The sequence below is a fragment of the Podarcis raffonei genome, chromosome 3 (genome assembly GCF_027172205.1).
Source record: "Podarcis raffonei isolate rPodRaf1 chromosome 3, rPodRaf1.pri, whole genome shotgun sequence".
NCBI lineage: Eukaryota > Metazoa > Chordata > Lepidosauria > Squamata > Lacertidae > Podarcis > Podarcis raffonei.
In genome coordinates, this window is record NC_070604.1 from 75,525,212 (window position 1) to 75,586,159 (window position 60,948).

The 60,948-nt window shown below is 42.8% G+C and overlaps 1 protein-coding gene and 1 long non-coding RNA gene across 3 annotated transcripts; one reads left to right on the forward strand and one right to left on the reverse strand.

Moving 5' to 3' along the window:
* Nucleotides 1-13,427: 13,427 nt before the first annotated feature.
* Nucleotides 13,428-57,315, reverse strand: THBS2 (thrombospondin 2). The gene is made up of 22 exons (XM_053382427.1): nt 56,965-57,315; nt 54,561-54,635; nt 52,581-53,137; nt 48,671-48,755; nt 44,275-44,468; nt 42,067-42,210; nt 40,844-40,940; nt 38,480-38,650; nt 37,804-37,980; nt 35,913-36,086; nt 35,047-35,174; nt 34,750-34,902; nt 32,601-32,819; nt 31,148-31,255; nt 30,487-30,646; nt 28,203-28,321; nt 25,168-25,402; nt 21,702-21,929; nt 20,430-20,701; nt 19,424-19,521; nt 15,900-16,039; nt 13,428-14,645 (listed from the first exon to the last, which is right to left on the reverse strand). The coding sequence occupies exons 1-22, from the start codon at nt 56,969-56,971 to the stop codon at nt 14,638-14,640; spliced, it is 3,549 nt and encodes a 1,182-aa protein (XP_053238402.1). The 5' UTR covers nt 56,972-57,315; the 3' UTR covers nt 13,428-14,637.
* Nucleotides 57,316-57,336: 21 nt separating this feature from the next.
* Nucleotides 57,337-60,116, forward strand: LOC128410769 (uncharacterized). 2 transcript variants are annotated; one of them, XR_008329603.1, is made up of 3 exons: nt 57,337-57,607; nt 59,486-59,706; nt 59,847-60,116. It is a non-coding gene; the product is annotated as an uncharacterized LOC128410769 (long non-coding RNA). The 2 variants fall into 2 exon arrangements; XR_008329604.1 differs by having other exon boundaries at nt 59,502-59,706.
* Nucleotides 60,117-60,948: the final 832 nt, after the last annotated feature.

The following is a 60,948-nucleotide window of genomic DNA, read 5'->3' on the forward strand; positions in this document are numbered from 1 at the left end:
TCCGCCTCTGTGCTCCCCCAGTATGTTTTCCCTTACTGACCTCTGGAGGTTCCAGTTGTCAGTCCTGTTCCTGCCGGCGCAGGTTCAGGTAGTCTGAACCAATGCCTAAGCAACCACTCACATGCTGTAAACAATAAAGTTGTGGCCAAATTAATGCCAAAAATCCTAAACAAATCTTCTGTTTCCTGTGTGATTTATTTTGGAGGGGGTTTGGGGGTCTTCACACGCAAGTTCAGCAACTTCTTCAATTTACTACATTTTAAATCACAATTATAAGTGGCCTGTGCTTTAGAAGCTGCCAAAAAGAGTGAATGCATACGTGCTGACATTTGCAAGCAACAAGAGCACCTTTTTGATTTTCAGCCTGCGAATCTCTCATATATGTTCCATTTTAAAATTAAGGCACATGTGAAATCCCGCCCACTCCCTCCTTCCCCCAAGATTCTTCTTTCGCATATTAATATTGTCAGTGTGGGAGATAATGCAGAAGAAAAACTGAATCTGCATTCCAAGCAAGGAAGATTCTGATCTGTCTTGGAATGTAAACATCGCTAAAGTTGCATCGCTCCACTATTCTGCTGAGTTTCCTTCAAGCACACAGACACAAAAATGATGGTGAATAGCATTTGCACCAAATGCTTTAATTGGAAACATAGTTGTGGTACATTTAATTAGTGCTGTTCTCCATCTGAAACAGTCTTCATTTCTTTCCTTTTTTAAAAAGAAAAGTGTTTCTATGTAAACATTGAGTGCCAAACCAAAAACTTCTATTTTGCTTCTTTTCTTCCAAATACAATTAAATCAAGTAAGCTATATAGTCTAGTTAATTTGCATGCATATGCTGGCCTTCTCATTAGAATAGCTTTACGTTTCTCTTACATAACATACTTTCCTTTTTGCTCTTTTCCTTGTATTGCGGAGGCTTTCTGTGCATATGTATCTATCCATCTGCCCAACCACATCCTAAGGGACCCAGGGAGAGAGACAGAGACAGAGGGAGAGAATCTGTTTTATGTCTGTGCAAGTTGTTCCACATCTTCTCTTCCCAGTCCCGCAGTGTAACTGAAAACCTATTAATTTATGTTCTGCAGCATGTATTCCGATCCACACTAATTAAGAATGGCCTTCTCCTCATCCTTGACCACATGCCTGCAGGGCTATAGAAGCGGAAGCAATGAGGTTCCCTTTTTTGGCACATCACTCCCTTTCTCTGAGGTTCTCTGCACATTTGGGACCCTCTGTGGTTATCTCAACAATTTTGACAAGGATGTTTGTGGCCGGAGTTTCATAGCTTGAAGGTGACAAAATGAGTAAAAAATAAATCTGTTCACAAATATTTTTAAGCAAGCTGTGAAACGATCCATTTTATAATTACGTTTTCCTTCTCAGAAGAATTTTCCAGTAACAGCTAAATTTATCTTTAGCAACCTTTTCCTCCCTTTCCCCCGTTTTCAGGCGGTCAAGGGTTTTCATGTGGCTGAATTATACATGTAAGCTAGCTCGAAGGCCCTTTTAAAACTGGAAGCGTCATTTGGGGAGGGACAGCTGAGATCAGAGAAGCAGCAGTAGAGAGAAGATGTAGATAATAGATGAGATTCTAGTGCAGTGAGATGGGGAGCCAGGTACCAGCCAAGGCAACAAGAATTATCTAAATCCTCTAAGGAGCCATCCTAGATCTCATAGTCATTTATTGCCCTTACTTGAGATGGCACATTCTTTCCATTTGTATATTTATTTGAAATCTTATAGAATGGGCTAGCAGTGAGGCTCTTTAGAACTTTAGTAAGATTGCATATGCACAGACTGGGGAGAGACAGAAGGTCTTTGTTCAATCCCCAGTACAGTGGAACCTCAGGTTACGTACCATCCTCCTTACGAATGTGTCAGGTAATGAGCTCTGCTAACCCAGAAGTAGATGCTCCTGGTAGTGAACTTTGCCCCAGGATGCGAGTGGAAGTCGTGTGTCAGCGGCGTGGTGGCAGCAGGAGGCCCCATTAGCGAAAGCGTGCCTCAGGATAAGAACGGTTTCGGCTTAAGAATGGACCTCCAGAATGAATTAAGTTTGTAACCGGAGGTACCACTGTATCTTGAATTTTTAAGAAGGAAGGAAGGAAGGAAGGAAGGAAGGAAGGAAGGAAGGAAGGAAGGAGGTGATTTGAAATACCTCTGATAGAGACTCCAGAAAGTTTCTGCCTGTCAGAGTAGACAACACTGGAGTAGATGGAGTCTGACCTCGTACAAGGCAACTTCCTACCTGCTCAAATTGCTCAGTTGGTAGAGCATGATCCTCTTAATCTTAAGATTGTGGGTGCAAGCCCCACATTGGGCAAAAGATTCCTGCCTTGCAGGGGGTTGGACTAGATGACCCTCGAGGTTCCTTCCAACTCTTCAAGTCTATGATTCTATGATTAAAAGGAAACAAGCCACATTTGCCTCTTTGCACCAGACCAGACCAAGGCACTGTTGGAATATTTTCCTATAAATGCATCTTGGAATGTAGGGCACTAGGGAGCAGCAGCTGCTGTTAAGAACCATGACTGGCAGTAGGAACCAGCAGCTGCCGGGTTCATCCATAACCTTCAACATTTCTCCAGTGAAAATAGGGACATCCTAAGGAATGGAGGGAGTCGGACATTTCAGGATGAAATCAGAAACCAGGACAGCTTCTGTAAATCCAGGACTGTCCCTGGAAAATAGGGACATTTTGTGCCTATATAGCGTGTTCTCCCTCATGGAGAGCACGAGTTGTGGTTGGGGCTGACGAGACACCTCACTGTTGCTAGGCAAATGGTTTGGCCATCCTTTAAGCAGGGGTGGGCTGTTACTGGGGAAATCTAAATGTTGCCATATGTTGATTGACAACCCTGTTTGTTAAATACACTGCACGCAGCAACGAACTTCCACTTTTCACTGCGTGCTTCGGATCACCCGCCCTCCCTTCCCTAATGTTAGGCTGTTTGCTTGACCTTGCTATGCCTGTCATGGGGTCGTCTGCTTTGGGGCAGGGGCCCGGTAGGAATTTTGTCCATTTGGCTAATTAGTGTGTCCCATTTGGTTTTGCCTACTGCGTAGCAAATCGTCACAACTTGTAAGGTTGCTGTTAGGCATTGGTCTGGAAATTGGTTGGTGGAGGGGTATGGATTTGGCTGTGCCTGCCCCTCCAAAATGCTGCTGCTGCAAGGGTTTTCCGTTAAAGGAACCCAGGGGCTCCCCATGCTTTTGTCCGAAACCCCCTGGCAAGGGGCTAGGGCCATGCAAGCCCCTGGGAGCATTCTGGGGAGAGGTGAGGCATGGTTCCCAGTCCCGTCTCTCTCCCCAGGTGACTTACCCTTGCTGACTTCGCGGGGGGGTGCGAATGTCAGAGCTGTCCCCGTGCGGGGTCAGTTAGTGCTACCAATGCCTAAGCAACCACTCACATTGCTGTAATTTGAATAAAGTTGTGGCCAAAATTATGCCAAAAACCTTAAACAAAAATTAAATGTCAATTGTGTTTTTCTTTGGGGGTGTCTTGGGTACCTCGACGCGCAAATATCTGTCCCTAATCAGAACATACTTTTCTTCTGACAAGGAATGGTGAGTTGGGATCCTGTGATGCTTGAAGATGCAACTAGATGTAAGAGAGACCCGACTGCATATTTTAGTTGGGTTTAATAGTTTATAACATACAAAAAAGACAAAGGTGCTTCGTACAAAATAGCAGCATCAAAACAGTAATGTTTTCAGCAGGCCAAATAAGCTACATGACTATTCAAAGCAAGCTTAGACCACAAAAAGAAACAGACTCAGGAAGAAAAAGCTGGAACCTAAAACCTGAAAAATGATCTGGGGGGAAAGGCACTGCAAGAAGACATATTTCATTTTCAGAGAAGAACATTTTGGGAGTAAACATTATTCATACCTTCCCAGAATCACTACAGAGGGAAGGGATGAGGGAAAGGATGAAAAAGAACAGGAGCTGTTATATGTAAATTCCTCAGATGTTCTCTGAGCAAGTTTGTATAAATTTGCAGAATTAAATGATTGCGGGTTTTGTGTTCTGCTTACTAGTCCCTTCTTTCTTCATCAGTCTCAGTCAATTCTCACTTCAAATTAATCCTAGTGCTTCCGCCTCTTAAGCAAAATAAATGTTTCCCCCCATTCCAACCTATATCAACATTTCAGTAGACATGCTTTCATTTAAAAAACACCTTTTGGCTTTCAACAAAATGAGCACAGAACACAAAGTGTCGCCATTTTGTGTGCATAGCTTGTGTTCCCAGATCTTGTCATGACCATGGTGAGCCCTTGGAGAAGCTGGGCTTGAACTAAATGCCTTTTACTTCAAAAGGGAGCACACTTGCTACTGGACCACACAAGTGTCCATTTGGCATAGAAATCCATTCTATATAGATCAAATGTCAGATATACACACTCAGCACATCTTAAATAACTTGTACGGAGTTCCACACAGGAGTCCAACTGACTCTAATAAAGTGTTTGACATGTGGAAGACTTGCAAGATCAAGTCAATGATATCTGATATTGGAAATTTTGTTTTATAAGCCCATAGCAGACTTTTCCCCCCATGGCTTGGCTTTGAGAATAATTGAAAAAGTGCTCAACAATTATTTTAAAAAGCTCTCACAAAAGGAAAAAGCACAGCTGTTCAATAAAAAAATATTTTTGATTGGCAATTTTGAAGTGTTCTATAATTTACATTTTAGCAGAATTTCCAAAGGCAAACAAACAACATTTTCTATTATTATTATTATTATTATTATTATTATTATTATTATTATTAAAATCTGTGCCAAGCGTGTGTTTCCATCATCTCAATTCAAGCACAACATGCTTTTGGGGCGAGGATGCAGATGAAAAATACAAAACAAAACCCAAAGCAAGTTCAGTCCTTGATAGAATGGAACTGAAAAGTTAACCTACATTTGACTTGTTATTTTATCAACTTTGGGGCACCTGAAATGGATGCAAAAAGCCAGTGGCAGAGCAGAGTTTAAGATACAAGAATGAACAGTATCAGAGTCCATGGAAGGCATTTGTGTGCTAGGCCCTGGAATGGGCGAATGCATCCAACAGTAACAATAATTTTTACATTAATTTGTTGTATTTCTATTCCATTAAGGGAAAAAATATGTATAAACCATTAAAGCAGCCAATGCTTTAAATTTAATAGCTGGAGCTAATCTTCAGCCCAGGTATAGCATGTTATTTCAAGCACTGACTGAATACCACTCCTGAAATATTGGTTCACTATTTTCAGCTTATGGGCTTATATCATAATAATGGTGGACAGTCCTTTCACATGCCTAAGAAGAACCTCTAGTCCATCTATGTGTGAAATAATGCAGTTAGTAACAGGACACACGTTGTTTGCAGCCTTCTGTTGGCTGTTTTAAAAGTTCCACTTTGGAAATTGGAAATAGTATTTATTGGGATATAGGCTGCCGTGTGTATGTGCATATACAATTCATCTGTGGAAGGTATGCATGTGCTCGTTCCTCCTGGTGGCTTCACATCTCTGCTCTTATAAAACCGTCAGTTTTTCTATTGAAGACCTGCCTGTTTTCCTAGAATTTCTCAGGAATGTTCCTCAGTGGTTGTGTTTATTGTTGAGAAGGAATATGTGCTACATTTGGTTATATGCTGCAATCGGGGGTTTTTCCTGTGGGTTTGCTTTTGAATTACAGTGTGCTTTTAAAGTATTAAAGGGAGCTCTGGTTTGCAGCTACTTCTGAAATAAGGCCACCATGTGTGAGGGGCCCATATGGCAGCTTGCAGGACTTCTGTCTTGACAGATGGAGTGGAAACCAAGGCAAGCAGGAATTTGATGGGCTACTGTACTTCTCCTGGCAACAGAGCCTTTGTTGCTTCCTGTGGGTGAGACTTAAGTCCATGAAGAACTTCAGCATTTCTGTCCTTTTCCACTGAAGACAAGGGACACCTGCAAGGTGGTCACTCAGAAATAGGAAACAAGGACATTTATATGCTTGCACTGAATGCTAATGTACTGTTGCCAGATCTGTCCCACCATTTGGTGCTACTCTGAAGCTACTCTTCTACCAAACCAGTTTGCAAAGTATATGCCTGATATCCTCCCTGCTTCATCAGTACAGTGGTACCTCAGTTGTCAAACGTAATCCATTCTGGAAGACAGTTCAACTTCTAAAACGTTCAACAACCGAGGCACAAAGGGTTGGCTGCAAAGTCAGTGGAGAAAATTGGGGGGAAATGCAGAGGAAGCTGTTCGACTTCCAAGGCACGTTCAAAAACGGAAGCAATTACTTCTGGGTTTTGGGGATTTGAAAACCAAAACGTTCAGCTTCCGAGATGCTCGAAAACCGAGGTAAAAAAGGTAAAGGTAAAGGGACCCTGTATTAACTTTTGTGTTTTAGGAGCTGAGGGGGTAGAATCTGGAAAATTCCCAGTTCAATCACTCTGTTTCATCTGAATTGGGCAAAGTGATTCAGGTGCTAACCTAGTGCTTGAAAGTGGTGGCAGGCTGGATGTGAAACAATAGTTTTTATTTAAATTTATATACTGCCCTTCACCCAAAAATCACAGGGTGATTTATAGCATAAAAATACAAAATGAAAACACAAGATACATAATATCAGTGGGAGGATTTTCTGGAGGGACGCAGGGGTATGCATACCCCTAAACATTTTGTGAATCTAAGTTTGGTCTCAATGAGGGGCAGTATTTCAATATGAGTAGGAAAATGAGAGTACCCTTAAACATTTTTTTAGGAAAAAAAGCACTGCAGAATATAATAATGAAACCATAAACAATAACCCCCAAAAAAGAAACACATTTACAAGCTACGTTTTCACCTGGCATATCCTTACATATCTTTAGGTGCCAGGAGAGAGCATTCCACAAACAAGGAGCCACTGCAGAAAAGGCCATTCTCATGTTGCCACCCTCAAGACCTCTCATGAGTGCAGGGTCCGGGTTGGTTCATATGAGGAGAGACGCTCTTGAGGTCTACATTCCTGAACTGTTAAAGACTTTATAGGTCAAAACCAGCACTTTGAATCTGGCCCAGAAACTCATTGGCAGCCAGTGCAGCTGGGTAGTTAGGCCAAGATTGGTTTAATGTGCTCAAACCATCTTGCCCCTGTGAGCATCCTGGCTACTGAATTTTGCACCAGCAGATGTTTGTGAACCATCTTCAGAGTCAGCTCCCATGTATAACATGTTGCAGTAATCTATCATAGATAGGCTTGCCACACGTCCGGAAAATTCTGGACATGCCAGGAAATTGGATGCCTAAAATGGCATCCTGGGGGGAAATTTGAATTTTAAGAGATGTCCAGAATTTCCCGTGTGCATTTTCTGCTGAGCAGCGGCAGGAATGTCCCCCCTTATGTGGGAGACCCAAAGCATGCTCGCTTTTTGATAGACTCTCTGGGGAAATACACTGAAAATACAGTGGTACACCTAGTTACGAACTTATTTCGTTTCAAAGGTCCATTCTTAACCTGAAACTGTTCTTAACTAGAGGTGAGCTTTTGCTAATGGGGCCTCTTGCTGCGGCTGCGCTGCCGGCACACGATTTCCGTTCTCATCCTCAAGCAAAGTTCTCAACTTGAGGTAACTCTTCCAGGTTAGCAGAGTTTGTAACCTGAGGCGTTTGTAACCTGAGGCGTTTGTAACCCAAGGTACCACTGTAAATCTTTTCTTCCTGACATGTAGGCTGCCTATGTACAAACCAAATTCCCATACTGTAGCTCACAGTAACTCATACATCAAGAATCCACGAGTCAAAACTGTAATGTTTGCATGTTTATTGCCCAATCCAGATTCAGGTAGTGGAGCAACATATGTGACTCTAATTGATGCAACCTCAGCTCCCCATGAATATAAAATGAAAATGGTAATAGCAACCTACTTCAAAGATTTCTTGTGATACTTGAAGCTGATAATAATGGTTAACTCAAACTTTCTCTTTTTGTGTGATATATTGACAATGTCTCAGAGACAAACTATGAGTTGACAAGCCTCTTTATATACCGTACGCCAATTTGGCTAGCTCCTCTGCATTTGTTTCATAATGTAAACTTTCATACAGTGAAATGAAAACAGATGTGGGGGCGGGGGGGAATTCCATCACTCAAGTTTCTGAACAGTGACCTTCAAAAATATATATGTAATGATTGTGTATTGGCAAAAGGGGGGGGGTGCAAAGGTGCTCTGAGAAAGTTGTTTCTTCTATAATTCTGTGTTAGCGCTCTCCAAAGTTTCATATTTTTTAACAAGGATTACACTACACTGAATTTGTTGTCCCAAATGACCATTAAGAATGATGGAGGTTAGTACTCTACAATCTGAGAGTATGTGATAATGACTAATACTTGTCATATATCCAAAATTATGCGGGCCAAACATTTGTACACTAACCAATTTGGCAAGTATTTCTTATAGTAATAACTTTTACAGTGCCAAGAAACAGCATTACTGTATTCAGTATGTTGTACTTTAAGAATAGTATGCTTGCATTATCAGTTCCTATCCGCATTGTCATAAACTATGCATTTGGATTTCTCTAATGTCATGAGGGACAATTAAGAACACAGCAAAGAAAAGCATATTAATGATTTCCAATGATGATAGGTCTACACATTGTCCTGGTTTTTTTTCAGGCTCCCTCTCTGTGTGCCAAGATTTTTAACATTATAATATATTTTAACAAATATATTCTCAAACACAACATACTTAATTATTGTTTGTTTAGGTTTTAGGTAACAGTGCTGCTTCAGCTGTTGAACATGTAAGTTATTCTTGGTCACATCTGAAACATCTGCAGAGCGAGTTCCAATGGTTAGAAGATTGCTCATAGTAGAATACTCGTTCATTTAAAAAAAGCAGACAGCTGGATATGTGACCACTTCTAGCTCTTTTCAGGTGATTAGTCTAGAGTAACATGTTTTTCATTTTTATTGTTGAAGCTGAACAAGACTGGCTCTAGAACAGGATGGATGGGAGACTACCTATTAGCCATTTGTGCTCTCCTAGAATTGAAGTTATAAGTGTGACTGTGTGGGTAGAAGTACAGTGGTACCTCTAGATACGAACGGGATCCGTTCCGGAGCCCCGTTCGCATCTAGAGGTAAACATAACTAGCGACGGCATGTCTGCACACGCGTCGCTTTTCGCCGCTTCTGCGCAAGCGCATGATGTCATTTTGAGCGCTCCGTTACTTCCAGGTTGCCGAGGAGCGCAACTCGAATGCGCTCAACTCGAAGCGTATTTAACCCAAGGTATTGTTAGGATATTTCCGTTCCACCTTAAAAGGGAGCAGGCTGTGAGTCACAGAGTCTGCGTATTTCCTGTTTTCACAGGATGTTTCTGTTGTGTCTTAGCTTTCGTTTCTTCTGTTGCCTGAGCATACCGAAGCAGGCAGTCATGTTTTTTCTTTGTTCTGACCAACGCTGAATAAACTTGTAAATATGCTCTCCTGCTGTGCATCTTTCGCTGTGTGAATTCTGCTGATAGAGTGTGCACCAGCCTAAGAATGTGGCAATCTATTTCTGAGGCTTCGTGTCGCTAATTGCTGATACTGCCTGTCTACGGGAGGTCAATGGATCGTCCGGCAGCCGGCTTGGGGTCTATGATGGACTTTGCCTCCCTGGCAGTATCCCAACAGGTATGACTGTAGCTGTGAGATTGGCTGCTGAATCTTTTCAGGATCAGGTCTATGGCAGTATTGGTTCTACAGTAGAGCCAGAAACAAAGTTTCTGAAAGAAAACAACTTGCTTTGTGGTACAAGGAATCCTGTGGACAAGTCTACCTCCCAGCTCTTTCCACACCCATGTGCAGAGATTGCTGGGAGGCCAAGCCCAGTGAGGCCCAGGCAGTTGCTTCAGTCTTTGGTATAACTCAACTCAGCTTAGTGGGGCAAGAATCATGCATTTCCCTATCCTATGCCAATGGAGAAATTGTTTTGCTTTATCTGGATTTGAGGATTTTTGCAGGGTGGCAGCCAACTCCTGGCTAACCAATACAGTGGTACCTTGGGCTGCATACGCTTCAGGTTACATACGCTTCAGGTTACAGACTCCGCTAACCCAGAAATAGTACCTCGGGTTAAGAACTTTGCCTCAGGATGAGAACAGAAATCGTGCTCCGGTGGCATGGCAGCAGCAGGAGGCCCCATTAGCTAAAGTGGTGCTTCAGGTTAAGAACAGTTTCAGGTTAAGTACGGACCTCAAGAACGAATTAAGTACTTAACCCAAGGTACCACTGTATATGTTTCGAAAGCGTAAGATTTTTCTGTGTCGGGCTGAGTTTAGTTTCTGATAGTGCATCGACTTTAGTGTTGTGCAGGCATCCTTGGCCCTCCAGCTGTTTTGAGACTACAATTCCCATCATCCCTGACCACTGGTCCTGTTAGCTAGGGATGATGGGAGTTGTAGTCCCAAAACAGCTGGAGGGCCGAGTTTGGGGGTGCCTGCTGCAGTGGATTGTGAGGTTAGCAAAGTTGGTTGGAGCATGGTACTGAAAACCACAAGGCTGCAGGTTCGATCCCCATTTATGGACAGCTGCCTATTCCTGCCTGGCAGGGGTTTGGACCAGATGATCTTCACGGTCCCTTCCATCTCTACAATTCTTTGATTCTAGGTCTGGCTAAATGGATTCTGATAAACGTGCACAAATGAGAGCAGTTTTCATACTGTGAACAACAAATCTTAGTCATAGAGAGGAGAGGGTGGGGTGGTGGGGTGGAGCTGCCATTCTGATGCCAGTATCACTGCTGCTTACCAGGGTCAGACTATGTGAATATGCCAGCAAAAGTGCTGTCCTGATTCTGCCAGTACACCCATGCATCCTGAACCTTACCACAGCCCAGCTAGCGGCAGCAATGCCTGTGTCAGAAGGGCAGCTCTATGGCACCATGCCAGCTTCTGGGTATCTGTTCGGAAAAGATGAGCCTAGGGAAGAAATCCATCCATTGTGCAGATGCTGATAAAAACAACTAAAGCTCTTAATCTTCTGAGCACTGAAAAACAAAGGAAATAGTGTCCACCACGAATGTCTCCAGCACAAGTTGCTTCCAAATGCCTGGGGTTCGACGGGAGGATAATTCTGACATTGGTCAATCCTCACTGGATATATAATAGGATCAAACTGAATTCTATTGCTACCAATTCTGGCTGCTTAAGATCATATGTTTGGTTTCAACTGAATTCCAAAAGAGGGGTTTCTTGGGTTTGGTTGGTTGTGGTATATATATTAAACTATGTGAAAGTAAAGAGAACACTTTGAATAAAACCTTTTTACAGTTTATTGTCTATTATTAAAATGTATAAAAATGAAGATTTGAATAACTGAGGGACATTAAATGGTGAAATTCTATCCGTGCAAACAAATAAATAGTTATTTACAGTCTTTGGCAAAACAGAATGTTAAGTCTTGTTGGCATCTTGTGCTTATCCACATATATTCTTTCTCCCCTCCCCACCATCTCTCTCTCTCTCTCTCTCTCTCTCTCTCTCTCTCTCTCTCTCTCACACACACACACACACACACATTCACACATACAAAGGAAAAAGGAAACAGTCATAAATAATTTACATAGTATAGGCAAATATGGTACAATCGAAATATTAACATCTTAGTCCCATCGCTGATGTCTTCTTTTTATTTGAAGGATACAATAAGCATTATTACATGAATGAAATTTCCCTCACTTCTCTCTGGGACTTGGGGCTACACTTTTAGAAATACTAAAAATATGAATTGCAAAAAAACACTCTGAACAAGCTTTTTTTAAAAAAAAATAATCTCATTAAGAGGCCTTTTAAAAAGGTTGTTAATATGGCAAAACTAAGAATGTGCAATAAAGCCAGAAGCACTGGATTCTTGATAAAGGTATATAACATCAAAATCGATTTAGAAATTGGTTTGAAAACAAGCCTGGCTGTGAGTGCAGCAGCTGAGATGCTAATGTAGAAGCCTCAGCTACAGAAGCTGTCGCATTCATTCTGATGCAGCGGTAGGGACAGCCCTGAGCTTGAATTGCATCCTTTTGCATCCATGAAGACGCTTTGACAATTGTGTGACTGGAAGTACTCATCTGTGGCTGAATTCTTTTGCCACAGTCCTTCTTGAGACATCCACATGCATATCCCTGGCTGGCTGCAAAAGCTTGCACGTGATTCCCCAGCCTCACCAAGCAGCCAGCGCTTTAATACATATCTTAATGTGGATTCCTACATGGCAGCTGTTTGTGACAAAGAATGGATTCTGCGCCCTCCTGACTCCAGCCCAACAGCTGATTGGCAGGTTTCTAGATTCTTCTTTTGCAATCCAGAGAGATACATGCAGCAGAGTGCACAGAGGACTCAGCAACAAGGCCATTGTTCTCTTCTCTTAGTAATGCTCATCCACGAACAAAACCACACCAGCAAGTTTACCTCATGGGCAAAGTTCATTCAATTTAAAATAACAAAAAAGAGTGTTAAATATGTGCATACTATTGTATAATGGAATAACTGTTGTATCTGGTTAGGATAAAGGCTGACATACCTTCAGCATTCTTTTCTTTAAAAGTCCTATATACAGCAGACATACGTAAAAAATAATAATACAAAAATGGTGGGCATTAGTAAATATCAAGGTTCCACTTAGAAGGTCTCGAGGGCTACTTAATTATTTGGCAATTTTCAGAGCAATTTTCAGTTACATATATAACATATATTCACCGGTTGGACCATTAAAGGCATTATTTAGTTATCTCTCCTGTGAGTTCTTCCATGGCTAATGTGCTCTATGGCATGCTTTCAAATAAATTACTGGAGAACGTAGCCGCGCATCACAATAAATAAATAGCACCGACATCCTTATAACTGGAACCGTAATATGTTACCAGATTTTGTTAATGGTAGCATTGCCACCTTATCAGAAACCCGGATCAAAGTTTGGGGTTTCAAAGTGCTTGCTGCAACAGCATCAGGAAAAAGGTTTCACCTGGCCAGGAACCATTTTCATGGGACACCTTAGGCACGCTGCTGTTCATCAGGTCAATTAGTGCACATTTAAGTTCTCACCACTGCTAATCTTCCTAGACAAAATTCAAAGGGCTGATTATACGCTATATATGACAGCCACATTTTCTACTTTCCCACCCTCTGGGTTATAAGCAACCAAGTTTTACTCAGAGTAGACCCACTACAATGAATTAGTCATGCCCGTCTATTAATTTCAGAATGTCTGCTCTGACTGTGACTACTAGCATGCATCTCCATGGCTTCCAATGCACACTGATGGATAAAATGTCTCTAAACACAGTGGCCAAGCACCAGGCATCCCCCCATACAACCTTTCATACTACACTGCATGGTATACAATGATATGCTGAGTGTGTCTTTGAGGCAAAGGGTGAATTCATATGGAAAAGGGGTCATCAAGTAGTTGAACCCATTTCATATAATGCCAGTTTCCTCCAGAGTGTAGCATATGAAGATGCCTTGTACTAAATCAGACCATTGGTCCATCTACATCCGTATTGTCTACACTGGTAGGTTGCTCACCAGTGACTCAGATGTCCTACCCAAAGATTCTGGGGCATGAACCTGGGATCTTTTGCATGTAACACACATGCTTTACCTCTGAGCTGCAGCACTTCCACTAGAAGTATTACTTTGGAGACATGCAAAATAAACATTTAATAATGTTGGGTTGTTGATGCAGCTTCCCTGCTCCACTCCCCACAAAATTATATGTGAGTAGGATACTAGATGCCTGCCAGCTCCTGCTCATGAGGTATCAAGATTCCCTGATATCCACATACTTGAATGAACAACCCTGAAATAACTGGCATTTTAATTTGTATGCCCCCAGGAGAATAATTCCAAATTCACTTCTTTAAAACAGAATTGGATACAAGATCTCAAGAGCCCTATTGGATGTTAAGCTGTCATCATTCTCTCTGCAGCCTGCTCACGTGCTGGTATTTGTCATTAGAAGAGAAGCATTATTTTAAACTTCAAGCATGTGGCTTACCTAAAACGCTGTTAGAAGATTAGTAAAATTTGAAGTTTGTGGAGCCATCTTCTTGGGTGGCCGTTGCCTTAGTTTTCCATGGCTTCTTAAATGAGTAGGATATTTAGGGTTTGGTCCTTCTCAGTTTTGATGAACTATATCTCCCAGATTTTGTGTCACCAAGGCCCAGCCCTGATCTGAGCAAGTAATGTGGCCTGAAGAAGTGGTCTTACTTACAACCACTTCCTCCCTCTTGATGTAAGAATATCCCCCTCACATTCTTCCATATCTATATCCATATAAATACATTAAGTAATTACACTTTTACACTTTATATGTAAACGTCATTTTAAAAACAACAACAACCCTAAACAAATGACTGAATAAATTTGTCTGCCAAGTTTTCACTCTATACGTCAATCAGTTTTTGCTTCCGTGGTTGGTTTGATGGTCACATTTAGGCCCTGTCAGTCCAAGCTCTGAGAAGGCACTGGGGTGTAGAATCGGAGGGATTTCTCCTGGCTGCAGGGAGGCACAAGGTCTGGGGAACATGCCAGAGTTGAAAAATAAGTGAGGGATTTGGAGTACCAGGATGAACAGAGGTGTCTAGTTGAACGGCATCTACAGTACTTCGCTGGTTTTGCAGCAGCTTTACCTCAGACATCTGCAACAGAAAGAAGCAATTGCTAAGTACAATTCCCACATTTGGATTGCATTGCAGTAAACATGGGGGGGGAGTTACTTGTGTTTGGACATTTAAAGCTTTTATCCCATCTTTAGAAAAGCAAACTATTATAATGCAATAAACATGCACAGTAAAAATCAGGTAAAAACCAATGGGTTCCAATGGGCTGTTATTTATCTCATTTGCATCTTCTGTCAAGGAATGCAGAGCGGCCTGCACAGTATTGTCTCGTTATTTTTACAACAATATGTGATGTAAGTTGAGCTAAGAGATAGTGACTTGCCCCAGGGTCACCCAAATTAATGACTGTACTGAAATTTGAACCCGGGTCTCCCAAGTCTGAGACTCTACTTGCACCACTACATTGTCTCTTGCTACTTGTGTTACTCCAGTCCTTTGGACTATATTGCTAGCTACAGAATATATGGTTGATTCTCTGGTCTTGGGTCGCAGACGGACCCAAGGTGATCACGACAAGAGCACTACCACCATGCAAGTATTGGGTAAACGATTCAGAAATTGGTCCCCAAATGTATATTTGGGTTAAAGGTGGGTCCTGGGTCTGAAAAGGTTGAGGATGCCTAAGTTAATTGATGGTCAGGGAAAATGCTTAGCCTTATGTCATAGGTCATATCTGCTTGGGGGGGGGGGACATCACATATGAGGAGTGGCACATGCAAGTCAGGTTGCCTATTGCATGGAATCTGGCTCTGATTATGACAATTAATTATGCTCAATGCTTTTTTCGGAGGAGAGGGACGCAGGGGTACGCATACCCCTAAACATTTTGTAAGTCTAAGTTTGGCCTCATTGAGGGGCAGTATTTCAATATGAGTAGGAAAATGATAGTACCCCTAAACATTTTTTATGGGGGGGGAAAGCACTGATTATGCTTGCTCTCGCCTCAAGCTGGATACACACAATTGCTAAGAATTGCTATACACATTTGCTATTAAGAAAGCTGTCCCACTGAATCCATTTTCATTCATAATGTAGATTCATATATATAAGATTGTTTAATAAAAGGAATCAAAGGCACTCAGAGGGTTGCTTCACAAATACATGGCCAACACTTGATACTGCAGAATCGGATGACCTGCAAGTTTGAATGAGCCATAAAAGCCTAAGACCCTGCTGGATCAGGTCCATGGTCCCTCCCATTGAAAAAGTCTGCAACCCCCTGCAAACACTAAAGTAGTTATTACCATTATGATGATGAATGCATTAACTTACCTTTGCATTCATACTTGAGGTCAGAGAAGTATACCATCTCTTGTGAAAAGACAAAAAGACCTAATCGCCCACCAGCATAGGTTTTGTCATAGATTGGTCCAGAGTCTGCCATGACCTGCTTTCCTTCGTACACTAAAACCCTTTGAAAGGGGAACAAAGTCTAGATTAGACACCATTCTTGAAATGATACACTTCCTTTCTAGTGGCAGTAAAAGCTCTTATAAGAAAAACAAAGTGACATCAGATTCACACCCAGGTTTGTCTACACACAGTTTACCTATCTAACACACAGTCTGCTCAAACACTCCTCACAGAAGTAGTTTTATGGACACATCTGAAAAAGATTTCCCAGTTCTGATTTAGGCCAGACAAGTCCAATGAAGTGAATCTATACTGAGGAGGGGTAAGATGCATATTCTGTTGGAAGCTGCTCAGAGTGGCTTCCAACATTGTTGTTGTTGTTGTTGTTGTCATGAACACAAGTTGAAGAAACAACTCTATAGTCTTGAGGTCACATTGTGCACTGTGTGATCTCTGACAGCTGATGTTATTGTGCATTTCAGCTGAAATTGCTAAATATTCCATAATACATTAGCCTGTTTTCATAAAGAAACATTCCCGCTAACCTCAGACAGTTAATGGTTGGCTTATGCAATGAAATAAGTGGTATACGTGTTCTATTTCAAAGCCCTAGGTTTTGCTGAGAACATAATTATTAGGATTTGTTTGTGGCACTGCTTTCTAGATGTGGGAGCATGGGAAAATATAGCTGTCAAAGGAGGGCTAATTGAATGTGAGAGAAACTCACAGAAATATATATATATATTCCTGCCAGAGAATGGTTACACCACGACAGACTTTAACACCAACCCAGAGAATGCTACCATGCTTGAGCCACATTAAAAGTCAGCCATGATTAACTTAAGTTTCACTAACTCCAAAAGGTCAAAGGGATGACAAATTTTCCTGGGAACTGGTTGTCCATACTTGTGTATTCTGGGTGCTGTGTGACTCATGGAGATTGGATGCACATCAGAACGCATCTGGTGTGCATCTGACTTCTGAAAAATGCTCAATTATTCTTAAGAGTCAAATTAGAGTGCAAAAACCTACATGAATTAACAAATGTTACAAGTTTAAAGGTTCTGGATAAGCAACTGTTCAGCGGTGCCAAGAACAGATGGAAGCCTTGCATCTGGCTGTGTGTGAATGATGATCCAGCTATAACCTGGAGAAGTTGAGTTTCTGCTGTGTCCTTATGCGGTTATATGCCCAATAAGTTATATCTTACAACCAGTTGAGAAATCTTCTCTTATATGCTCAAACAATATAGCTAAATCCAGGAAGTAGGCTGGTGAGCTGTATGGCTACATATTCATTCAGAACTACAACAGCTGTACAGTGGTACCTCAGGTTACATACACTTCAAGTTATATACACTTCAGGTCACATACGCTTCAGGTTACATACACTTCAGGTTACAGACTCCTCTAACCCAGAAATAGTACCTCGGGTTAAGAACTTTGCTTCAGGATGAGAACAGAAATCGTGCTCTGGCGGCGCGGCAGCAGTGGGAAGCCCCATTAGCTAAAGTGGGGCTTCAGGTTAAGAACAGTTTAAGGTTAAGAACGGACCTCCAGAACGAATTAAGTACTTAACCCAAGGTACCACTTTATTGGGCTAGACCAATCTACCTAGGTTCCCATCTTCAACTGCAGACCGCAATAGCTAACAGCCACCCATATGTGCCCTACAGGTTCTTTTAAGGTGCCAAGATATTTAACCAGAGCCATAATTTTCTTTTATGTGGTTGCCCAGGTGGGGACATTATGTGACCCATGAGAGCAGCAAAACAACCGGACTGTACAATGGCGATGGGATAAAATCAGGCCAAATCTTTAACTGACAACAGCAGGCAGGGCAAAGGGTTGGCATGGCATTGGGTCCCACGACCCCTTCATCATTCCACAAGCCCCATGTTGATGGAATGGATCCACTGGGTTTGGATCTCTCCAAACCTGTACCATGGGAGTTGGCCAGGGTTGAACCTTGCCATGGTGCAAGTCAAGCAAGCAAGTTCTCACTGGGGGACCAGGGTGCAGATTCCAACCAGGCAGATACCAAACCCACGATTAGGTTTGCTGCGGTCAATCCTCCCCACAGGCCCCTTATGCCCCCCCCCATATACTATGTTGATCCTGACCAATGCCATTTCCGCACTCAAACAAAGTTCTTCCACCTAACAAGGAAGCCATAATTTCACTGAGGGAAAGGTGGGGAAAAACCTAACCAAGTGCCAATCAGGTTGACAGGGTGGGAGGAATTCATTTCCAGCCCTGTCAACCAGCGACCCAAAATTGCTCAGTGAAGGCTCTAACAAAAGGGTGTGCGGGCAGGAAGCTCTCAAAGCAAAATGGCTCTATGCTCCAGGGGAAGCAGCCTTATATAGGCTTCCCCTCCTCTCTGCAGCAAGAGCTCATGGGACAGCTTTTTCCTATGATGAGACCATCGCAGAGAGAAAATTTGCCCAGTATTTTGCTTCAATCTATGGGCTACAGTGCTGCCAGGCAAATGTGCTTATTGGGCACATTATATATATATAACATAAGAAATCCCTCCCTCAAGTGCTTTCTAGTGGGAAATGAGACAATTACCTGTTTGAATGCCCCCCCCCCACGTAAAAAGCTCCCGACATGTACAGATGCCAGGCAAAACATTCCTCTTCTCCCAGTCCTTTGGCTAATTAAACAATACATGGCCTTTTAAACGGGGGGGGGGGGGTTGCTATAGTGGTTGTTTGTTACTATGTTATATATTTTTGTGCTTTTATATTGTAAACCACAAAGGCCCAAACTATATACTATTTCTTAAAAACTTGAATTTGCCTAAAGGACCCATGCGACTGAGTTTACCAATGACAAGAACGTCTGTTTTATTTACTGAAAAGGCATATTGCCTGCACCATTCTCACACAATGTCACATTTGCATGGGAGTCCTGACACTGCAGGCATTTTATCATGAAAAAAACATGTGAGAATGGGGGTATTTCACTGAAATAATTTGTGTGAATAAATGGCTGCATGTCTGCATTTAAGTTAAGACTGGCTTCAGATGGACAAATCAGAGCTAACATCACAAGTCTACGAAAATATTTAGAGTTGCCTTAATCTCAATTCCCTTTAGTTCTAAGAAGGGGGAAATCAGTTCTTCCAATCTTCATTTTAGCTTTGTTTTGACATTTTTCTTTTCCCCCCAAAAAATTCAGATTAGTACAGAAAAACAGTCCAAAAATTTGGAGGTATCATTTTTTTATCTAATAATGGCTGTGTTTATATGAGCCATTGAAAGGAAATCGAACACATCTGATGGCGTGGAAAGCTGGGGAACACTCCCAAATCTTCCAGTGCCGAAAGTCTGCCATAAATGAAGTGACAGTGCTGGAATTTGGTTACAAACCACTAAATAAAACCTCATTTATGATCAGATGGAAAAGCAATACAGTGTATTACAAGAAATGTCATACTTTATTAATCCCGTCTTAGGCCTGTGGACCAAATGCCACCTGTAAGCAGTGTAATCTTTCCAGCCGATATTCTTGGGGTCGTGCCACAAGGTACGCACCTGTGGAAGAAGTTAAAAAACAACACTTCAGTGAGTGATTTGCATTAAGAAGTGGGGCAAATCCAATTCCTATAAACTCTATCTTTTAGATAGAAACCACAACCCACATTTTAAATGTGCTGCCATAGTTTCTATGCCTCCCTCCAGTTTGGTCAGTTAATATGAGATGTTCATTCTGCAGCTTTCCCAGCTAAATGCTGTTGTGATTAGACAGGGAGCAGAGGGAGTGTTGCATATTTTGGGTAGCTGTAAAGGGTGCACTGTCTTTCTACACAAAGGGATCCCTGGGCTGCTCAGGTTTGGATGTAAAAAACCCATTTGGCAAAAGTATTCCCAAGCGCAGTACAGTGCTACCTCAGAAGTCGAACGGAATCCATTCCGGAAGTCCGTTCAGCTTCCAAAACGTTCGGAAACCAAAGCACAGCTTCCGATTGGCTGCAGGAAACTCCTGCAGCCAATAAGAAGCCGTGGAAGCCACCCGTGACGTTTGGGTTCCAAAAAACGTTCGTAAACCGGAACACTCATTTCCAGGTTTGCGGTGTTTGGGACCCAAAACATTAGACTTGCATGGCGTTCGTGATCCAAGGTACCAGACTGTACTTTCTCCTGCAAAGAGCAAAAGACAACAATTCACTAATACGGGAGAAAATAATTGGACACAGGGTCACTATTGAAGTCAAACCTGGAGGTGGAGGCTTCTTGGGTGGGGCAGTTTAATCCCGGCCAAAAGTTTCCAAGACAATATCCAATTAAAAAGAAATAGAATGAAATAAAAACTTGGCCATTGATTGATCATTATAATGAAAGATAGGACCAAAACAATGGTTTCCAATGCTATGTCATGATGGTATATGAGAAGGGGACAATTCGAAGAACACTTAGCTGAATGTGACTCATATACCTCTTACCTGTCCAGGTGTGTTTCCTGTATGCCAAAGGGCATTTCTCAAATGTTCGCCAGTGCCAGTTGTAGAGTTCACTACTTTAAGTGATACCCCTGAGTAACCATAAGCTCTGGTGGGCTTGTCCTCCCAATATGTCTGGGAAATTTGTTTCCACATCAGGACATAGAAGCGACTGCTGGACTGGTAGCCAAAGACAAACCCAGCATAGTCATCATCCCGGTCTGTGTTGACATAGAACGTACCACTGAAGTCAACAGAACTGAACTCATCATAACCTGGAGGAGGGTAGAAAATGTAGGTGTTCAGTTCCCAAAGGGATTGCAGCTTGTTGAGAATTTGGGCAGAAAGAAGCTAGATTATCCATTTAGTCTCAGGCACTTGCCATTACTTTCTATTATGATGCTATTTGATTTGGTTCACCCCTTCTTTCTCCAGTCATATTATCAGTTCTTTGGTTTCTAGGCTTCATCAATCACTACCCTTTCTGTTACTTCATACTTGCTTTATAATGAAATCATTTTTAAATAGGCATATTTATTGATGCACACATGGACCTTGATATAGGAAGGACCCTCACATTTTTCAGTTCAGTTCTACAGCCATGAAAAACAAAAGTTCAAAATATTTAAAAAGAAAAAAGTGACAATTACAGAATGCTTTTGAAATGCTTGTATACCACATGCAAGAGCAATATTATGGGTTATGTCCCACAGCCTGATGCAGAAAGATTAATACATTCCATCCAGTCATATATATATATATATATATATATATATATATATATATATACTCCAATGTAAATCATCTATGAATGCTGACTTGTTATTAGGCAGCTCTTTATTATTGCCAAACATTCCTCAGAAGTTATCTGTGCTTCCAACTTTTCCAAATCCATTTCAGAATGTTAACTTTAGAAAGAGATTCTTAAACTGAACATATAAACTGCCTCAAATATTTCAGCTTCTTCTGATCAGCAGCTCGGGCAATCTAATTTCTAGCTAATAGTTGTGCACAATTCGGAGAACCATGTGGCTAATTTCATGCATTCCGTCAGGTTCTGAATTTGCAGTGTTTAACCTACGGCCCCAACATCACACAAGGCAGATGTGTTTCAAAAGCAGTTTATAATATGTCATGGGGATCTGTTTCAAGAAAACAAAGTCCAAAAAGCTACTGGGTTTATGGACGCCCTTGTGAAACACTAAACTCTGTCCTCTTGGTGTAAGTCTGTTCATATCATCAATTAATCAATTGATTAATTTGAATCATACTCACCTACAGCTATGCCAGGATCTGAGTTAGCCGTCTGTACGAGTTCTTTGCCCTGATGTCGAATAACCCAATTTGGGTCAATCTGAGCTGTTCCTTTAGGATCCAATGGGACCATCTGGAACTTTCTGAAATCAGTTTCACTAATGGCATCATTTTCAGGACAAACATCAAAAATATCTGGGACTTTGTCATTGTCAAAGTCATCTTTGCAGATGTCACCTCGGCCATCACCTAAAATGCACACAAAACATTGAATAGTTTTCACGTTATAGTCACACATCTCTCTTTCTGTAGGAAGAAGCCATGTTCGACAGGAAGGAAGGAAGCAGCCATCCCACCTTCTCTAGACAACAGAATCAAATTTAAGAGAAGAGGGGCTACCATCTTCCATTCCAGGGGAATGGAATGGATAGCGCAGTGGGTGAGTTGCAAGGGACCTTGGTGGGTGACTACTCCAACCTTCTGTGCAAGATGGGATCTGCAGAGCAGACAGGACTGTGCAAATCTGGGGATGGGCCCAGGCCATCTGGGAAATCAGTTGCTGACAAAAACAAATGACTCCCTTATAACCTAACAAGCCAGGAGAACCACAATATTAAAAAGGAGCTTTGGAATTTTAAAACTCCATATTATCTCCATGTCATCAGATGCCTTCAGCATTGTTCTGTCATGAATACTTAAGACTGTGACCATGTACTTTTGTCACATCTGTAGCAAATGAGTGAAGAAGGCATTACAGTAAATCATATTAAAACAGCTCTTGGCTACTCTTTATTTATGAGAGACTGTGAGAGAGGGAGGGAGGGAGAGCAGTGATAAGCTATGGGATAAATAATCATTTCCCCCCCTAAAACTTGGAATGTGGCTATAATGAAATCTTGAGTGATTAATGTGGTATTTAAGACAGAGTCATTCAAGTGAACAGAGACTGCAACCACCAGATCTGTTATAAGGAAGCCCTGATGTTGGCAATGTGGTAAATACTTTGCAAGCTGTGTGTCCTAGAATGTAATATTTATACTGGTTTGGGTTAAAGAGTTATTTGGGTTGAAGAACAGTAGACATTCAAATAAATGTCAAAACAGCAAAACTGAAATGTCACAAATATGTTTTCTGTGTTCACAGACAACATGCAAATCCTGTTCCACAAGTCCTTTTTAAAGGCGTGCGCACACATTCTACAACATTTCCCCCAAACTTTTTTCTTTGATAAGGAAATACAATTCCTGTGTTTCTCTCCAGTCGTGAGGACACTAAACTTGGTTGGGGGGGGGATGATGAGAATCTCAGCCAATTATGTTTATGCAGATTCACTTATTGTTGTCTGCATTCATTTCTCTTATCAGTAGAGACTCCTACCACATGTTTCGCAGGCATGTTTCATTAGAACACTGTCTCTCTACTCCAATCTTCTATTCTAATCCTCAAGGACAGACTTTGTTATGGAACTGCCAAAAATGTTTTTTTTTAAAAAATACAGAGTCAAGCATCTCAGATGCTTTTTGTAGTTCATCTCTGTGAGAAAATGGCTTCACATTCCACGGACTGACTGGCTGGCTAGTTGCCAAGTTGAACTCCAAATTCTGACCAGCTGTATGCTCCTGAACGTGTTTATCTTTACACTTAAGGGGGAAAGTGTATGTTCCCAGTTTTATTCTCTTGCCAACATCAAAGAAGCAATTTCTTTGTCCAAATGAGGTTTTAATTTTTCACCACATATGTTTCTTACGTTCCCTGTGGTGCTGATTGCTGACAAGGCTGTTTTTTCATCAAAAAGTTTAGAAAGCATCTGCCCCACCAGCCATGACCACAGGCTCCTTGGAGGTCTGCTTTCTGGAAGATGGTTGTTCAGGACACAGTAAAATTCTGAATTATTTCTTGACCCTAGATTCAAATGACACTGTGGGGTATCCGTCATAGAACAGCTAACTGGTGAGAAATCTAAACTCCACCTGCTCTATGTGATTAGAGATGTAACTGGGCAGAATAAATAAGTGGGCAGGATCTGCTGTGGTGTTAACCCGAGAGCTAGTGTTGTGTACTGTCTGCTAAGGAGCAGGAAGAGCCAGATTCAAGTTCCCCACTCAGCTGTGAGGTCACTGGATGACCTTGAGGCAGCTGGCTTATGGATTGGCTCACTCGTTTTCAAAGCACTACTTTCAAATATATTAAAACTATTTAGTAAGATTACTCCAGGCAGAAAACCCTCATAAAGATTTCAACAAACGGATGTGTTTGGGTGTACCTTTGATGAGCTAAGGGATGCTAAACATATTCTTGCATAACTATTTGACTTTTAGAAGACATCTGAAGGCAGCCCTGTTCAGGGAAGTTTGTAATGGTGGTTGTTTTATTGTGTTTTTAATATTTTTTTGAGAGCCGCCCAGAGTGGCCAGTCAGATGGGTGGCTAATAATAGTAGTAGTAATAGTAATAATAATAATAATAATAATAATAATAATAATAATGCTACTTTTATTAGTCATCTCACTTCAGTACTCTGTTCAAGCTATAATTCTTTGCAGAAGTTATTAATCCCAGTTTTCTTTCTTAGCTTCTCAAAGAATATTTTACGAAGATGTCTCATAAACAACCTGTACGGATGTTTTTCATTACAGTATTGTCAGATTCTACTACAAAGGGATACTCTGAGCATCACAAAGCAGTCATGGCCCTCCTGCTTGATCACCTACAAAATCAACTTGCTAATGCCATTGCGCTTAAAAGTAGTACACCATTAAAAGGAGACCACCTGTGAATTCTCCAGACCTAGGAATACTTTCAGAACTGGATCCAACACTACAGGCATGCCAGCAGCTGGGTGCAAACACACCTGGACAGACTCATCTGTGATAGAAACAAGTCAAACTTTGATCAGCTTTCCAACACATATGCCAGTAGCAGATGCTATGGTAGGGCTGCACTGCTGGCCTCCACTCCCTGTGGATGAGTCACTGCTGCAAACCAAGATGGATGGAGAACAAGGCAAAAACACTGTGCAAATACACTGGCTGAGCCAACCTGGCATTTCTGCTGGCATGTTTTCACTAGGCCAACCTCGCCGCCACCTCCCCTGTCCTGCTCTCAGTCCCAGTACGCAGCACCGATTCAGCTGGAGATAGATCTAGGGCAACACAGCATCTACTGCTAGGCTCAGCTTGGATTGAGAGGACCATCTTTAGTCTTCACTCAAGAAACCCCCAAGTCTATGGCACTAACAAATCTACCATGGCATAAGCTTTCATGGACTGCAGCAGGGAAGGTGGGCTTCTGGCCCTCTAGATGTTGTCAGCTTACAATTCCCAACAACCTCAGCCAGCATGGTAGAGATGATGTGAGTTGTGGTCTAGCAACATCTGGAGGGGAATAGGTTCTCCATCCCTGGAGCACACCATTGTATGCCTGAAGGTGACTGTAGTCCACAAAAGGATATGCCACCGTATATGTCTTTAAAGTGCCCATAGTCTTACCATCGGAATCCTTCTGGTCAGGGTTGTATGTGAGTCGGCAGTTGTCCCGGTCGTCTGGGATGCCATCGTTGTCATCATCAGAATCACAAGCATCCCCTTTACCATCTTTGTCATGGTCAGCCTGATTGGCATTGGAAATGTACGGACAATTGTCTTTGTTATTCTGGTGGCCATCTTCATCTATGTCTTGATTGTTGTCACACTGATCACCAACCAGGTCATTGTCCACATCAGTCTAAAGGTGGGGACAGGAAACAAGATTTGAATTTTTGAAACAGTGAACCAAAAAAGGCGGGGGAACCACATGATCACACTGTTAATGGTTCCCTTCAGAAATGTTAATGTATAATGAAGGCAATCTGAAAAGTAATATTCTATAAACATACTGAGATATCCCAAACTTGCAAAATAGATTCTTATTTCAAATTCCTCATTTAAATCTACTGACTCTTAAGCCGATACCCTTATTTACTTACTTACTTTTATTTATCTGTTGTATTTATATCCCACTGCAGGAGGCAGTGGAAGACAGGCGTGCCTGGCATGCTCTGGTCCATGGGGTCACGAAGAGTCGGACACGACTAAACAACTAAACAACAAATTTATATCCCACCTGGGACATGGGTGGCGCTGTGGGTTAAACCACAGAGCCTAGGACTTGCTGGTCGGAAGGTCGGCGGTTCGAATCCCCGCGACGGGGTGAGCTCCCGTTGCTCAATCCCTGCTCCTGCCAACCTAGCAGTTCGAAAGCACGTCAAAGTGCAAGTAGATAAATAGGTACCGCTCCTGTGGGAAGGTAAACGGCGTTTCCGTGTGCTGCTCTGGTTCACCAGAAGCAGCTTAGTCATGCTGGCCACATGATCCGGAAGCTGTACGCCGACTCCCTTGGCCAATAAAGCGAGATGAGCACTAACCCCAGAGTCGGTCCTGATTGGACCTAATGGTCAGGGGTCCCTTTACCTTTATATTTTTTAGTCCTAAAAGCAAACAGATGCAAGCCCATAGGATCCCTCCAATTTTAATGGAAGGACGAAATGTGTCATTTATCAGAAGTTCGCGAAGCATGGTTTCTGTGTTATTTCTTGCATAGAACAGAGGCTGGCTAAGCTGAAAAAGTAGATTATCAGGGTAGGTGGCGGTATGCTTGAAGAGATGTTTTCTAACTGATCTTTAACTCATACAATTTTACCAACATAACATTAATTCTTCCAGAATCGTGGTCTTTTCTCTCTTTTTTGCATCTGTTTTCATACTGTAAGCATTTGGCATCTGCCCCCAAAGTATCTGTTAAGAAGAGTGCAAGATGAAAATGCAATGCAGGCATTTTAATGGATGAAATTGGTGCCAACACACAGGAAGACCTTTGACGTCCTCAACAGATCTCAGTTCTAGCCTTAGGCCCCTTTGTAAGATTTTGCAGATGAGAAAAGTGGCGCTGCTCTCGTGAGAAACTTCTCTTGCCTAGGCAGCATTCTTATGTTATGAGTGACTGCTATTGACCTCAGCTGCTTTCAGGGTTTTTATGTATATATGTCCCGAGAAGCCAACGGCAATAACTTTGCGCAATTAGAAATTCCAGACCATTCATCCAAATCAAAGGCAAAGCTGTTGTGTCAGAGCTTTGAAAACTTGAAAAGCTGAACTCTTTCTTTTTTAAAATAACCTGGGCATTCAATTTACCTCAAACCATGCAGTTTGCCACCAACATTTGCCTTTAATATAAACATGTGCCCTGTGACTGAACAGAACCATATTAATTCTACGTAAACTGGGTGGTTTCCCCTCCCACTTCCCGAATAGAATTACAAGTAAGTCTAGAACGTAGCATTTCTGAAATGCAGAGCTGGAAAGCCCATTGTGGTCTGGGAGTTGTGTTACCCATTTTAAAGTGCCTGGTGGGCCAAATAAAAAAGCACATACATATACATAATCTCTCCCGGAGGCACACAGTTTGTTTCACACATAAATCTCATGTGCTCCCCACCTTCTCCTTCATCAGAACCAACCTGGCGAGAAACTAGTGACAAGAAAGGGGTGATCTCTTGTATATATTGGGGCATAATTGAGAAAGGGAAATGGGTGACACTGTGGTCTAAACCACTGAACCTCTTGGGCTTGCTGATTAGAAGGTTGACAGTTCGAATCCCCGTGACAGGGTGAGCTCCCGTTGCTCTGTCTCAGCTCCTGCCAACCTAGCACTTCGAAAGCACACCACTTCAAGTACATAAATCGGTACCACTGTGGCAGGAAAGCAAACGGCGTTTCTGTGCGCTCTGGTTTCCGTCGCAGTGTTCCATTGCACCAGAAGTGGTTTAGTCATGCTGGCCACATGACCCTGAAAGCTGTCTGTGGACAAATGCTGGCTCCCTCAGCCTGAAGCGAGATGAGCATCATACCCCATAGTCAAGTTTGACTGGACTTAACCGTCCAGGGGTCCTTTTTTTACCTTTAATTGAGAAAATAGCAGGAGATGTTCCTGGGGTGAAACTGGGAGTCAGATTTTCTGAGTTGACATGCACAGGATTCTGGTGGTGGATGACTTGGAACTGAATGTATGAGCTGCCTCCATTGAAAATATTGCAGGCTGGGAGTGGAATCTCCACATGTGGTGTTGGATGTATGATGTCACACATACAAGTCATCACCTCACAGGGTGGTTGCTGGATGCATGTATGAACCTGCACTCAAACTAGAAGACTCCCTATTAGGAAGAGGGATGGAAGACTATTGAACAAAAGCTCTCCTTTATTCTTGCTTTCCTGCATCTTGAAACAATCTACCCCCAAAAGCATATAATTGGAACACTGAGTATCTCTGCAATAACGAAAACCTTGTTTACCCCTAAATCCAACCAGGTATGAATTTAGATCTTGAAAAGGGGAGAAAGGAACAACAAGCCTTGCTGAAATATCCCTCAAAGCAGGCAAAAGGCAGCCTGTGTTAATAGTACACAGTACGGTGTAGTGGTACCTCTACAAGGGTGAAGGCAGAGGTTCTTCACATCCATACAGTCTCCCCATGTATATGCTACTTACCTGATCAGGATTGTGCACCAGTGGGCAGTTATCGCAGTGATCACCAACTCCGTCTCCATCTGTATCTCTCTGGTCTGTGTTGTAGACATATGGGCAGTTATCGCGTTCATTGAAAACATCTGCCAGGATGGGAAAAAAGCAATTCAAACAAAAGCGTTATGTTCAGATTCCACTTGCATCAAGCAACATGCACTGGTTTCCAAGAAACTAGCACAACCATGAATGAGAATTTTCCCCATTTTATTCTCACTGGAAACTGAGTGTGTCCAAGAGACAATGACGGGACCATGGTCACCCAGTGAGCTTTTGTATTTAAGCCTGGTCTCTCCATGCTAGGTGGCACACATTATATCTTGAACTGATAGCACTACTGCTTTGTCCTTTGCTTGTTAACTGGGGTGCGATTGTCTTGCTGTGCCTTCCCTAAATTACAACCCCTTTTATACAAGGCTACAAATACTATAAAGTCTGTAGGGTTGTACTAGCTGGTCCCATGGTTGGTGAAATACTTTTAGAGTGGATCTTTCCCTAATTCAGCTCTGTGGTGACCCCTCCTGCCCAACTCTTGGTCACATAAAAGCTTTGCCTGACACATTTTCTGGTGACGGTGAGAAGGTAAGAACAAAACCACCCTGTTTTGTGACAAATCAATTGATGACCTATCAGCTTCCATTCTCAATTGAAGGTAGTTGATTCATCCAGACCTTTCAAGATAGGGCAGTCCAACTTTTCAGATTTTATCCAATAGTGAATGGGAGAGAGCAGTACTCTGATAGGCAGCTTATGAAACAACTTGGACCAAGGCAAACAGTTTTCTGAAGCAGCAAAATGAGGTCTGATCCAAATCTTGTGGTTTGTGCAGTCCCCTAGTATATTTTTATTGTTTGAACTCTGTGTAAACAGTCCAGAGCAATCTGTTGATTAGGCGGTCAACAAATGTCCTAAATCAATACTATAAAATTTACTATGAAATGTATCCCCTGAGCTGACCTGAGGTTTATGCAGTTTTGTTTTAGATTTCAGATTTCATTTATTTTTTAGTAATAAAAGTTTTTGCTGATTCTTACAATACTTGGAGGAGATGAGAAGAAAACCCTTTCCAGGAATACTGGTTTATATATTTTTATTTTTATTGCAATGATATATATTTTGATTGTAAGCTGCCTTGGATATTTAGATATGTCTAAATAAATAACCACGAGTGTTAATGGAAACTCCATACTATGGAAAACCTTCAAGGGTTTTAGATATCTACTGATACACACACCCAACACTTTACACATTTATTGAATCAAATCTGAGGCTTAACAGGTTTTTTTCTCCAGTGCTGAAAACTGGGATTCATCTGCCAGGAAATGCAGCAGCAACGTCCCTCTAAGGACACTGAAGCTTCTGCTTCCAAGTCATGCCAAAAACCACAAGCCTAGAGGCATTCCAAAAACACCAAAGATATTTAGGTTGGTAGGTTTTTTCAGTACTGGGCTACTGTTCAGGTCAGGTTTGCCAGTTTAATAACCTGAAATGTCACTGTTGGTTTTTTCCTCCTCCCTGAGCCAAAAATGTAACTTGGGATCCTTATTATTCTAGCATCCAAAAGAAATTTCCTTTTTTCTCCTAAGGCGTTTTGGCAAACACATTAGGTGAAGACATTTGATTTGGCTGGCGATTCAAGTGTGGCTCTTCATGCGAGCATATTTGACAGCATAAATAATTAGAAAGAATATGGGTATTGCTGGGCCATAATTTTCATTACTTCTGAAATTATTATATCAAGTGAATGTTATATTCTTAAAAATGGGACCTGGGTTCTTAAAGAGTACCTTTCCCGTTATAAGATCATTAAAGACTTGTCAGAGAGACTATGCAAATAGTCCATTCTGTTCCAGAACTGGTTTGAGGAAATGGCAAAAACTTTACCATGAAATTATTTGCCCAGTAAACCCCACCAAACCATAAGTTTTAGGTACACCACTAAGATTTTGTTTGATTAAGAAATCCTTCATAAACATAACTGGTGGTTGAAAATGCTTGCTTTCCTCTTCTCTTCTCCTGCCCCCCTCACCAATATATCACAGCTTTTATAGCTTACATATAGGAGGGGTGTTTAAAATGAGAGTCGTCATAGCGTCCTCTTTTTTGCAAATGAGGCAACCCTATCCTTTGCCTTCAATGCATGGATTGATTTGATAGAGTTGTTCACAAGGGTGAGAGCAATAGCTTATTTTGAACCAGTTTCTCCCACGTTGAACAGAAACAAAATATATGAGAATGAATAAGAATTTACCATCGCCATCAATATCCACCGCACATGCATCACCCTCTCCATTATTATCGGTGTCAATCTGAGCAGGATTGTGCACATAGGGGCAATTATCACAACGGTCACCAACTTCGTCCTTGTCATAATCAAACTGACGAGGATTAAAAATCAGGGGGCAGTTGTCCTAAAAAAGGGAAAAGATTAAAGAAAAGATGTGTAAGCATAGCTCAGAGACCATTATATTTCCAATCAACCTTTTCCCTTTCTGTAAATCAAATAGCATATACCTACTGGGGTTCCCAAGGGTTTCATGTAAATACGGCTAATAATAGTAAATTAGCATCAAATGAGGCATATGTAAGACTATCACTCTCTCACACACTCTGCTAGACTCAATGTCTTTCAACCTTTCCCCATATGAATACGACAAGCTAACAAAACAGCTGTAAAAATCCCATAGAGTGCGCCATTCTTTGAGAATTTCTGTTGGTCTGAAATGTGGAACAAGTAATGATCAGCGACATCTGTAAGCAATAGTGGTATCCCAAATGGTACAGTTTAAATTCTGATATCTGACAACAGACGTAGAGAAATGAGAATGCAGCAAATATACCAACAACTTCTTAATGGTGTCCATATTTATTTCCTCTGAAAGGAGAAGATGGGTTAATGAAAACAAGCTTACTTTATCATCCTCAACACCATCGTTATCATCATCCTCATCACAGGCGTCTCCCTTTCCATCTTTATCGAAGTCTTCTTGTCCAGAATTAGGCAGAAGAGGACAGTTATCCTGTAAAAACAGACAACCCCAGATTGGCACACGCTTCTATTTCACAAATTGATAATAATGCCAAACTCTGACTAAATGTTTGTATGCCTCTCCAGAGACTAAAATACGGCACTGGGCAAATTCAAAATGGGAATTTTGAAGTCTTTTCTAAAGTCAACATGCATATGTATTCAATTAATTTTCACACACTTTTAGGCAGCCTTTTGGTTTGTGTTGGATTATATTGCTAAAGTGGAATGATATCCGATGATGGTTACCACCTTATATTTTTGCTAGATTGCTTTAAAGGAAAGCATTTAACCTTTATTAAATCAACATATGTACTACAAAAATAATGGGTTTGGCTTTTGGGAAGAACCTCCCCTAAATGAATTCCGCATGTTTGAGTTTTGTTTTTTGTCTTTTAATGAAAGCAGTTTTCTTGATTCTTCTTGAATCAAATGAAGTACGTCCTGGTGACAGGAACCAAAAAGAAAGAAAGAATGAACCATATATGCTGAGTTGGTCACATTAACAAATGAGCAGACATTAGCCAGGGCAGAAAGAATTTGACATCTCAATTGTATGCTCAAGGAACATTTAATACTCCCTCCCTGTTCATGGAAAAGCAGGAAAAGAGAAATCCATTACTAGATCCATCCCCCAGGCTTATAAAGTCACATTCAGCTTCAAGTTACAAGCATTTCTCACAGTTTAAAGTAAGGCACAAAATTCTGGTTTGTTTCAATTCACTTGCTGTTGGGGTGTGATATACTTTGGTGCTGTATTGTTTTTGATGGTTTGATGAAGGTTGCCTTCAGCGCTTACTCATCTGCTTTTCACTGGTTTATTTGGTTAACTTGTTGAGAGGGTATGTTATCAGTAACCTGACTAACCCATACTTTGTGATGAAAGGATGGTGTACCAAGGTGACAGAAGCACAGCCCTTGTATGAAGCAATGAGCTGCCCTGAGACCTCCGGGTATTGGGCAGTATATAAATTCTAATAATAATAATAACCACAAAAACAGCAATAATAATAATAATAATAATAATAATAATAATAATAATAATAATAATAGATTGTGCATTCAACTATTTCAATGGAATGACCCCAATTCTGACATGTCTATACAGTCATATCTTTTTAGTGGATCATAAAAGGAATATAATTTTTGTAGACTAGGAGCCCAAAATGGACAGATTCTATAAACTGAGAGACCTACCAACCTTGGAAAAATATTTATTTCAACAGTGGCCTAACAAATCGTTCAGAAAATGATGGTCACCAGAGGCTATCACTAGACTTGCCCATCAGCTGCCCTTCATTGAGACATTTATGGCGTTTCCATTGCTTCTTACTTACTTTTATGCAGTGATAAGTTGCATTGGCAGCACAGACCAAGTTATGATTGGGCCATCCATCCAGATCAGAATCTTCACCACAAATGAATCCATCACCAGCATAGCCTGTCCTACATTCACACTTGTACATGGGGTCACTGAAATGCCCAAGGTAGATGCACTCGGCTGACCTGTGACAGTTGTGTGTCTTGTCTTTGCAAGGATTGGCAGGTTCACATACCTGAAAAAGCAAATCATAATCATTCAGACCATGCTTCTGTAGGGGCATAAGGGTCTGGGGCTGAATTAAGCTAAATCACTGCAGCACCAGACCCAGCTAAATTGGAGGAGGAGACAGTGATGCTTTGATGCAAGGTATCCCATTTTATTTTCTCTAAATAAATGTATTATGAGCTACAGGGACATGAGCTTGTTTATTATATATTTGCTTTGATGTCATCCTCATCGTAGCAAGTTACAATACTTGAAAAGAATTCGCAGGATGCTTTCTGCAGTACAGGTGACTTTAGGAACAGGACAATATATGGTGGCTGGGACCAGGAAAACCTGCCTGCAATGGCTGGGACCACAACAGTATCTGTGGGTGAGAAGTGTGCTAACAACACAAGAGAAGAGATGCTTTGGATGGCAAGACCTACTTAGTTCCACATAGTGCTGGAAAAACCATTCAAAGCCAAATTTGAATTCATCTAAGTTGGCCAAAAATGTCTGTTTTTCAAATGCCTCATCTTAAACATTTTCAGTACAGATAGTCAAGCAGGCAACAGACTACCCTCAAATGACACATGAAGCATCCAAAATATCTGATTATTCAGAAGAGTAGATAAACAGCAGTTTTAGTTTCCCATAATATTGTTGAGCTTTGAGCCACACATCCTTTAGCTGGGCCCAGATTTAACAACCTTTTATTAAAATCCTGGGCAGAGCCTCAAGGAACGTTTCCTTGCTGACTGAGCTAATTAGCTGCACACGTTTGTCAATGCAGTAATTATGAATAATGCTTTATTTAACTAAAGAGTCGCCTTAAGCAGAATTTTACATTACTTCACAAAATTCTCTTACATCTGCTGATTCTGGATGTCATTAACTAACGTAAATCAACCCCACCCATTTCCTTTGCAGCAGTTTCAGGATGTAGCACCAAACCAGCTATTTAGCTGCCTTTGGGTTTTTGTTTTTGTTTTTACATAGAGAGACAGCCTAATGGACTGTGATTTCTTTTCCACAAGTCCTGACTGGTACTTCTGTATTGCTATTGTTTTGATTGACAGCTTTGCTAGAGTAGTTTAACATTAACGGATGTTTCACATTTAGACTTCACAAACCGTGTCAGCCAGAACATGGAGAACTATGAAGGGACTGAGTAAAACCCAATGAAACTATTTTAAAATGAGGGTGGGGAATGTCTTTTTATCAAATCTAATTTAGTTGCATTTTCTCGTGTTCACTGAATAAAGATCTCCCCAAAGTGACCTATTTCATACAGAGTGTGTCAAACAATCCCTTGTATTAATTTTGCTGGTTCTCAAGTGCAATGCATTAAGAATATGTTAGTGAAGAACCTGTGGCTGAAGGGCTAACATAAGAACAGGCTTTCTGGATCAGACCCATCTGCTCCAGTATTTTGTTCTCACAAGATGAGCATGAGAAGCCCAGAAACAGAACATGAGCGCAAGAGCACTCTCCCTGTTTGTGTTCAGTCAGAGAGGCATGTTGCCTTTGTTACCGGGGATAATGTATAGCTATCACAACTAGTAGCCTTTCCATAGATTTCTCTAATCCCATTTTAAAATCATCCAAGTTAGCAGCCATCATTACATCCTGTGCTATGTGAAGAATTAATCCCTCGCCTCTTATGCACTGTTACACCTTCTTGGCCCTTTTCAATTGGCACTAATTTTTTTTTTTAATATAAAGAAATGACTTTTGAGATCAATTTATTAAAAAGTTTGGAGTGGTTTTGAATGCCAGGTTTCCAATCTAAGGAGTACATTATTAAACATGCAAGCTGCACTCTTGCTCATTTCGAGATGCTCCAAGACAATGAAGTCTTCAGGACTGATACTTCATCACCCTCTTTGTGCCATACTTTCATAGCAGATGTATCACATTTTCCATCCCGTTACTGGCCTTCGTTCAACAGTACTTACTTGTTTTTCTTTCTTGGCAGCCTCTAGGCCCACCCCATAAGGCTGACTTCCTTTGTAGCGAGGAGGGCATGGCAAGCAATGGAATCCAGGATTGGTGTTTACACAACGGTGGTTCTGATTTAACTTAAAGCAAACGTCTGGCACTACTGCACACTGCAAAAAAACAAAGACACACCGACACACAACCAGAAAGAAGTATTGAGTTATATCACTGAGGAACCTCCAACAAAGTTGGCTAAGTGTTTCCATTGGGTGGGGTCAAAACGGCATTTCTGTATGAACCAAAACTGTGTCTACCTCATCAAGGTCTTCGCAGACTGTTCCGTTTCCAAGGTAACCAGCAGGACATGCACCACAGGACCAAGAACCATCCGGGAAGCTGTTGCATTCTGCTCCAGGAAAGCAAGGGTTTGACAAACATCCATCTGCCAAAGCAAGGGGAAAGAGCATTAATTGTGCCAGTACTAAGCCAATCTCCTTATCTGAATACAGAGGAAGAAAAACAGCTTTACATCATTTCTATATTAAATCTCCCCACCCACTTCGAAGCAACTGTATTAAAATTTACTACAAATATATTTTATACCAGTCCCAGATCGACGATGCCAAAAGGACAAGTTGTATACGAAGGCACAGCAGTAAGGATGGAGTATGTCTGAAACCGCCAGCTCAAAATGTCTACTCCAGACTGGAAGCCACTCTCCAGTTTCAGGCAGGTGCCTTTCTTAGCACTCTCAGCCAAGATCCTTCTAACTGGAGATGGCAGTGACTGAATCTCAGAGAAGGAATTCAATATAGCATTAAGGAAATTGTTCTGTCAGGCTTGTGCTAGAGGAACAATCTCTCCTCTCCTTCCCCTGTGCACTGTTCTTGGCGTTCTTCTGACACACACATCCCAAGCCAATCAGTGGGAGTGGGGAGAAAGCCCCATTGTGCTGGCAAGTCCTTGTGTGAGCTTCCACAGGCAGGACCCATTAGCTGAACCCAGCCCAAAGCCTGCTGCATACAAATCCTATGTTCTGCCACTGTGCAGTTGCTGCTCCAACAATCGTAGGCTGGTCTAGCAGAATGGTTTGGAGTACCAGATCCCATGTGAGGCATGAAGTATACTTGGGTATCTTTGTTTAGAACACAGCTAACTATCCAGCACATTCCACACTCACCTATTGGACAATCCTGTTTGTTGCACATATCATGCTGTATGACATCTCCCATACATGCCTTTCCACCATACTGAGGCTCTGGGCTGTTGCAGAGACGAGATCTTTCCCGAATGCCTCCGCCACAGGTAACAGTGCATGCAGACCAAGGAGACCAAGGGCTCCATCGACCATTGACTGGAGTAGGACAGGCAACAGGAAAAATTAGCATGGGCAAGCACAGTACAGTTAAGAAAACAAAACACTGACCACACAGAGTGGTGTCATTCAGTGATGTCAAGAAGTTATTTCACCTGGCCACTTCACTAGTACAATGAATACAAATTGTCTTTCTGGTCTAGTCAAGGAACCTGAAAAGAATCTGCTCAAATTGCAAATCTGCTCAAACTGCAAATTCTGTTTTGGCCATAATCCACAATCCTCCTACTCAGAAGTACCCCATTAACTTCAATGGGGTAACTAAAACAAAAGGGTTGTAGATGGCAGCCTCTTCAGTCCCCTGAATCCAATAAGACAACTGGCACTCCGGAAGGAAAATGCAGTGCAAGAAAGAATGCATATTTTTGCCCACATAGTAATCTACCCCAGGTTTCTCTCCACATGACTTTGCCCATGTATATATACAAATACATGCAACAAATCTGAATTATGTCATTTTCATAGAAAAGACTGGGTGTGATTTTGCAAGTGGGATTCAGATGCACCCTGGCAAATTCAGATTGCACAATCAAAGAAGATTTGATGCTCTTGCACAACAAATCTGCTTTACCCTCGCATCCAACCCCCCCCCCAAAAAAAAACCCCAATACATTTTGCAGTACAGAAATTGATGGAGGAAAGATCTGGAAGATGTTGTTATATAGCCTCCTAATCAGAATGAATGCTCACTATAAAGCTGACATTGTCTAACCTCCCTGAAAACTGTAGGCAAACAAATCAGGAAGAATGATCAACAAATAGGTTGTGAAGAAGCAATTAGTAGTTGAAAGGTAGATATCAGTTTATGAAAACATTGCACATCCTCAGGCTATAGCAGTTTCAGCCCATTTTCATTGAAATAAACATAATAGGAAGATGCAAATTTCATGATATAAAACTGAGGTTCTTCTATTTGAATTTCATTACTGGTTACATATGAAACTGTAGACTTCACTCTCCTGCTAGAACATGCTTTTCATGTAGATGTTAAACTCAAATAATGAGAATAATGTTAGGCTTCCATTATAGAACATCAATTATAGAACATCTACACTATCCAATATAAACCTAGGAAACCTCTGAGCAAATAGTGGACCCCTACATAGGTGAGTTCCATTGATTTCAGTGTGACTTACTGCCTCATAAATGTGCACAGAAATGCAGCCTAAGTCTAGTAGAATGTTATGATTCAGTAGTGGACCATGTGGTAGAGCACCATCAGTCACCTGACTTCTGCATCACTACCTCTTACCAGGAATTGGAGGCAGTAGAGTGAGTTGATCTGGTGTTCTCACTGGTGCATTTCCACCATGCCAACTCATGCTTTCCCCCTCTACCTCCTGGTAGACCAGAGGTCAGATGAGTGATGCCACCCACACCACCTGTTACATAATTTATTTATTGCCTTGCACAGCAACCAGCTTTCCAGAAGGGGTTCTTTGAAAAGTGAGTAAAAAGTTGCCCATTCAAGGCAGACCCTCTAAAATAGTGTGCCAGAAAGTTCTACTGCCATAGATTCCTTTATGGCCTGCATACTTTTTATCACTTTATCTGAAGGGCCAAGTAGATGTGGATTCAGTCTAACAGAGCCCCAGTTGCTGATCCCAAATGTATAGGTTAGGTTATTTCAGCTTGAGTAATGTTGACATCTAGACTGCAACCTTATCAGAGGCTGAATGCAAACCAAAACACTTACTCGGACATGGGACTCCTTCACATTCTTTTGTTTCCCTTCCGCTTCCTTTGCAGCCTTTCCCACCCATCTGTGGGATGGGGGAATTGCAGAGACGTATGCGAGTTATGTTGCCTACCCCGCAGGTCACAGAACAGGAAGACCAAGGGGACCAGTGGCTCCAGCCGCCATCTTGCCGTACTGATCAAGGAGAGAAAAAGAATCACAGTTCAAGGCTCTGTCCCTAAATCGTCAAAGGCTCTAATGGAAATTCCCCTTTAATGCCTAGCAACGTAAGGAAAACTGTATCTGCAGTACAAATACTACTGGCAGCTGTGATTATCTGACAGCAACTTTCACACCAACTTTCAGCCATGTCTATCAATGTCAAAGTGGCCATATGTTTACTGCCCCCATGTGCTAACCATAGCTGGATAGTCCTATGTGGGACACAAAGAGAGGTGTCCTCACCTGTCAATTATCTATTATCTATTATCTACCTCTTTGCCTTGTGGGTAAGGAGAGTAGTTCAGGTCACATCTTAACATCTGATGAATCTAAAAAAAATGTCACACAAGCTCTTTCATGCGTGGATGTGTTTCTTTTGCATACAAGATTGATTCCAGGTGAGTAGCATTTGCTTGTTTGAGAAGCAAAGGAGAAGTTACAAAGATAAAAGCTTGACATTACAAACACTCACTGCGATTGTCGCATTTCCCGAGGGAACAGGTTCTTGTTTGAATGGAGGGCCCTCGGCAAGTATTGCTGGTGACATCGCATGACCTTCCTCGTTGCTGGGTTCCAGATCCACAAGTGACAGAGCATTCTGTCCATTCAGACCAGGGTGACCAGCCTTCTTCACTGTCGTCAGCTGCAAATCAGAAGAATCATAGAGGTGCCCTGAACGGTCTTGTTCACATGTAAAAGCCTGCTGGAATTTGCAGATACATTAGGGAGCCAAAAAATAAGCCAAAATAAACAGGTGAACCAATGCATCTGTTGGGTTAGCTCTTCAAAGCTTAAGCCCATATACAGCCTGAAGCACTGAATAGACACAGCCCAACTAGCTACACATTATTATTGTTGGCATTGTTTGACTTACACATCACTATCAAAGCATATTGTCCATTTGGTCTGTAAAGCTATGTGCTCCAATAGTGTTCTGTGTTGGGGCTGCTCACAAGTATTCAAATTCTGGACAATTGTCAAGAAATGACCAAAATACTCAAACATCACATTCCAGCCTCACTGCCACTTTGTTTACAAAATCTATGGGGCAAACAATTTGAAAGGTTTCAGCTCTCAGGACCTCTTGACGTGGCTACTAGTGGCTGCCAAAACCTCAGTTGCCCCCAAATGGAAATCCTTACAGGACTTGTGATATTCACTTTAGTATAATGATACGTGGATTTTGGCATTAACTGGGGGGAAAAGAACTCATAAATTACATGTTGCCAAAGGCTTGATGGACCCTGGAAAAATTCTATGTGGTTTGGTGGGAATTTATTTTATATACAACCAAGGTAGACACAAAGGACTCACTCTGCACAGTGCAATGTGATATGTAGATTTCCTAATGGTCTTAAGTACTCTACCAACTTAATAGTAAGTCTCTCCCTGATATACTGTGTTGCTTTTTTGTACCTCTGTTATTTTTGTTTGATTTACTTCAATAACGTCTTCTTTTTAAGTGTCCCATTTGAAAATTTGCTCTTCACATGCAAATCTCTCTCCTCTCTGAGAGAAAGGTAATTTCTCAAGGCTTCTCACTGATATACTTGGTTTGTTCACATGGAAAGTGAGCATCACACAGCAGTAAACCGGCAACCTCTTCCCCTTGTAAAAACTGAAGTGGGAAATCCCTGTGTGAAGATGATCACTTCAATGTGGACTACAGCTCCCATCAGCCCTGACTCCTGGCCATGCTGGCTGAGGCTGATAGGAGTTACAGTTCAGCAATAACTGGAGGGTCACAGGGTCCCTGCCTTAGCAAAATGGCAATCATCCCAGAAGTCAGAATCTTGCACCTCTCCTGCTCCTCCTTCTGTCATATGTTATTCCCTGCAGTAGTTTCCTCAAATGAAGAAATTGATGCAGGTGGCAAAACATTCAGGGATCACCCAAGCAGTAACAGCACATAGTGTATAGCTAGTTGAGTGTGCAACACTGACATAGGAAGTCTAACTGGAATCATCTGCAGCCTTGCTCTTTGTAGACCCAGCAAGAGGTATTCAAGCTGAGACTTCCCTACTATGCAAGCTTTTAACAATAATAATAATATAATAATAATAATTTATTATTTATACCCCGCCCATCTGGCTGGGCCTCCCCAGCCACTCTGGGCGGCTTCCATAAAAACCAAAAATACAGTAAAATATCACACGTTAAAAACTTCCCTGAACAGGGCTGCCTTAAGATGTCTTCTGAATGTCAGGTAGTTGTTTATCGCTTTGACATCTGCTGGAAGGGCGTTCCACAGGGCGGGCGCCACTACCGAGAAGGCCCTCTGCCTGGTTCCCTGTAGCTTTGCTTCTCGCAATGAGGGAACCGCCAGAAGGCCCTCAGCGCTGGACCTCAGCGTCCGGGCAGAACGATGGGGGTGGAGACGCTCCTTCAGGTATACTGGACCGAGGCCGTTTAGGGCTTTAAAGGTCAGCACCAACACTTTGAATTGTGCTCGGAAACGTACTGGGAGCCAATGTAGGTCTTTCAAGACCGGTATTATATGGTCTCGGCGGCCACCCCCAGTCACCAGTCTAGCTGCCGCATTCTGGATTAGTTGTAGTTTCTGAGTCACCTTCAAAGGTAGCCCCACGTAGAGTGCATTGCAGTAGTCCAAGCGGGAGATAACCAGAGCATGCACCACTCTGGCGAGACAGTCTGCAGGCAGATAGGGTCTCAGCCTATGTACCAGATGGAGCTGGTAAACAGCTGCCCTGGACACAGATTTGACCTGTGCCTCCATGGACAGCTGTGAGTCCAAAATGACTCCCAGGCTGCGCACCTGGTCCTTCAGGGGCACAGTTACCCCATTCAATAAGCTATCCTTGCATGCCATACTTACAGTGAGAGCAGACAGGGCAGCACTCGCCATCAATAAAAGTGGGGCTGACACAGTGAACAGCTGGGCATGTGATTTTATTGCATATCGTTTTAGAGTTCTGTATGTGCAAAGGGGGGAAAAAACACATGCAACCATTACTCCAATATCAGTCAATCTAAATACCCTATATTTTGGCAGGACATTCTTCAAATGAAGGAAAAAGTAATATAATCATAGAATTGCAGAGTTGGGAGGGATCCAAGGGTTCTCCAGGCCAACCCTCTGCAAGGCAAAATGTTCCTTGCAGGAATTAGGCTGAGTACCTAAGTTTGCCTTACTGACAAAAAATGCACATCAAAAAGTGCAACAGGCACCATGCTATTTTCCATCAGAGACTTATGCAGCTGACAATATGAGATGTCACACAGAAGAACGGGCTATAACACCCTCTAGTCGATCAATAATAAAGCTTGTAGTTTTGCATCAGTGACAGCAGGTGGGCCAAACTGTACAGCTGCATCCCCATTAGGGTTGATGACGCCAGATTTAGTTAGTGGTGCAGCATGAGGGAGAGAGGACGGCCCAGGCTACTAAAGGCCAAGGAATTCAACATGGGGTGAGGTGAGCAGAGTTCCATCCACACAATGGGAATTGCCCTTCTTCGCCACTCTGCAGCTCCTTACATTCCTCCAAAATCTGCTCTGGAGGGTTATGGAAGAGGAAGGGGAAATCCCATTGCATGAGTGGCAGTCCACTCCACAGATGTATTGATTCAACCCCAAGAATATGTGGCTATCCATCATAACAGTTTATCAAAGGCAATCTGCCAAATAAATAATAATAATAATAATAATAATAATAATAATAATTGAAATTACAGGGCAGTGCAAAGCCCAACAGAAAGAGATAGTTGCCTATTAAAATAGCCCATTAGAGTGATACCTTGGTTCCCGAATGGCTTGGCTCCTGAACAAATCGGCTCCCGAATGTCGCAAACCCAGAAGTAAGTGTTCCAGTTTGCAAAAGTTATTTGGAAGCCAAATGTCCGCTTCAGCTGTTGGCATTGTTTCCGGGGCCAATCAGCCAATCAGAAGCCGTGCCTTGGTTTGCAAACATTTTGGAAGTCAAACAGACTTCCAGAAAGGATTGATTTTGGGAACCAAGGTGCCAATGTACTATGCAGAGCTGAAAAGAAACTCCGTGTGATTGGGTGGGGAAGAGTAAATGATTCATTGGTGCCTTACCTGGCAGTGACATTTCGTGCAGCTGTCCACAACCCAATGCGAATTATTCATAAACTCACGGCCATCTTGCCAGCAAGCCGACTGGTTCTTGAGTGTTTTGTTGGGGCCAAGCAATTCCGACACAATTTTCTCATTCACCTCAGACTGTACAATAAAACAGGTAGCATCAGTAGCAATGAGTTGGCCTTTTTGCAATGCACCATAGTCAGAGAAGGGTGAAACTCTCACTAACTCTCAGCATGGAAAGCTAGGCTGCTCAGAACAGATTCCTTCTTTCACCCAGCTAAACTGAGCCAGAAAAGAAGCAAACAATTCAGTGAGAGCACTGTTCCTCTGGGCGCAAATGTCCCAGCTAATGTTACAATCTGGGCTTGCAGTGCTTACACAGATCTCCATAAATTCTACTGAAGAGATTGTCTTCCAGTATCACTCATCTTCCTTAAAATGGAAGATGATTTCACTCTTGAGACATGTGCTAGACTACTTCAGGTCTTTTTCAAATATGTGAAGTTGATTCATAACACAGACTGAAGCAGACAATGGAACAAAAGCCAGGCAATGACAAACAAGGCACATTCATGTATTTTCTATATGATTTATCAAGGTGCCTGCATATGCATTAACACCATGCAATGATCAGGGCTGGCCTGATGACTTCATGAGGTGGGGTGAAGCAGCCACCGCAGAAGGTGGGAGCCCCTGAAGGCACCCCACCTGCCCCACCACTTCTACCACTGGGAGAGAAGTGGCGTGCAGCATCAGTGCTGATTTGCTGTGAAATCTCGCCAAAAGCTTGCGAGATCTCACAGAGCACAAGAGATTTGGTGATTTCAGTGAGCTCTCGTGAGATCTCGCTGGATACTGACACTGATGTCAGTGCTACTTCTCTGCCAGTGGCAGTGGCGCAGTGCAGCAGGCACGTTCCATGTCACCTCAAGGGGCAAAATGGGACATGCCACCCCTGGCAGTGGTAGTATGTGCAACACACAAATACTTTAAGGATTAGCCACCAAGAGCCTTTCCAGGGACTATGGTTTTCCAGGAGATGGGTAGGCATAGGACTGGGTAGGGGGTCACTTCCCTCATCTGCCCCTGTGACATTGTCCCAGAAGGCACAGCTACCTACCGGCAAGTCCCTGCGTCCCAGTAATCAGACTCCTAAATGCAGTTGCTGGAATGCAATATTTGCACCAGCAAGTGCAACAGTACTCCGCATGTGGTGAAGAGGGCAGTTTTGCCAGTGTCACACAGGTATCTGGACGGTGCCAAATCACCTGGCACTAACCTAACCACACCATTTGAGCACAGAGGCAAATCTAGTCCTCTCATTTGTCACCCTCTCTCTCCACCCCCCCCAAAACCCTGGGGCCTGTGTGTTCATCCTTTCTCTGGCAACTGAAAAAAAAATATCATCCAGCTGTCTCCCACGACAAAGTATTGTCTTAGCAGCATCAAGGCTGTCCTTAATGTGGTTCACACGAATCATTCCATGTGCTGAAAAAACATGTGGAAGCCAGTTGCGGAGCCCAGCAGTCTATCCCATCATTGCCATACTCTACAGATGTCTGCTTGTTCAACAGATGACAGAAGTTCTCCCCACCTACAGATGTAAGCTGGTAGAGCTCCTTCTCGTGAGCAGGGACCCTGCCCAATGAAGGTCTCCCTCCTTGCATGGCTGAGATCTACCTGTGTACAGTGGTACCCACATATAACACCTTGCAATGTCTTTCAACTTGTGTGTTGGGCAGCACACAAACACACTCAAAGCCCCAGCAGGCTAACTGGCTGAAGATTGCTAGCTGATTGATGGGTGGGGGGAGAATGGAAAGCTGAGGGAGAGAGAATGGAATGGAACATCCTCGAGAAGGGCATGGCTAGATGGCTGGAACCTAGAACAGAAGCCACTCCACCCTTTCACAACACTCAGAATTTTCTACCTGGTGTGTCCTCCTATAGCATGGGAAGCTCCTGAGGTGACATCAGAACTAATACACCATCCCACTATTCTCAGACAATTTTCATACAATATTTTGGTATGTTTCCAACATGTATAAGTGTTCTCTTTATCAATGTCTGGTAGATACCCAAACAAAGGGTTTATTATAGTGCCAGTAACTTGACTGTTCATTTGTTGCTGCTAATCTTGAGGAGCAATCGCTGCAAATGAATGACCAGACATCTAGAGCAGAACACACTGGTGATACCTACCACTTTTTCTAACTTTTCTGTTAAGCTGTTGACAACAATACGCAGTCCAGTGAGTTCCGTAAACATAGACCCTAGCTCTTCACAAGAGCGATCACAGAATTCTGCCTTTTTCTCTGTGTTTTCACCAACATACTCTGTCATGACAGAAGGAAGGTGAAGGATCTCAGTGCTCTCGTTGATTGTGTTCACTTCAGCTGGAAGGGAGGAAGTAAAATAAAACCCATTACGTATATGCAACAGCTTTTCCCTGATTACAACTTTTGGCTCAAATTATACATTGGTACTAAAGGTGGATTGTAACTGTATCTCTCTTGGAACAAGTTTGATGCCAAATTATACTCAAGGGTATAACAGAAGGATTGGATGTTGGCCCCTTCCAATTATAGTCATTCCTTTTCACTGTTTAGATTCCAGCTCTCAAAGAGGTCTACAGGTTTAGAGGCAATGGAAAAGTCTTTTAGGAACACAGGACAGGGCAATTGAACATATGCAATGTTAAATACTATCCACTTAAAAGCTTAAGTATGGCTGATTGACATCTGATGCCCTTTTAAATGTGTTGTGGGAAGGGGGATTATTGGTTTGCTTTTGTTCTGATTTTTATTATGTATTTTGTGGTTTTTATATTGTAATTTTATGTTGTGAACCACCCTGAGATCTACAGATAAAGGGAGGTATACAAATATGATGGTGATGCTGATGATGCTGATGTAGTATCACATGTTCCCAAGGTTTCATGATCACTTTGGCAGGGGGACAAGAATGGGTTGAATGCTTGTTGACATTTTAGTCCCAAAGAATTATAAGAACACAGTGCTGATAAGATGAACATTTTGGCTTGATTAATTGAAAGCAATAGCTATAGATATAAGCAGTGGCAAGAAGCCACGAAAAAGGATGAATTAAGACTGCAACCCTATGCACCTTTAGTTGGGAGTAAGGACCATTAAACAAAGTGCAACTTAATTCTGAGTAAATGTGCATAGGCTTTTCCTTGCAAGGTTCTTTTTTCAGGGAATGTTATTCTCTCCGAGCACTACTTTCTGGCTTCCAAAATCAAGGAAGTAAAGGTTCAGCATAGCCCTACCCAGCACAATTTATTTTAAATGTGTGTCTGAAGGGAATGAAGAAGCACAAGCAGCATAGCTTTTTCTAAGCAGACGCATTTGCAGCAGATGCTTTTGCAGGCAGCAATATACACCAGTCAAAGCATACTTGCTGCTGGCACAGTGCTTATGCCAAAAGAGCATGTACTGACAACATAACCAGACTGTAAACTCAGGGACGCTTCCTCCCCTAGTTGTTATGTTTCTTGGCCAAAACCAGATCACTGAATGGGGAAAGAGTAGCAAGCATTTCCTTTGCACGCACGGAGCTGTCTTACTGTCATCCTCTTGGAGTCTCAGCCACATTTTTAAAAATAGTGCAAATTCAGATGACATGCATCTCATTGTACATGTGCAAGATGATACTCTGATACCTTTGCATCATTATGATTTGGGGCAACTTTCAGTATGACTTATAGGAGCTTATCTTTTATTGTTGAGGTGGTCATTTCCCACATTCTTGGGAGCCACTGCAGAGAGCAGTTGGGGGGCTGAAAGTTTATTCTGCTGCACAAACTAACCCCCTCAGGAGTGGAGAGACCCTACAATAAAATTGGCACAATTCGGCTGTAAATGGAGTGCACATCATCAGGTACAGCATACTATATACTAAATCACAAGCAGAAATAAAATCAGGGATCAGGAACTTGTGGACCTCCAGATATTGCTGGACTTCCAGGTGTTGCTGGACTCCAACTCCCATCAGCTCCAGGCAACATGGCCAATGATCAGAGATTATGGGAGCTGGAGTCCAACCACATCTGGCAAGTCACCCCTGCTATGCTATTGGAGCAAGCTGCGCTCCTACCACTCATCAGGTTGAGGGCGTTGAATACTTCATAGGCCACAGGCAAGCATGGCCATCCCCATTCTATGATGTCAGGTAGATGCTATGCATATGTACCAGGGAGGACATCCTACTGAAATTGGTGTGTGGTATATAACTGCTGTGTCCCAGCAGTGCAAGGATCTCCATGCACTGTGTAACAGGACTTTCTGCATTCTCCTCCCCCCAGTGCGCCCCATGCTTTCCCCAAATCTGCTCCAGAGGGGAACCCCTAGAACAGATTTAGGGGGAAACGGGGAGGAAAGCAAGAAACATTCCACTTTTCAAGGAGAAATCTTTGCCCTGATGGAAGGAGAGACTTAGCACTATATTGGCTTCCACCCACTGGGACCTACTTCTCAGTAAGCATGTAGGCTTGATCTGCGCATCATACCTCACATATTTTCACTAAAACTAATGTTCCTTAGGTACCCTCAAGAAATACTAAAGCAGCCATATGTTTAGTGGTGGTGAACAGAATACAAACTTATTTACCAAACGGTATTGCATTATAAAGGCCTCGTTCGCAGTAAGGATTACCAGGACCACACAAACGTGTGGTCTCCCAGAGAAGAGCTCATAGCTACCTTGCTGATCCCTGGTCTTTTTTACCCCTTCACTTTGCTGAGCTAAAACAAGGTTTGGCTTAGCATGTTGGGCAAACCCAGGCTCATAGTTTAGCTCTCTCCTTGCGACCCATGAGCTGCAGCTAAGAATAAACCTTGACGATACCTTGGACTTAGTTAGGAGAGAGCTTAACCACAAGTCCTGGTTCACACAACACAGGATGCCATACCACGGCTTAGTTCATCACAGTGTGGGATGAGGAACAAAAAAGACCAGGAAGGAGCAAAGCAGCTGAGAGCTTCTCTTGAGGAGCCTACACATCCACGTGGCCTCAATAAGCCATAGTTTGGCTTACCATGTCATGCAAACCATGCCAAAGCCATTCTATTTTTCAGTATTACAACAAAGGGAGGAGCCCACTCAAGGGTGGCCCTTAAAACTTGCTCATAAATCTGTCACTCTATTTCTTTGCTTGTACTATCAATGGCACGGTAACAAAAATAATCGAAGAAGGTCATGATCTGACTTGATGTATTAATGTAAATCAGGAATGATTCCAGGACAGCAAATAATATTATAAAGGGCAGAACTGCATATTAGATCTGAAAATAAACAAAGACATAGAAATACAGCTAAAGAATCAACAAAAAACTTTGGGGAGGGAAATGATTAATTGCAGCTAATGGAGCTAATCAATCTAAACATGGTGACAACAGTTAAGTAAACATTTTCCAAAAGTTTATAATGAATTGTTTCCAGAGCTAAGAACTTTAAATATCTTAGCTGTAGACCGGAAACTCTAAAAATGCAACACAGCACAATAAAGTAATTTATCATGAAATGCCACTTGTTTGAGTGTCATCTTGACTCAATGAAAAGACGTATTCTTGCCATGAAAATTTATGTAAGTCCCACATGTGACACTTTTGAGATCATTAATTTCAGATTTTGAACTGAATGTTTTTAAGATTACTAAAGTCAGTGCAGTAGCTTTGTTGGCACAAGCTATGGCAGAAGCAACAAAGGCGGACAGCCTGTGGAAGTAAAAGGCAACATCTGGGACCAGCCTATGATGGGAGTCTTACATCTTTCCACTTTCTGGTTTTTTCCCCCTGGTAGTAAACACGATTTACTCTGAAAGTCAAAATGGTTCCAAGTGGAAATGCTACTACTAATGAGCAATTTTATTTATTCATATTGAAAAGTAGAACCCGGCCTTTCAATGCAGCTCACCAAATACTTCACATTTGATCACAAATGTTGACGTTCACTTGTCTCAGGCTTTGTGTCTTAAGAGAGAGGCAAAAAAGGGGGGAAGCTTTAGCCTTTTAAAATAAGTAATAAATAACATGTCTGGGGAGATGTTTGGACCTAAAATCCTCTCTTGTATATGTGTGTCAAGGATAAATGATGCTTCTTTAAAGATCAGCATTCATACAAAAGAGTCACCTGGCAATATCATTCTTTATAGTACAAAGGAGATACAAAGCCCTGAACAATTTAGGTCCATTGTACCTTAGAGACAGCCTAAACCAGGCATCCCCAAACTCGGCCCTCCAGATGTTTGGGGACTACAACTCCCATCATTCCTAGCTAACAGGACCAGTGGTCAGGGATGATGGGAAGTGTAGTCCCAAAACATCTGGAGGGCCGAGTTTGGGGATGCCTGGCCTAAGCCCATCCTAAGCTCCATCACAGAGGTCATCTGTAGACGTGATTGGTTGGTGAAGCTCATCTGACAGCAGCATGAAACTGAGCCTTTGCAGAACTCTCTGTTAGTACAGATTTTAATTCATTCTGCATATTATCGGAAGGAGCCAATACAAACTGATGGTATGTGTGGCCACTCCCTCAAATTACTGTGAGCAATAAGAATGGCACTTTTTCTTCTTCTTACCGGACTGGCTCCTCAGGCATCCTTTGCTGCGCAAGACATCCTCTATTGATGTTCCAAAAACTAAATGAATATTTTGGAGGAGACCCTGCAAAGAAGACACACACACACAAAATGTTTGTATCATTTAAGGTAACAGCAGATCATTAGTCTACTTCCCGCCTCCTTCAGAACTTCTTCAACCTTGACTGAATTTAATCATGCATAAATTGTTTGTTTGTTTTATTCATTTAAATACCATATATTCCACCCTTCTTCAGCAGACCCCAGGGCTGATCACCACATAATTAAACAGAGAAATGAAGCAAAAAAAGAGTCCTGCATAACAACCAATCAAATGCTCTCATCAAAACAGGTCAGATGTCACATTACCCACAGGCCTGGCAGAAGAAAAAGGATTCTAGCTGGCAATGAAAACCATGGTGCCAGCCACACATCATGGGGGGGGGTATTCCAAAGTCAGGGTGCCTTTGCTGAAAAGACCCTCTTGCAAACTATGAGCCTCCCTTAAATATAATTCTGCTAACAGGACTGCCAGAGACAACCTTAAACCTTGCATTTTTTCAGGTAGATGGGTCCAAAGTCAGTTAGGGATTTTTACATCAAGTCTTAAACCATGAATTTGGCCCAGTGTCTAATCAGCAAGCAGTGCAAGTGTTTAAGAACAACTGTATCATGAACTCACACAGACACCTCAAAAATCTGGCTGCAGCGTTTTCAACTAGTTTCAGTATTTGGAACATCTTCAAGGGCAGCCCCACATACAGTGAATTACAGGAATCTAAACAGGAGGTTACTAGAGCATGGGTCCCTGTGACCAGGAAATCCCTGTGCAGGAAGAGCCATAGCTGGTGAAGTAGTCATAGCTGGAAAAAAGCACTCCTTGTCACTGTGATCACCTGGAACTCAAGTTTCAGACTTGAATCCAATAGTTCCTTCAGACTTTGCACCTGGTCCTTCAGAGTGAATGCAACCCCCTACAGAACAGGCCACCTTCCTAATTCCTGAACCTGGGAGCTTTCTGTCTTGTCAGAATTCAGTTTCAGTTTGTTGGCCCTCATCCAACCTAGTGCTGCCTTCAGACACTGGTCAAGCATCTTCACAGCTTCATCTGTGGCCCATGTCAAGGAGAAATTTGTCATTTGCATAGTGATGACACTTTCCCTCAAATCTTCTAATGACTGCTTTGAAAAGTTTCCTATAGATCCCTAATGCTAATAGTAATATCTGAAACCAGAGAAACCACTGAAAAACCCTACCTCCTACTCCCAACTCTGAGAGTCAGTTCAGGAGGAGACTATGGTCACAAGCCATTGTGAGATTTGAGGAGCATCAATATGGTTGTACTCCCTTTGTCCTCCCCTTGTCAATCAAGATGGCCAAAAGCTACTTCACTGCTAAAACAAAGCCTGAAGCATAATGGAATTGGGTCAAGATATGTGGCTTCCTCCAAGCACGCCTGCAGTTGCTCAGCCTCCACCCTCTCCAGCAACTTGTCCAAAACCAGGATAGTTGCTACTAATTGACAGTTGTGTCTTTAGGGTCCAATGAGGGTCTTTGGAAAGGGGATGTATTGGCCAAAGACTCAAATTCCTTATCCATGTTCCCATGTCTCAATAACTGAACCTGATCCCAAACCAGCCAAGACAGTGCTCTAGATGCCTCCAGCAGATTGCATTAACAGTGGTGTCAAGGTCAGAACAAATGTGTGTGACTTTGCCCTCAAAGTGCTTTGCAGCTTTTCAAGGTAGGTTTACAAGGGCTCCAAAAGCTCCACCACCCAGAAAAGCTCTGCCGGACAGTACTCGAGGACACAATCCCCCAGAGCATTCAGGATTCCATCAGATTCCACCAGTCTTCAAGCACAGACAATCCGAATAGGTCCTCCATCCCTGCACAGGGGCACAGTGACCACATATCCAAATTACTAGAATAAATACTATTGTTTGTAGCTAATATGTTGGCTCAGGGCAGTAATTTCTCAGCATGGGATAAAATATTCCACCAGCTCTCTTCAGCATTGCCAGAAGTTCTAATTGTCAGTTTCCCCAGCCACTCTGGGCAGCTTACAACACATAAAAAAATTGAAAAACATCAGACACGGGCCTCCTCAATCCTCTTAAGAAGATGACACCTCTGCTCCAGTCAAACCAAAGGCAATAAACGAAGAACAAACCTTGTTTACAACTCATGATTTGCCTGAAGTGAGACAAACCATGAGCCCAGATTTGAATGCAATGCTATGCCAAACTTTGACTTAGTCCTGAGTAACAAGGCAGCGGCAGAACTGGAAGAGTGCAACAGTCATGACTTTTGCTGTGGGAACCCACATGGATTGGCTTAGTGTCACATGCAAACCAAATCCCAGTGTTCAGCAGCCAATGAGCATCAGCCAGTGAGCTTCAGTAAAAGCACTCCAAACCATCCACCTGAACTCTGGTTAATTCAGGTGAGCAGTGGAGGTTGGCATGTTAGGACAAAGTAGCCACTGCCCCACCAGCTTCAGTCTGTCTTCAGCCAGCCCCCACCTGTTTGCTTCCTTCCTTACATCCAGGCCATGGGATGACACTGCCTGTCAGTCTCCTCCCACTGCCCCTCAGTGTTGGCCTTGGAAAATTTCATCAGGGAAAAGCAAAAGAGAGGAACACAACCAGAATTTGCTGGCTCCATCTGTCATTGGTTCCACCTTGCTATCCCAACGAACACCGGCCCCTACTGCATGTGGTTAAGTTAATTCTTTAGCCATCAGAAAGTGGAGCTCTTGGCTCATGCTCTGAGGAATCATCCAGTTGAACAAAAAGCAAAGGTAGCATTCTAATAGCCAAAAGATAGAGTGGCCATGGTCAGGTTTATTTTTACCTGACCATGACATTTGCCATTGAGGCCAGAACAAGATGCAGTGCAGAACAATGGTTTCCTGCCAAAAACAGCAACCCCGTGTCTCCCTCCTCTCCTCACAAGTGTAGCTAACAAAATGTGTGGCTGATATTATTGAGTCATTTCCCCATCCTACCCCAGACATGACAGCCAGTGTGGTGTAGATGTTAGAGCAGCAAATCTTAACAGAAGCTGCCAATGCAATTCTATACACTTCTCCTCAGGAGCGAGCCTCACTGACTTTAATGGAGCTTACTCCCTGGTAAGTGTGTAGAGGACTGAAGCCTATATGGCCTCCATGCTGCCAATCTACAACTCTTGGTGGACATTCAGAGGTTTGGATATAGCAAGTGGGCCAAAAAGTGTCAGGGTTTTAGACAGCTCCTTCTCCCATCTTGGAGTGGCTTCTGGACAAACAGCTGAAGAGCCTTGTTGCATAGTGCTCACCCCCCTTTATGGAAAACATCTCCATTTTCACTTCTGTGACCTTGGCACAGAGCGAAGATGAATCAAACAGAGATAGCCCTTCCTCACTTGGGGCAAATATTCCTGCATCCCTTTACAATTAGACTAAGTATGTGTGAAGAGTTGTCAGAAAGAGAACAGCACTATCATTGCACCAGAGTCAAGGGAGAAGCTGGTTCTCCAAAAGTGCCAATTGAATCCCCTCTAATTCTGGCCTAAGAGTTTACATTGTTAAGCATACATAAGGCAAACTAAACAGTATCCAGGACCAGCACAAGACATTCTTCTGTCTGAGGCAGAGCAGTCACCATTTCACCACATTCTTCCCTTGCCCACAGATTTATCCCTCTGCTGCGCAAATTTGCCACCCTTCCCATTGCACAGTCCAAGACAAAAGTCTCAGTGGGGCTACTATGTGGGCTGCCTTCTGTCAGGATCTCATTATAAGGCTGCAATCTTATTCACACCAACCTCGGAGGAAGCCTCGCTGAATTCATTACAACCCCTGAGTAGATATGCACAGGGATTGAACTGCACGTCATTGACCTCACGGGTGTTGTAGGTTACCTACCCGAAAGTGAGTTTCTCTGGCAGATCCTTTTGTCACATACATTCTACTTTTCTCGGCTTTCAGGTTTTCATAGAAAGGCTCCTCCAGGCTCACACTGTCAATGAGGTCGCAACCAACATAGAGACTGTAGTTTTCCCCAGCTACTTGTACTGTGATGTTCTTCCATAGTGAATCGGCTAGGTCCACGTCTTCCAAAAGATACTTCTTCCGGAAGCCATCTATCCAATAGGAAAGTTCGAGTGAATTTTCTCGGCCATTGGAAACAATCTCAAACTGGCGCTGAGCGGTGCCAGGGCCTTCCAGTGCCAAGAGGGTGCCCCTGGCCAGCCTGTCCTGCCTGAAGGTGGCTACAAGAAGGAAGCCCTCGTTTCGCTGGATCAGTTTAATAATCTGCTTTAATTTCTCCGAGTTAACTGGAGGTATGTGATCAAACCGGATGAAGCGGTATGCTGGGAGGCTGGAATTGCTGCCCCGAAATACTTTTGCTCCAATTGTCTTCCTGTTTATGTTGCTTATTTGCAGCAAGTCAAAAGTGGACTCATCCTCTTGGCCATCATCTGCAAAGGCAACAACATGAAGGAACATGATTAACAAAGAAATGTAAGGCATGGGGTTATCTCATTCACCCTCACTTTATGAGGCAGGTCACAGATACTCCAATTTTCACAGATGGAGTAAACTTAAGTTAATTTGTTCAAGGCCAGCCAGCTAAATGGAAATGGACACTCAAGTCTCCCTGATCAAAATCCAACACACTTCCAATGACTTAAATGATGAAGAAAATGATCTGATGCTTAGGGTGGGTGCATGCTCAGGGAACCATCAAACATTATAGAGAAACAGTAGTAGCAGTCCATGCAGATGAGGGAGCAATCAAACTTGGCAGTCCACCTAGCCTGACAGTCCTCTTAAGGGACTTGTAGAAGATTCTCTCCTAGCCCTGCTATCTGAGATTGAACCAGGGACCACATATAGGCAATCTTACGAGTCCTACCATTGAAGCCCCCATCCAATTGAGATGCTGGCAATCTGAAAATGGTGGCTCTTATGTGTCTTTGCCTATTACTTCTTCCTAATGGCATGTGAATAATGGCTGTTCATTTGGCACAAAACACCAAATTCAGGGACTCCATCTACTTGGTACTGCTTCTTGGAAAATGTGTGGAAAATATCCTTCATGAAACTGAATGGCTTAGATCCAGAGATGCCTTGCTCAAGTTGAAATATACATTTCTACTTGTGCATGACTGCCCCAACAAATTCTCCTAATTTCTATGTGTTGCTGCAGACTCCCAGACCCCATCATGTGCCTCAACTCTCAAGATTGATTTTGGGGGGCAGAGGTGATACAATAGAGTGGGCAAGAGGGGTGCAGAAAACCCTACTGTAGTTGGAAGGGAGCCAGGAAACCCCACTGGCTGTGTAGAATTCTTCTCTGGATCCAGTCCAACAAAATTTCAAATCAAACTGTCTGCAAATATCCAAAGTGAGAATCTGAATGCCATAGGGATGCCATATATAAGCTGCTCTGAATTTTCTTAGGGAGTAGTAGGGTATAAATGCAACAAACAATAATAACAAAGCATTTTTAGTAGTTTTTCAGCTTGCTAGCTGAATCCTAATTTCCAACAAGGAGAACCAAAATATAAATACATTTTAGCCAACTAAGTTGGTGCTCTAAAAGGGGGAGCTCCTTACACCACAAATTAATTTGACCAATTGATGCCAACCCTCAATTTGATCTACATACATATCCCTCCACTTTCCTTGATGCATTTATAGTAAGGTATATTATCTATGCAGGCTAGTTTCATATTTCAGGCATGCTGTGGAAAGAAATAATTGAGCAATTATTCTCAAGACCAAGCCAAGTGAGCGAGCAGAAGCCAAGCTCCTTTTAAGCATCAGGCTACGGTTGCCAGAGCTTTAGTCCACTCTGGAAATACTTGGCCTCAATGCTACAGATATTTAAAGACCTACCTTGAGCCTCTGAGGAAATCCACAAAGCTAGCAAGATCGTCAGCCACAACAGCCAGCTCCTGTCCTGCATAATGCCTATGAAAAAAGCAAGATGTGCACATTGTTGATACTTTTGTCTGTTTTTAAATTTCCCCATGTCTCCCACAACCTTACAACAGAAGCAACTATTTTGAAAGCAAATGTTGGTTCTGTCAGATGCTATTTTATTATGTCACCTATTTCTAAATCGTCCTTCATCAATTAATTGCCATTCTATATTTATGTTTCACTGTTGTATTTTTTAACTTGCAAACCACTCAGAAAACTTTCACTGTTGTGTGGTAGACGAAGATTAAAAATCAACCCATCAATGGGGCATTTTTTATGAATCCTGGTATACACTGCAAACAGGACATTTATTATTTCTGACAATGCCTCTATATGTGTGAGAACCCAGGTGCTTGATCCTGGCTTGACTATGATAACATTAGTGAAAGCACACGCTTTAAATGCACAGTGCGGTGGAGGGGGGAGGCTCAAGTGTTTAATATCCTTCCTAATAAATTCAAGGAAATATATATGATACAACCAGAATTGTCTTCAGAAGTTTTCCATGAGACGTCTGGGCTCTCAGATAGTCTACTAGTTATTGCATCTCTTAAATCCACTTTTGGCAAGCCATAGAGCTACATTCTTGAAAGATAATGGTATTTCCAGCAGCATTTCACATGTAATTTAACTTATATATTAAGCTACAATAGCAAATTCCAGTCTCTCCCTGTCTCAGTCACACTCATTCACACATACATACTCTCTTACTGCTGGAAAGACAGAGACAGCCTGCTTCTCTATACCAATTGTGTCACATCAAGATGAAGTGATGTTGCGTCTCCAATCCAATCTCCACTTACCTGAGAGTAAACCTCATTGTATTCCACAGCATTTACATCTGAGTAACACTATTAGAACTGCAGCCCAACTCTTAGAAAAGTCAGTGGGATTTACTTCTGAGTAAACAAGCACAGGGATGGGCTACACATCTGTCTTGTGTCTGAATGGACTCAGGAGAGTAGACCTAGCCCTCTGCTGGATACATTTCTTGATGATTTCTATACACCCAAACTTCTTGAAGAGATGCAAACTTAAATCTCACGACCTGCCCTAGCCAAAATTATAGGTTCGCAGCTGCAATCCAGAGTAGATTCACTAGGTGTCCCATTGAACTAGGGGGAATTTGTTTCTGGGTAAATCTCCCCCATCCACAGCTTGCATCATTATCTGCTGCACTTTCCCAAAGAAGACACCAAAACTGGGTATTTTTGTGCAAGGTGAATATTTCCAGAAGTGGGATTGTGCACATAATTAATTCCTCTGCTTAATTATGGTTGGATTGTATGTGTTACGGGCTACAAGGATCACACCGTACTTTGAAGTCACCTTATCAACCCATGCCCTTATCATAAGAAAATCAGTGCCATCCCTAGACACAGAAAGTCTACAATGATGCTATATAGAGTGACAAAGGCCAGTTTCCCCTTAGGAAGCTCCCATAACTCTCGCAGGGGTTTGTACATGAGAACTTCCTCGTGACAGTGCCCCAAAGGAGTTCTTGCATCTTAGCCTTGAACATTTTTTCTGGAAGCTATCTAGGATTGCATCATACAATGCACTAGATATTGATCAGACTATGCATTGGCCCCTGTCCTGTCAAGCTGCTGTGAGCATTTACATTTTTGTGTGTGTTCCCAGCTGCCATTCCTGACAACGGGGCTTGCACAGGAAAACTTCCCAGTGGTGGATGGTGCCCTTTCTTCATCCTAAAGATCTACTCCCTTTTTGAGCCCAAGTCAAAAAAAGCTTTCTTTAGAAGGAAAAATTAGGGAATGAATGGGAAAAAATCGGAGAAACTGCCCAAAGAAAGGGGTTGAAAAGACAAGAATTGGATCCAGTGCAATCTTAATCGTCCCATTCTATTGAATGGCATTCCCATACGATTTACTCAGAACAGACGCACTGAAATTCACGTTTGAGTTAGGTCCATTCATTTCAACGAGCCTACTCTGAGTAAAATTTAGTTGCATACCACCCGCTGAATTCAATGGCCCTTACTCCCAGGTAAACGGAGTTAGGATTACAGCCTTAGGCTCCGGTCCTAGGCACCCTTCTAGCTTGGAAAACTGCATACGTAGGATGCTTGCACTTAATCTCCTTTGAAATCAACGGGACTTTAGGTCCTGCGATCGCGCCCCCTTGATTTGGCTCCAGCCCATTTTCTTTATTATTAAGACGACCCTAGGGAGCAAGTCTCCTTTCAGTCCTTGGAGGTGGTGCTGCCTGGGTCTCTCGGGGGCGTCCCTGTGTTGACCCCCACCCATCCACCCACAATCCGGCTCCAACCTGTCCCCACTGGTCCCAGGGTCGTTACCTGGCATGCACGTCCCCCGCGATGCTCTTGAGAGCTGCCGCTTCCCAATGCAACTCCAAGCAGGCGGCGAGTTTCCAAAGTCCCGTGGCGAGAGCGCGAAGCCAAGTCAGCTCCCTGTAAGGGCAAGTCCTCGGCCGGGGAGGTGCGCGCAAAAAACCCGCTTCGCCTCTTAGCCGGGCTGCCTTTCAAAGCGGCGCTCGGCTCGCCTGCTTTATATAGGCTCCTCGCGCATGCGAGGCCTGTCAATCAGCCAGCGGAGGAAACGCTCTTGGAAGGCGTCCCTCCGCGGCAATGACATAATTCCCCATTCCGAGCGGACAATTTGCTCGCTCGCCTACCTGGAAGGCGAGCCCACATCCAGCCACATCCTGAACCACAAAAATCCCCCCTCCCCAATTTGGCAGCTCTTCGTCTGGGGAAGGGGAGGAGCGAGAGGGAGAAAGGAATGAGGCATGGTCACACCTCCTCCCCATTCCTAAACACTTGGGAGGAATTTGGGTGTTTGGGTTTTTTTTGCCTTCGTTTTCATCCAGCGATTTGATGATCCCGTTGGATTTCCTGGTGGGACAAAACGGGTCCAGATTCTGGATGGCCGCTTGGAGAAGAAGCAAAGGATGAATGCTGAGGAACAGAGAGTTACAAAGTAATAATAATAATAATAATTTTATTATTTATACCCCGCCCATTTGGCTGGGTTTCCCCAGCCACTCTTCACCCAAAGCTGAAGAAGTGCCTTATAGGCCAACTCCCCATCCCTACTTCTTAGTGTAGAAAATTTTATGCATTTATTGCATTTTTAATCCCACCTTTTCCCCTTCAAGTTGCTCCAGGTGGCATACGTGGTTCTCCTCAATTAATCCTGTGAGGGAGGTCAGGCTGAGAAGCAGCGACTGACCTGAGGTCACCCAGTGAGTTTCATGGCTGGGTGGGGATTTGAACTGTAGTCTTCCAGGTCCCATTCCAGCACACTAACCACTGCACTATACTGGCTCTCCACACGGAAGCTACAGCAGCTTGTGCCAACGTAGTGCCCTCAAGATGGGGCTAGTGGGAGTTGTAGTCTAAAAACTCTGGAGGGCACCAGGTTGGCGCAGATGGATTGAGCATTCCCAAATCCTTACAGATGGCTGCCCAGCCTTTGCTGGAAGATCTCCAGCAAGGAAGAGCTTTACATTCTTCTGCCACACAGCTGCACACAGGAAGTGGGAATAAATCCTCATTTCCTCCATGGGTACAGCACATAACCAAGCACAGCTTCCTTACCCCCCACCCCAGGAGGAGAGAGAGTCAGTCTCAGGATATTATTATTATTATTATTATTATTATTATTATTATTATTATTATTATTATTATTATATTTGTACCCCACACATCTGGCTGGGTTTCCCCAGTCACTCTGGGTGGCTTATAGCATATCTTTAAAATATAATAAAAATATCAGACAATAACCTCTTGATACAGGGCTGCCTTCAGATGTCTTCTAAAAGTTGTGTAATTCTTTATCTCCTTAACATCTGAAGGGAGGGTGTTCCACAGGGCAGGTGCCACTACCAAGAAGGCCCTCTGCCTGATTCCCTGTAACTTCGCTTCTCACAGTGAGGGAACCAACATAAGACCTTTGGAGGAGGACCTCAGTGTCTGGGTTGAATGATGGAGGTGGAGATGCTCCTTGAGGTATACTGGGCCAAAGCCGTTTAGGGTTTAAAACAGGCATAGGCAAACTCGGCCCTCCAGATGTTTTGGGACTACAACTTCCATCATCCCTAGCTAACAGGACCAGTGGACAGGGATGATGGGAGCTGTAGTCCCAAAACATCTGGAGGGCCGAGTTTGCCTATGCCTGGTATAAAAGGTCAGCACCAACACTTTGAATTGTGCTCGGAAACGTACTGGGAGCCAGTGAAGATCCTTGAGGACCGGTGTTATATGGTCCCGGTGTCTGCTCCCAGTCACCAGTCTAGCTGCCTCATTCTGGATTAGTTGCAGTTTCCAAGTCACCTTCAAAGGTAGCCCCACGTGGAGCGCATTGCAGTTGTCCAAGCAGGAGAAAACCAATGCATGTACCACTCTGGCAAGACAGAGTGGTCATCTTTCTAAGTTCTTTCTTTGCATATAGGAAAGACTAAGTTAGGTACTGTACTTGTTCTTGAAGAACAGCTGCCTACCTGAGCCCTGCACTCATCCACTGTACAAAGGTGATGCTGGTGGGTGCAGGATGGGGGAAGAACATCAGACTGTTGCTAGACATTACTGTAGGATCCTGTGAGTTCATCCTGTTCACACAAGGACCTTCCACTTGCACTGGCTGCCCATCTACTCCTGAGCCAAGTCTAAGGTCCATGACCATTTTGCTGGATACAGCCCAGTGACTTCTACCTCTCTGTTCTCTGCTTTTGATGCTCATTTTATGCAGTGTTTGTTAATAATAAAAAATGTTGTTGTTTTTTTTTAAAAAAGTTCCCAGGATGGAGAGGCATTTCCACACACCATTTACAAAATTGTCCACACTGACTGGCAGCAGCTCTCCAATGTTTCAGACACAAGAGACATTCCCAGCATTGCCTGGAGATGCCGGGGATTGAACCTGTGACCTTCTCCATGCAAACATTCTATTACTGAGCTACGGTCCTTCCCCAGTCACCCATACAAGTACGAAGGAGCCTTTGGACAGGATGATGCAGCCAGCCACATTGTTATTTACAACTGAACATGAGGAGGGGGCATTCAGAAGCAAGTGCAGAGGTAGGTATTATATGTCCATTGCAGGGAGAGAGAGAGAGAGAGAGAGAGAGAGAGAGAGAGAGAGAGAGAGAGAGAGAAGGGGTTGGACTAGATGGCCCTTGGGGTCCCTTCCAACTCTGCAATTCTATGAGTCCCTCCAGAAAGCTCTTAGCAACACACACTAGTCCGGCAAAGCTACTGTTCCGACAGAGAGACGTGCAGAGACCTCCATGCTGGCAGGTGGATGTGATTGACGGGACATTCCATATGCTTGGAACAAGGACCTTCTTGTTAAGACCTAAGAGTGCTACTTGTCTCTAACTCTGATGAACAGGATGGCTCGCAGTGGTATGCATGGTCTGATGTAAGATAAAAAGGAAGACTCTCTTTTGAGAACCTTCAGAGGATGCTTCTTTCCCAACCAGTTTGCACGTATTGGGAAGGCTTCTAGGCAAGTATCCTGATAAACTTGTACTATAGTATCCCTCTTTTTAGACATTAAACACTGGGTGCATCGTACCTATACAGCAGGATTTTGGTTATTGACAGTGCAATCTTTTTATGCATGCCTACTCAGAAGCCAGCCTCATTTGCTTCAATGGGGCTTCCTCCCAAGCAATTGCATATAGCAGTGTTTCCCAATTGGTGGTCCACAGGCCCCAGGGGGTCCATGGAACCCACCCAGGGTCTTCATGGCACATACCCGTCAACTTCAGGGACATCCTTTTGGGGGGGGGCGGCTGTGCTTTTGTGTGAGAGCACAGTGGCCAAAAACATGTGAACCAAATGCACATCTTGCGCCAGTTTGTGGTGCCCCAAAATGCTGCCCTACTCTTGTGTGGGTCACGTGACTCATGCAGGAATGTGGCCTGGAAGATATGCACCCCATTTTTGTGCTGGGACACCTCGAAGGGTGTGGTGGCACTATTCACATATCAAAAACTTCCACAGAGACATCAACATTTTCAAAAAAAGGTGGGGGTCCATGGCTCGGCTTTTGGAAAACGGGGTTATCAGTGCTTAGTTATTGGGAGCCATTGGTGTACAGGACTGCAGCCTAAAATTATGTTTTGCTGCAAACCAAGATGAAAGCACAGGATCCATTTTCTCTCAAGGAGAAGCCTGTCAAAAAAGAGATGGGCGCAATGCAATTGTGCGTGATTCAGAAACATGCCTACCACACTTACTGACTGTTCCAATTGCTGAACTTCAAAAGTTGTGGGAAGCCGTGCCTGACGTGGATTCCTTCTCCCCTTTTCTAGC

What these genes read in the sequence shown, in the direction of transcription:
- THBS2 (XM_053382427.1), bottom strand. An exon ending in CGGGAAATGCGACAATCGCA is followed by an intron (nt 37,981 to 38,479) that starts GTGAGTGTTTGT and finishes CTCCTTGATCAG; the next exon opens with TACGGCAAGATGGCGGCTGG. An exon ending in TGAAGGAGTCCCATGTCCGA is followed by an intron (nt 36,087 to 37,803) that starts GTAAGTGTTTTG and finishes GTCCTACTCCAG; the next exon opens with TCAATGGTCGATGGAGCCCT.